Below are 72,089 nucleotides of genomic sequence, written 5' to 3' on the forward strand. Positions count from 1 at the left end.
TACGGACCCCCATTTAATGGCATCACTTGGACCACAATTTATATTGTAAAATCGATGTCAATTTAACTCTGAGAGTGTACAAATGGAACCAAATGGACCCGTTAGGGTCCATTTGGTTCCATTTGTACACTCTCAGAGTTACAGACCCATAAGGGTCCATTTGGTGCCTAATCAATCATTTAGCTGGGGACCCCCTGGAACTCCCTCAAGGACCCCCTGGGGTCCCCGGACCCCACTTTGAGAACCAATGCTATAGGTCACACAATGGACAATTGATATGCATCTAGGCTAATTCCTATGTTAATGTATACCTGCAGTGAGTCGGGAGCCTTTGTAAACTTTGTTGAAGTGTGAATTTAAAGTAGTTTTAAACCTATGCGTGTGCCTGCGCGTGCTCCTGGTCATATAGGTTCTTGCACGCCATGCAAGGCCGTCCAGTGAGCATTGCACCTCTGGATAGAACACACCCGTTATACAGTCAATACCACCTTTTACCACCAGGACGACGGTACACAGTGCCAATGTCGCAGGAGGCTAGGGGCTTCAAGATCATTTGTCCCCACAAGTATAGGACTCCTGAACAAACACGCCCCATCTCAGTTCTGTGCATACAATGTAATGTGATGCCTCTTGAATCATGACTGGTGGCCTTTTCTACTTTTCTCTCTGTAAGAGAGGAGCTGTGTAGCACTGTCTATGTATTGTGTAATCTGTCTATGTATCTTGTATTTATGTTATGTGTTTGCAGTGGTGTAAAGTAACTAAGTACATTTACTCAAGTACTGTACTTAAGTACAAGTTTGAGTCACTTTTACTTTACTGGAGTATTTACAATTTTCTATACTTTTACTTCTACTCCACTACATCTCGGAGGCAAATATTGTACTTTTACTCCACTACAATTAATTGAAAACGTTAGTTACTAGTTGGGCTACTTTGCAATTATCAATTATTATATTATAAAACATACATTAACCACTTTAGCCCTATTTTATACATAGGCTGTTTGAAAATAGCCGATCTACAAGCTGACAACGCATCGCATCGCGACGCGTTGTGAGCTTCTAGATCTGCTATTTTCAAACATTTTAGTACTTTTCCTTTTGGTACTTTAAGTACATTTTGATTCCAAGGGTTAGGGTTCTTTTATTCAAGTAACATTTTGAATTCCGTACTTTTACTTGTAACGGAGTACTTCTATGCAGTACTGATACTTTTACTTAAGTAAAGAATTTGAGTACTTTTTCCACCACTGTGTGTTTGTGATTTTTTGTATCCTGATGGCTGCTTGGCACAACATGAATTTCCTTGAGGACAAATAACGTATCTATCTATCTATCTATCTATCTATCTATCTATCTATCTATCAATGAAAACAACAGTATACATCATTGGTTCTCAAAGTGGGGTCTGGGGACCCCCAGGGGTCCTTGGGGGAGTACCAGGGGGTTTCCAGCAAAATGAGTTCATTTTTCCCTCAATTCAGTTTAACCACTTGAGCCCGATATACATTGGCTATGTGTAAAACAAACCTAAGTAACAAAACACAAACAAACATAAGAACAAGGTTCATAAACTACACATTATATTTGTTTAGTTCTGTTTTATACATTTCAGACCATCATAGATGATACAGAACAGTTCCAGTGCTCCTCCACTAGGGGGCATACCCATCTAGACTACAGCTTTGGAAAACAACAATGTATGGGACGGGGCTCCATCTTGTGGCCGTAGTGGGTAGTGTTTCCATCTCACCTAGAATCATTTCAACCTTTTTCATATCAAGGTCCATCATTTATTCTGCATTTGAGCCACAAATTGCCACCATTTGATGAGATTTAGACTCTCAGACCCAAAATATATATATTTAAATATTAGCTGTATTGATGTTGGTTCCATAGGAAAGATAAACAGGCAAACGTTGATCAAAATAACAATTCTTTAATTAAGTAATGCAGATAACAATAATTTAACTCTTGAGAGGTTAAAATGGAACCAAATGGACCCGTAAGGTCCATTTGGTTTCATTTTAAACTCTCAAGAGTTAAAGATCTATAAGGGTCCATTTGGTTACCAACTCTCCACCATTTAGCTGGGGACCACCTGGAACCCCCTCAAGGACCACTGGTTGAGGACCACTTATTTAAGTTGTGATACAATCTGTGTGTAAAGTAACTAAGTACACTGCATGTCTCTCCCATGTTAGTCTTGCTAACTTGCTGTGTGTGTGTGTGTGTGTGTGTGTGTGTGTGTGTGTGTGTGTGTGTGTGTGTGTGTGTGTGTGTGTGTGTGTGTGTGTGTGTGTGTGTGTGTGTGTGTGTGTGTGTGTGTGTGTGTGAGATGAGAGATGAGATGAGAGAGAGAAATACTTTAATATCCCCAAGGGGAAATTGAGGTGTCACAGCAGCACAGTGTCACAATAAAAGTAACCAACAGACAAAAAAAACACAACGAAACAGATGGACACAACATAGACCAGGGTGCATTTAGGGAGAGTTCATAGTCATCATAGTCAGAGTCATTGCTCATTGTAGAGTCTGATGGCAGTTGGCATGAATGAGAGTCTATACCGCTCAGTGTGCATGTTAGGGGGGAGAGTGAGCCTCTGGCTGAAGGTGCTCACCCTATCCTGCAGCTCGCCATAGAGTGGATGGGAGGGATTAGCCAAGATGGAATTTAGTTTGTCCCTAATCCTCCTCTCTGCGACTGACTGCAGCCCTTCCATGCGGAGGCCAACCACAGAGCTGGCCTTCTTAATGATCTTGTTGAGCCTGTTTAGCTCCCCAGCCTTGATGCCCCCACCCCAGCATACCACTGCATAAAATAGAATGCTGGCTACGACGGAATTATAAAACATAGACAATAGCCTACTACACACATTGAAGGATTTGAGCCGCCTCAGGAGGTACAGTCTGCTCTGTCCCTTTTTGTAGACAGCCTCAGTATTGTTCCTCCAGTCCAGATCCTTGTTCAGGTGAACGCCCAGGAATTTGTAGGAGTCGACGATCTCCACCTCTTCCCCCTGGATGGTGATGGGTACTGGGGTCCTCCTCTTGCTCCGTCTAGCGTCAATCACCAGCTCTTTTGTCTTCTTTGTGTTTAGCTGTAGGCAGGGGCGGCCTTAGTGATCTGGGGGCCCGTTTCAAGAGCTAATATGTGGCCCCCTATACACCCATACACCCCCCCAAAAAAAAAAAATCACAAAAAAAAAAAAATCCCACATTTTTTCTCACAAAAAAAAAAAACTCGCCCCAAAACACGGTCGCCCCGATTTTGTTTGCGGACCAGCCGACCAGTGGTTCTTAGTATGTATTATTGTTTTTGTGTTACTTATTTTGTGTTGTTATTGAGGATAAGGTTAGAAATAAGTTTAGTTTCAGGCATAGTTTTACTGAGGTTACGTTTAGGAATAAGGTTAGGTTAGGCATAGTTTACTGAGGTTAAGTTTAGGAATAACAGGTGAATACCGCCGGATTTGCCCGGGGGCGACTGTGTTTTGGGGCGAGGTAAATTGATTATTATACACCACCACATCATCGCGGAGTCGGCGGAGATTCCCAGAACGTCTGACTCTGTCTGCGATGGAGCCTAGTTAACAGTTAACAAGCAATAATCTAAAGCTAAATTCTATTCCATTTACATTTAGAATCATCACCACCACAGCACATTCAACAGCCAAGTATAATAAAGAAAACACAACAGCAGCTGAATTAAACAATTATTTTACTGTCTTTTAGTGGCAGGCTGGCAGCAGCACAGTATGCAATGTAATGATGATGGATGCACACGAAAAAACGCGTTCTTTTCAGCACCTTGGAGAGCTCTCAACTACAAGACAACAAAGGTATATGGTGGCTTGCTCAAATGACGGCCTGGAGAGAAAGAAAGCGAGAGACAAAGGAGGAGTGAATGGGAGAGACGAGAGATAAATTACAATTAGTGGGAGTATAATATGTCGGCTTCTAAAGAGATTGAGAGCGAGGTGTTAAATGAGTAGTTTATAATTGTAATAAATAACAAAAAAATAGACTTACCGTTGATTCAATCTGTGATGTGATCCTTCTCTCCTCCTAGTCTCTAGTAGAACGCCACCTTCCTATTCTTCAGTGCTGCGAATACACTGATAAGTTCGTCTTTTTTCAGTGTGGCCGTTACTTCGTGCTCAATTGAAATCTGAGCAAGAGCTGTCAGACGCTCCTGGAGCATGGTTGATCTCAGATGTGTTTTGATCAGCTTTAAACGTGAGAAACTTCTCTCTCCACTCGCTACTGTCACAGGAACTGTCATCATGAGTCGCAGAGCAATGCTGAGGTTGGGATAATTTTCAACTAAATTGTTTTTGTATATATAGTTAAGAAACTCCATGCCGGTCGTTTCGTTCTTTGGAACAGCACTGACTGCAGCCGACACCTCGCGCGCAAGGTCCTCAGCATCCACATCGCCAAGTGTCCTCTCCATGTTTGCGCAGCTGTCTTTCAGTGTGTGGCTTTCTATGGCCTTTTTCATTCCCTGTCTTCCATAAATAAAGCCGAATAGACTATGAAACGACTCCATCAGCTTGAAGCGCTCGCTAACGCCTGTAATGGCAGAATCCAGCATGGGGAGGAAAACATCTCTCTTGAACCGTTCAGCAGGTGTCACAGTGAGGCTAGAAGGGTCCACATTTTGGGACTCATAGGCGAACTGGCGTTTTGGTTTTCGGATTCGTACAGTGGGGAAGTCCATTGGAATCTGTAACTCTTCAGCTATGTCTCTGGCATCTGTTTGGGCAGATGAGAAGCCATTCTCTTTGTATTCCTTGAGGAATTTTAGAACATGTTCTGTCTCGCCCTGTAGCACTTCGATTCCCACGTTTGGGCTCTGGAGCAGCTTACTGACGCGATTCACCTCGTATAAAACGTTGTACCATATTATAATGGTCACCAGGAATTTCCATGATATGATCTCCTTTTCTAGGCCTCTGGCTGCAGACGCGGTTACGCCGTCGCCTTTCTTTGTGGCAAGATCAACCAGTGAGAGGAGCGCATTGCCAACATCACCAAGGTGGTAACGCAGTACTTTTACGCTGTCCACACGGCATTCCCATCGTGTATTGGATATGGCCTTGAGTGTCAAACTTGGGACGTTCTCCTTGAAAATGTCCCATCTTTGTACTGATGCGCTGAATAGTGTGTATAGGCGTTGGAGCACTCCAAAGAAGCTCACAGATTCTATCGTTGATTTGGCAGCATCTACGATGACTAGGTTTAGAGTGTGGCTGGCACACGGCATGAACAGTGCCTTTTTATTAATATCAATCACCCTCTTCTGCACGCCACTATTTTTCCCCCGCATATTGCTTCCGTTATCATATGCTTGTCCCCTGCATTGTGAGATATACAATCCCAAATTATCCATATGCTTTAAGAAGACATCTGTTAGGCCTGCACCTGTGGTGTCAAGCACTGGTAAGAATCCTGTAAAATGCTCGTTGATAGTAGCTCCGACATCATCTTCACATGTCACGATGCGCAGTGACACAGAGAGCTGCTCTGTGTGTGAAACATCGGGGGTGCAGTCCATTATCACAGAGTAGTAATGTGACTTTTTCACTCTCTTTGTTACTTCTTTCAGTGTCTGGTCTGCAATGAGTGTGATTAACTCGTTTTGAATTGTTTTTCCCAGGTAGTGGTCAGCTATCTCTCTGCTCTCTGCTCGCCTGATGTGTTCACTCATCACTGGGTCGAACTCAGAAATCAGCTCCACTATACCTAAAAAGTTCCCATTATTTGGCTCATGTAGATTGGAATTATGGCCACGGAAGGCAAGGTTACTTTTGGCAAGGTGAAATACTATGGCAAGCAGCCTCTTCATTACTTCATTCCAGTGTGCCTTTTCTAACAGGTATAATTCTAGGTATTGATTGTCAATTGTGCTGTGCGTCTTCAGGCGCCTCTCAAGCTCTCGCCAGCTCTCCATATGGGCACGGTGCGCATTGGACTTCTCATGGTCTTTGAGAGTGAGAGTGAGTCTCTCCCATGTTCTAAAACCCCCGCATGTGAGACTATTACTTCGCTTGCCAAATAGGGTACAGCAGAAACAGAACACTGAATCGCATGATTGTGAATAAACTAACCATGACCTGCGAATGGTTTCTCCGTTTTGCATATGCATATAATATCTGTCCTTGGTAAAACGACGGCGTGATTTGCTTTTATCACCACCGCCGGCGCCATCTCCATCATTCTCTCCACCACCACGGCTCTGTGGAAAATCAATATCCTCTAACTGGACGGGACCTCTCCTAACAATATCGGCCCATTGGTCACTGGTAATATACATTGGCCAGAGCGCCAGGTCGGTCTCTGTAAAGGGGATTTTCTCCCTGTTTGGAGTGGTGGTGGTGGTGTCGTCTTCCTCACCTGTCTCACAGTCACTCTCAGTTTCATTGTCATCATCATCATGATGGGGTTCGGCGGGTTCGGGTTCCTTATCGCCGCCATCTGTTTCACTTTCAGTAGTAGGATTCTCATTTAATTCTTTTTGATTGACAGCTACATCTTCTGGTTCGCTTGCACTGTTAGGCAGGAGGATAGAAGTTGTTTGGCTATCTGTAGTAGTAGTAGGCACAGACTGAGACTGCACAGTTATTTGTTGGCTATGGCTATCATCATCGCTAGATTCACCATGCTGTGATGATACTGAAGGACCGGGTGTTGCTGTTGTTGTAACAGCAGCCGTTGGCAAGTCTTTTTTTCGTGATTTTGAAGCAGTTGGACCAAAAAACGAGGTTAACTTTGAGAGGCTATCTTTTTGTTTTTCTCTCTTTTGTACGAGTTTACGCTTTGAAGCACCACTTGCATATGTGCGTTTCATTTTGCTGCTCACTGTCACCATTCACCGCAAGTTCCGCAACAAAACAACAACACATCAACACCGTCCTTGACTGACAGGTTGACAGCCGGTCAAAACAAACACCAGTGATTATTAGCTGCTGCCAACTAGTGGCGTGAGGCTGTCAGGCATCCAGGGGCCCCGGACTGGGATGCGGATGCGATGCGATCCGATCATGTGATTAAAAAAAAACTAATAATATTTGAAAAAATATATATAATGATAATAACATTTGAAAAAAAATCAAAAAAAAAAATTTGAAAAAAAATTCCCCAGAAAAATTGGGGGCCCCTGAGGTTCGGGGCCCGTTTCAATTGAAACGGGTGAAACATGGGAAAGGCCGCCACTGGCTGTAGGTGGTTATGTTTAGCCCATTTGGTGAAGTTCTCCACCACACCTCTGTACTCCATGTCATTGTCCTCCGTGATGCAACCCACAATAGAGGAGTCATCTGAGAACTTCTGGAGATGGCATGTTCCAGATCTGAAGCTGAAGTCGGAAGTGTAGATAGTAAACAGGAAGGGTGACAGGACTGTTCCCTGAGGAACTCCAGTGCTACCCATTTCCACCCGGGACTGGCAGCCTTGTAGCCGGACATATTGTGGCCTCAGGGTGAGATAGTTTGTAATCCAGGCCACCATGTTGTTGTCCACCTGCATCGATGTAAGCTTCTCGGCAAGCAGCGGTGGCTGGATGGTGTTGAACGCACTGGAGAAGTCGAAGAACATGATCCTCACCGTGCTCCCCTTCTTCTCCATGTGAGAGTACGCCTTCTGCAGCATACAGATGATGGCATCCTCCACTCCAACCTTGGCACGGTAAGCGAACTGTAGAGGGTCCAGGGAGTCACTCACCAGAGGCCGTAGGTGCTGCAGAACTAGTCTCTCGAAGGTCTTCATGACGTGAGAGGTCAGTACCACTGGCCTGTAGTCATTAAGACTGCAAGATGTTTTCCACCGCTCTGGCACCTTCCTCAGTCTCAGCGAGAGGTTGAAGAGATGCTCGAACACAGGTGCCAGCTGTTCTGCACACGTCCTCAGCACCCTGGGACTGATGCCGTCCGGCCCTGCAGACTTGCCCTGGTGTAGCCTCTCCAGTTCCTTCTTCACCTGCTCAGAGGTCACAGTCAGTCCTGCATGGTGTGTGTGTGTGTGTGTGTGTGTGTGTGTGTGTGTGTGTGTGTGTGTGTGTGTGTGTGTGTGTGTGTGTGTGTGTGTGTGTGTGTGTGTGTGTGTGTGTGTGTGTGTGTGCTATGTAAAGCGTTAAAATAAAATCGCTACATAAATGCACCATTTCATTTGCTCCATTTAATGATAAATGATGAACATGATATAAGGATGAATAAATGACGTCTGACTGACCACAGGATCTCCTCTTCAGCTCTGCAGTAACGTTGTTATATCTGGACTGTATAGCCGGTCAGAACTGGACTGTATAGCCGGTCAGAACTAGACTGTATAGCCGGTCAGAACTGGACTGTATAGCCGGTCAGAACTAGACTGTATAGCCGGTCAGAACTAGACTGTATAGCCGGTCAGAACTAGACTGTATAGCCGGTCAGAACTGGACTGTATAGCCGGTCAGAACTGGACTGTATAGCCGGTCAGAACTAGACTGTATAGCCGGTCAGAACTGGACTGTATAGCCGGTCAGAACTGGACTGTATAGCCGGTCAGAACTGGACTGTATAGCCGGTCAGAACTGGACTGTATAGCCGGTCAGAACTGGACTGTAGCTGAAATAAAGCCTGACCGTACGGGGGTTGAGTCATATAAACTCATGCAGATTCACAATAGACCACCGAAGTCTGACGTAATTTACGCATCCTTTGTTTGTCTACCTGGTTCGCAGTTTTCCACCCCCATTCTGAATCCCATAGACGTATTTAATATCGTGTCAAATAAGAACTGTGTTCCAAAAATAAACAAATGACCCCGGTGGTTTGACTCTCATGGATATGAAACATCAACTGACGGTGAGAAAACGATAATGTTACTTCCGCCGAATTAGTTACATTTTCGCCAGAAACAGACTGTATCAAATATAAGTGACTGACTATCAAACGATACAGAACCTCCTCCCTGACAATATCGCCGAGACAGTTTGTTTATTTTTGGACCAAAATTCTTATATGAGACGATTCTATGATGACCCAATGTTATTCTCCATAGAGAAATGACTTTACGAACCTGGGGATGAACGAGTGACGTCAGGACTTCGGTGGTCTATGGAAGCTCTGAGAGGTTTAAAACTCTATTTGAAATCTTATGTGTGTTGAAGTTATCATGTTTTGTACATTTATACTTGTGTTTAACCATGCCAATGTAACTGACAGTGTTTGTAACTATAAGTTAATATCATTTGTTTTATTTCTCATAATAGGGCTGTATTTAAGTTAATTTGTTATGCATGCATTATTTATGTGTGTTTTAGCAATGCTTTTATTTTGAAGTGTCAAAGTCACGTTTGTGTGTCTCGTTGGTCTGCTCTCACGTGACTTGGATTCACAGGACTTTTGCATTAAGCAACAACAAGGTGCAGAAGCTCTGTTTCATGTTGGTTCATAAGAGACTGTCTTTTAACCGTGCATCCAAACTTTACTACAAAGGTATGTTACAATGCGGGTTGTGTTTTATTTGTTTGTTTCATGGGTTTTATATGTACTTATTACTGTTACTGCACTTCCAGAGTTTGTGGTGGTGCTGTGCAGCAGGACTGGTGGGAACCACAAACCACATACATGCACTTTAGAAAGAGTTTGAGGTAGGAGTTAACTTCTATGTTCATTGTGTTTGATAGCAACATAGAGGCTCATGTACATAATAGTTTATTGCATTCACCCAGCATGGTGGTTTTTGACTAAACCTACACTGTTTTGTGATGTTTAGATAATATGAAGCAACTACAAGAATCAAGCCCAAAGTCGCTGATTATATGCAGACATGGCAACACTGGTAAACAGGAAACCCCTTGATATTGAGTAATGGGAGATTCCATGTGTTTATGTAGGTGTTTGGCAACGGCTGTGAGCTGAGAGCTGCTGGTGGTACGATCAATGGACCATAGTAGCAGGTATGTGCACGCCATAGCAACGTAGTCATTCTAATTATTCTAATTATGAGAGAGCAGTTTATATGATCACTGAAAGAAGAGTATTCATGTACATGCCATCATCCTGTAGTCTATACATGGCTTCACGACCCGTTGTGAGCTTGTAGATCTGCTATTTTCAAAGGATTATAGATTGTAGATCTGCTATTTTCAAAGGATTATAGATTGTAGATCTGCTATTTTCAAAGGATTATAGATTGTAGATCTGCTATTTTCAAAGGATTATAGATTGTAGATCTGCTATTTTCAAAGGATTATAGATTGTAGATCTGCTATTTTCAAGTAGCCAAAGTTTAAATAGGGCTTGAGTGATTTGTAAGAATAATTCAAATCTACAAAGTAATTAGTAACTAAAGTTTTCAAATAATTGTAGTGGAGTAAAAGTACAATATTTGCCTCTGAGATGTAGTGGAGTAGAAGTAAAAGTACAGAAAATTGGAAATACTCCAGTAAAGTAAAAGTACCTCAAACTTGTACTGAAGTGCAGTACTTGAGTGAATATACTTAGTTACTTTACACCACTGCCACTGCCAGTAGCTATCAGGATTAGGGGTTCAACAATGAATCAATTTGATCTATTATACATATTTTTAAAAATCAATAATTTATCAAAGAGATTAATAATGTTGGGACATAATGTAACCCAGGCTTGAAATGACCCTGAATTTAAAATAGTTCATGGGATAAATAAATACCTTCATTTCAGTAGATTTATAAATAAATACCTTCATTTCAGTTGATTTATAAATAAATACCTTCATTTCAGTTGATTTATAAAGTGCTAAAAACTATTAAAAAGTGCCTTTTGGAATAACATCAATTTAAGTTATAAACATAAATATATATAAATATACCTAAAATGTTGCTTTAGTCTGTTTTAAAATGTAGAACAAGCTATTATATATGAAAGGAAAAAAAACACTGCAAAACAAATAACAAGGTGTCTTACAGGTTTCTGCTAAAGGTAAAAACTACCTGACTCTGTTGATTGCCTTCCTAAGTGAGCTTTGTATCTGACAATGTATAAAGTCACCAACTTTGAGACAGGATTGTGTTGTTTTAAAAACATGTTTTTGGGGGGTTTGAGTTGGTTTCTGCCCGACAACAGAGATTTACTTAAATATATATAAAGAAGAAATATATGAAGATACAAGTTTTCTGTATGACATCAGTATATAAATAATACAATACAATAAAATACATAATAATACAATGACAAATAATCATTACAATAAAAACAACAGACAAACAACAGTGCTTTAGAATGTGTCTTTATTGACAACATGAACATGAACATTACAGAAGCTCTTTAATGTAATGAATGTGTCTTTATTGACAACATGAACATGAACATTACAGAAGCTCTTTAATGTAATGAATGTGTCTTTATTGACAACATGAACATGAACATTACAGAAGCTCTTTAATGTAAAGCTATCAGGACAGTGGTGGAAGAAGTACTCACAGGTTTTACTGAAGTAAAAGTACAAATACCATTTACAAGTACAAGTTACAATTGAGACATTTACACTCTATTCTATTACTCTATTACAAGTAAAAGGTCTGTAAAAGTACAAAAGTATTGTCATTAAAGCATACTTACAGTACTCTTTATGCAGAAGGGCCTATTTAACCTGTTTATATTTGTCTTAGAAAAATAGCAGATCTACAAGCTCATAATGTGATGCATTGCAGGACGTTGTGAGCTTGTAGATCTGCTATTTTGGAAGAGTTGAAGTATGACATTGTGCTTAAAATATATGTTTTGTTTTAGTAATCTAAATCTACACCTTAAAGTAATCAAATAATTGTAATGGAGTAAAAAGTATTGCCTCTGAGATGTAATGGACCCCAAATCAATATGTGTTTATCTGCAGACCCCCATCTGGGACCTCCATGAGAGTAGATTTGGTATTTGGTATTTTCTAAATTATTCCTCATGTTTCAAGACTTTCCAATGTATGTCTTTTTAAACAGCAGATCTACAGGCTCACAACACACCAGTGTGAGCTTGTAGATCATCATAAAATACTGGTTTAAATGCTTTATGTATTTACTTTGTCTTCCTATATTAACACGTTTAGCTGGGGACCCCCCGGAGGACCCCCGGACCCCACTTTGAGAAACACTGACATGAAGTATTGAGAAGGGGACATAATGAAGTCAAGTAAAAGTATCTCTAAATTGTACTCAAGTAGAGTATTTGAGTAAATGTACTCAGTGAGTTTCCAGCAGTGTCGGTAGCAGAGTTACAGAGAATAGAGCAGAAAACCACTGAATGTGTTGTGATTCTGTGTGTCATAATCATAGAGCCTGATGTTACTACCACCAGGTGTCTTCATGTACACTCTGTCTCTCTGCTCCAGCTCTATGATCACTCCATTAGACACGTATTCTAACCCAGCTCCTTGAGTTTTGTATCCATAGTTCTGAATGAGCAGCTGATTATTTTTATACATGTAGACCTGCACATACTTTGATGCATCATGGCCGCCTGCAGTGAATCTGAACTGATAAACTCCTTTCACAGGTGCGGAGAACTGACCTGGAACGCACACGTGCACACGCACACGCACGCACGCGCGCGCGCACACACACACACACACACACACACACACACACACACACACACACACACACACACACACACACACACACACACACACACACACACACACACACACACACACACACACACACACACACACACACACACACACACACACGGATCATGTTAACACTGTTAACTACTTAAAGGAGTAGTTCACCCAAAAAAAGTACTTATTTTCTATCAATTGCTCATGTTAATGAGCTTTACATAAAGGGATAATACACTTAAACATGTTTGGAGTCATTTTAACGTCTACCTGGTCAAATTACGTCTACCATCAAAGTATTGTCTCATTCCTCAGACAATAATTTATTAATTTGGGTAGGAGACACAAAGGAGTCTCTTTGAGTCTCCTAACGGATACACCAAACCGCTCATCAAATTATTGTCTCAGGAATGAGACAAAAACTAAAAACTGTATTCAAGGCTTCATTGTGTAATTGATAGTCATTTTTGGGCGAACTATTCCTTTAAGCTCTATATTTTTTTAAAGGAAAAAGTGTTCTAATAAATCTGATCTACAAGCTCACAACGGGCCACAAAGCAACATGTTGTAAATGTTGTAAATGTGATATTTTTGAAGTGTTTGAACATTTTAGCCTGTAATGACACAGCAGAGTTAACCCTTCACATGCTGTTACTGATGTTTTCACAGAGATGTAAGTTGTATCATTAGTTGGTGAGAGATAATTGATTGTGTAAAGCTCATTAACATAATTAACTGGATATTTCACCTTCAAACATGTTTGGCTCATTTTAACGTAATTTACCAGACACGCCCCCTTCCTACAGTACAAACCCATTGTAACTTCAAACTCCATTTTAAACCTGTTTGACTCATTGAAAACACCAGTCCTTGGTTTTATTTTAGTTTTTCATTATTAATTTATTCTTTAATTTTCCCAGATTTTTTTTTAATCAAGCAACTTAAAACTATCTGTGGTTTTCACAAAAGCCCAAGTAGACGTTAAAATGACCCCAAACATGTTTGATAGTGAATTATCCCTTTAATCACTTAATGTAAAGCTCATTAACATAATTAATGTAATCACTTAAAGGGTAAGTGATATGTTTTTGTTAACATAAGCGTTAAATAGCTCTATATTGAGAATAATAATCATCAAACTTGAAAATGTATTTTCAGTTTATTAAAGAGCTGGAGAGATGAGGAGACCCCTGTTACTGAACAAACAATGATTACTATCACAATATAGAGCTATTTAACACTGTTACTGAACAAACACTATAGCAATGATTACTATCACAATATAGAGCTATTTAACACTGTTACTGAACAAACACTCTATAGCAATGATTATTATCACAATATAGAGCTATTTAACCTTTTAACAGAACACTTTAATGTAAAGTTAATTAACATAATTAACTTAATCATCACCTACCTGTAGATGTACTGTAGGCGTTGCCGATGTTAGAGTGAACTCTCTGATAAACCAGAGTTGTAGTAGAACTATATCCAATATGTCCAGAACCCAGATAATAAGCAGAGAAGGCCACCTTTGGTTGGTCTGTCAACACAGGAGCATTATCACATTATTATATGATTATAAAAGCATATATTATACTGTTAATGATCATATTATTTATATTACTATGAAAGCATATCTTATACTCTTACTCATAGATTGGTGAAGCAATAGGAAGCGACGCACGAATCCGGGCGGCTGGGTTTGGACCCGCCCTTCAAGACCATCGATTGGCCTCGTTCTTTCAGTCTAATCCGATACTGACGTATCGGATTAATATTCTCATAATTTTTGTGTCATGTAGATCAACTATAGCAGCTTATAGCAGCTAATAGCAGCTTGTAGATCTGACATTTTTATTACTATTTCCACTTTTGCTCAAGTAATTCAGATTTTAGGACTCCTAAGAGTTTTTATAACTTTCACTCCACAACAATGCAAAGACAAATATTGTACTTTTGACTCCACTACATTTCTAGAGAAGGCTGTTTTCTCAGCTCCAAGAATTGTAGAACACATTTATTGACTCTAAAACTGGTGAGTCAAACTGCACAACCAATATTTAAATGTGTAGCCATGATTCTCTGTTTTCATGAAATAATACTAAACTAAAATGGCCCCCAAAAAATAAATGACTAGTTTTCGGTCAAATTCAGCCACATGTTATACTATTAATAATAATAATTAAACAAGGCAAAGTAATATCAACAACATAGAATATTTGCTATGTAGTGGTATTGTCTAGTCCATTGGTCTTCAAATTGGGGACCCCCAGGGGTCCTTCAGGGGGGTACCAGGGAGTCCCCAGCACAGAGTGCCGCGCTATGAGCTTGTAAATCTGCTATTTTTGAAAAATCGAGATTTATATATATATATATATATATATATATATATATATATATATATATATATTAAAAAAAAATTAAGTAAACATTTGTAACTCAAATCTTTGCTTCTGGAGGTCCCTGGGACAAAATATATTTTGCCAAATACATATCATTTTGAGGGTCCTTGACATGAACAAGATTGAGAACCACTGGTCTAGTCGTAGTGTATGGAAACTAATGCAGAGTTACACTCCACGCTTCACTTTAGTTTTGGATTGGAAAGTCATTATACTTATAAAATAACAGATGTAAGAGCTGATAACGCATGGATAACAATAATAATAATAATAAAATAAACACCGCACCCGACCGGAAGGGTCGTGAAAGCGCGGCTTACGGTCGAGCGCATTCAAGAACCAGTTACCACTTCATCTGTATGACAGCAGGCTGCCTTCTAACCAGTTTAGACCAGTTAACACTTCATCTTTATGACAGCAGGCTGCCTTTTAACCAGTTTAGACCAGTTACCACTTCATCTGTATGACAGCAGGCTGCCTTCTAACCAGTTTAGACCAGTTAACACTTCATCTTTATGACAGCAGGCTGCCTTCTAACCAGTTTAGACCAGTTAACACTTCATCTTTATGACAGCAGGCTGCCTTCTAACCAGTTTAGACCAGTTACCACTTCATCTGTATGACAGCAGGCCTTCTAACCAGTTTAGACCAGTTAACACTTCATCTGTATGACAGCAGGCTGCCTTCTAACCAGTTTAGACCAGTTAACACTTCATCTGTATGACAGCAGGCTGCCTTCTAACCAGTTTAGACCAGTTAACACTTCATCTGTATGACAGCAGGCTGCCTTCTAACCAGTTTAAACCAGTTACCACTTCATCTGTATGACAGCAGGCCTTCTAACCAGTTTAGACCAGTTAACACTTCATCTGTATGACAGCAGGCTGCCTTCTAACCAGTTTAGACCAGTTAACACTTCATCTTTATGACAGCAGGCTGCCTTCTAACCAGTTTAGACCAGTTAACACTTCATCTTTATGACAGCAGGCTGCCTTCTAACTTTGACACATCATTGCTCTTTGGAACTTTTAACTAGGGATAACATGACATGTTTGCTAAAAGTGCTAATAGTTATAATACCTGTTATGAGTCTGCTCACGTTCTCCACTCGTTGGTCACTTACATTCAGCCTCATCTCAACGATGGTCAGCTGAGCTGAAATAATTACAACATTAAATCACTCATTAATACTCATGCAGTTTGATTTAATAACTTTGAATTTCAGTAGTTGATTTAATTTGACTTATGTTATGTTTGTGACATTGTGTGTAAGAACAATACTGGGGTTGCCTAGAGACAATCAGAATCAACAGCCACACTAATCAGTAGGTATTGTCAGAGTTTTCAACATGAGTTTTCTAACAATGAAAGTACAATACCTTCATTGTGTCTGTTCACTTCCTCCACTCGACTCTCAGTTAGATTCAACCTCATGTCTACGCTGGACAGCTGAGCAAGGTTGGCTGAAATCATCACAATACATTACATTAAATCACCCATTAATATGCATGCAGTTTGATTAAAACACCAGCACTGTTTACAGTTAATCTGATTTATCATAAAAAATATTTGATATTACTATGAATCAAATATGGCTGAGGGAGAGATTTCTGTTGAACCTGAATTTAGCCTGGAGACCATGAAGTTATTTTAATAAAATCTGCTGGTTTGAGCCCAGATGAAGAGAGATTTTAGGCATACATTCGTGTTCACACTGAAGGGTAATTTTGACCCAAACAGTAGGTCAGATGCGTCGCTAGGTCTCTACTAGACCGGGGGCTTAGCCCCGCAGGCAACGGGCACATGCCCCCCCACCCCCCCCACCCCCCCCACCCCCCGCGTGGATTCCGCGGACTTGGGTACTTTTCCCCCCGTTTTTTGTTACTTTATTTCGGGTTTAGGGTTAGGGGTAGGGTTAGGTTAGGGTGATAGATATATAATTAAAAAAAAAAAAAAAAAAAATATATATATATATATATATATATATTTATTTTTTTATTGGTGGCTTTGGGTAAAACATTGGTGGCTATAGCCACCGAAGCCCCCCCCCTAACGACGCCACTGCAGTAGGTGTTAGTAGGCAAGAAAGCTCAATCAAGTAAGTGTTAAAACACTTCTGGGTCAAAGTCTACTCTGGCTTTTGTGTTTCACTCCAGACAGTTTTTATGTTGCTTGATTCAACATTTACATATTTCATATTCATCTCATAAGACATGAATGACATTGTTACTTTATGGTAACTTAAATTTATGTCACATTATGAGACGTAAAAATGTCATTATTTCCTCCTAAGATACAGTATGTCACAAGGACAACTTGAGAGAATGTCAGTTTCCAATTAGGACAGATTGAAAATATCCACTTGAACCCCAGCATCTCTACTCTTTTGCGATAACGTTCACCAACAATAGCAGATCTACATGCTCACATCAAGTCACTTTGTGACGTGTTTTGAGCTTGTAGATCTGTTATTTTTGGTGTAGATGGAAGAGCGCACCAAGCATCTCAAATATAGAGGGTTATGGTTAAACTGAAGTGATTTTGATCAGTTCAAATATTATCAAAGTATTTTGCGGCACCCCTGGACTTGTGTTACAGCACCCTGAGGTGTCAAAGCACACACTTAGAGAAACCCTCCATTATAGTACGTACAATGTTTGCTAAATGTGAAGTTATAATACCTGCATTGTGTTTGTTCAGTTGCTCCATTTGACCTTCACTTACATTGACCCTCATATCTACGCTGGACAGCTTAGCAAGGTTGGCTGAAATCATCACAATATTAACATTAAATCACTCATTAATACTCATGCAGTTTCATTAAAACACCACCAGTAATTACAGTTAATCTGATCTGACATAAAAAATATGAATTTTAGAATATTCGCTTATGAATCAAATATGGGTGAGGGAGAGATTTCTGTTGAACCTGAATTTGGCCTTGAGGTCATATACTTATAGATATAAAATCTGGTTGCAACCCAAGTTTTCATTTCGTTATAGCATTTTAAATACATCAATTACAATTTAGGCTTTTAGCAGATGCTCTTAATTCAGAGCAACTTACAGTAAGCAAGGAAAACACGAGGTAATACATCAAATGTTAAACTATTTTGTTTAAGTTTGAGCAATGAGCCCAGATTATGACATATTTTAGACATTCATTCTTTTGCACACTGAAGAGTCATTTTGACCCAGCTAGTAGATAGGCAAGAAAGCTCAGTCTAGCAAGTGTTAAAATACCTCTGGGGTCATTTTAAAGTCTACTCTGGCTTTATGTTTCACCCCACACATGTTTTATGTTGCTTGATTCAATATTTACAAATTTCATATTCATGTCATAAGACATGAATGACATTGTTACTTTATGGCACCTTAAATTTATGTCATTTATATCAAAAATATAATTCTTTCCCCCTAAGATCATAGGCGGCGGGTGAGCCTGACAATTGGGAAGGCTATATGGACCAATTGACCAATAATTGGTCTATATAATGCTGCACACATATATTATATATGATTTGCACAATCCCCAGCATAACATTTGGGAAGGCTTAGCCTACCCAAGCCTTCATTACCCGCCTAAGGATACAGTACTGTATGTCAGAAGGACAACTTGAGAGAATGTCAGTTTCCATTAGGACCGATTTGAACATATCCACTCGAACCCCAGCATTTGTAATCTTATGGTGACGTTCACCAAAAATAGCAGATCTACAAGCTCACATCAAGTCACTTTGTGACATGTTATGAGTTGTAGTTCTGTTATTTTTGTTGAAGAGATTTGGTGTAGATGGAAAAAGAGCACACCAAGCATCTCAAGTTTAGAGGGTTATGGTTAAAGTGGTCAAACTGAAGTGATTTTGATCATTCCAAATGTTATTAAAGTATTCTGTGGCACCCCTGGACTTGTGTCACGGCACCCTACCTAGGGTGTCACAGCACCTACTTTGAGAAACCCTGCATTATAGTACATAACATGTTTGCTAAATGTGAAGTTATAATACCTGCTTGGTGTCTGTTCAGTTGCTCCACCCTCATTGCTACGCTGGACAGTTGAGCAAGGTTGGCTGAAATCATCACAATATTAACATTAAATCACTCATTAATACTCATGTAGTTAGAATAAAACACCAGTAGTAATTACAGTTAATCTGAGTCGACAAAAAACCTTAGCTTTTGAAATCTATGAATCAAATATGGGTGAGGTGAGGGAGAGATATCTGTTGAACCTAATTTATCCTAGAGGTCATATACTTATGGATATAAAATCTGGCTGTAACCCAAGTTTTTATTTTGTTATAGCATTTTAAATACATAAATACAATTTACAATTTAGGCTTTTAGCAGATGCTCTTAATTCAGAGCAACTTACAGTAAGCAAGGAAAGCAAGAGGTAATACATCAAATGTTAAACCATTTTGTTTAAGTTTGAGCCCAGATTATGAGAGTTTTTAGGCGTTAATAATTTTTCACACTTAAGGGTTATTTTGACCCAGCCACTATGTGTTAATCGGCAAGAAAGCTCAGTCAAGCAAGTGTTAAAACACTTCTGGGGTCATTTTAAAGTCTACTTTGGCTTTTGAGTTTCACCCTAGACAGTTTTTATGTTGCTTGATTCAATATTTACATATTTCATATTCATGTCATAAGTCATGAATGACATTGTTACTTTATGGCACCTTAAATTTATGTCAACAAATCAGAGGTCCTGGTGTTCGGCTCCCCCCTCGCCAGAGCCCAGATTGAAAACAACCTCGGCCCACTAGGTCCAAATCTCAAAGCCACAGTTAGAAACCTGGGTGTCACCTTCGACCCAGACCTCAACTTCCAACAGCACGTTAAAAAGGTCGTTCAATCATCATTTTATCACCTCCGAAATATAGCAAAAATTAAATCATTCCTGTCCATCACAGACCTACAAAAAGTTGTTCATGCCTTCATCTTCTCGCGGTTGGACTACTGTAATTCCCTCTACACCTCCCTCTCCAAAAAATCCATCCACAGCCTTCAGCTGGTTCAAAATGCTGCGGCCCGTCTCTTAACTGGTACAAGGAAATGTGATCATATCACTCCCATTCTGGCATCCCTCCATTGGCTCCCAGTTGAATTTAGAATCAATTACAAAATCCTACTCACTACTCATGAGGCCAGGCTAGGTCTTGCCCCACCCTATATCTTGGACCTACTCCCCCCATATGAGCCTCCACGCAGTCTTAGATCCTCCAACCAAGCACTCCTGGACATTCCAAAGGGTCTGTTAAATGCAAAAGGTCGCATGGCCTTCACTTTCAGAGCCCCTACCCTTTGGAATGCCCTGCCCCTAGAGATCAGGCTCACAGAGTCTGTTCCCCGGTTTAAATCCCTCCTTAAAACCCACTTCTATAGATTAGCTTTTAATGCCCAGCCTTAGTCTAGGTCATGTGCATCTCTGTTTTGTTTTCTGCATTGTTTTTAATTTTTATCTTGTTTTTTGTTTTGTGTACTTCTTATTTTGCTGTTTTTTTGTGTGAAGCACTTTGTAACCCAGTTTTGAGAGGTGCTATATAAATAAAGTTTTATTATTTATTATTATTATTATATTACGGGAAGTAAAAATGTAATTCTTTTCTCCTAAAATACAGTATGTCACAAGGACAACTTGAGAGAATGTCAGTTTACATTAGGACAGATTGAAAATATCCACTTGAACCCCAGCATCTCTACTCTTGTGCTATAACGTTCACCAACAATAGCAGATCTACAAGCTCACATCAAGTCACTTTGTGACGTGTTTTGAGCTTGTAGATCTGTTATTTTTGGTGTAGATGGAAGAGCGCACCAAGCATCTCAAGTATAGAGGGTTATGGTTAAAGTGGTTAAACTGAAGTGATTTTGATCAGTTCAAATATTATCAAAGTATTCTGCGGTACCCCTGGACTTGTGTTACAGCACCCTAGGGTGTCACAGCACCCACTTTGAGAAACCCTGCATTATAGTACATTAAATGTTTGCTAAATGTGATGTTATAATACCTGCATTGTGTCTGTTCACCTTCATTTCCACGCTGGACAGCTTACCAAGGTTGGCTGAAATCATCACAATATTAACATTAAATCACTCATTAATACTCATGCAGTTTCATTAAAACACCAGTAGTAATTACAGTTAATGTAATTTGACATAAAAATATGAATTTTAAAATATTCGCTTATGAATCAAATATGGGTGAGGGAGAGATTTCAGTTTAACCTGAATTTGGCCTTGAGGTCATATACTTATGGATATAAAATCTGGCTGTAACCCAAGTTTTTATTTCGTTATAGCATTTTAAATACATCAATTACAATTTAGGCTTTTAGCTGATGCTCTTAATTCAGAGAAACTTACAGTAAGCAAGGAAATCACGAGGTAATACATCAAATGTTAAACCATTTTGTTTAAGTTTGAGCCCAGATTATGAGAGATTTTAGGCATTCATAATTTTTCACACTTAAGGGTAATTTTGACCCAGCCACTATGTGTTAATCGGCAAGAAAGCTCAGTCAAGCAAGTGTTAAAACACTTCTGGGGTCATTTTAAAGTCTACTTTGGCTTTTGAGTTTCACCCCAGACAGTTTTTATGTTGCTTGATTCAATATTTACATATTTCATATTCACGTCATAAGTCATGAATGACATTGTTACTTTATGGCACCTTAAATTATGGCACCTTAAATGTATGTCATTTATATCAAAAATATAATTCTTTCCCCCTAAGATACAGTCATAGGCGGCGGGTGAGCCTGACAATTGGGAAGGCTATATGGACCAATTGACCAATAATTGGTCTATATAATGCTGCACACATATATCATACTATAATTCTAGTAAGGGCGTAGTGAAGGGCGTAGTGGGAGTAGGTGAAGCTACCCGGTTCTCCTCATTGGCTGGAGCAATTGCTCTGATTTTGCACTCAGCCATTGACCATTACCATCTGAACTTTTCAATTTCATCAAATCTCAGCTTCTTATTAGCGTTTTTGTGTCAAACACTGTCGCCATGGTTACGGGGCTGCCCAGCTATGGGACGAACTGCCTCCCGGGTTGCCAGATCATGTGCGCATATCCCCCCACGGATGCGTCGACCGGGTATGGTCTAGTTATATATAATTTTCACAATCCCCAGCATAACATTTGGGAAGGCTTAGCCTACCCAAGCCTTCATTACCCGCCTAAGGATACAGTATGTCAGAAGGACAACTTGAGAGAATGTCAGTTTCCATTAGGACCGATTTGAAAATATCCACTTGAACCCCAGCATTTGTAATCTTATGGTGACGTTCACCAAAAATAGCAGATCTACAAGCTCACATCAAGTCACTTTGTGACATGTTATGAGTTGTAGTTCTGCTATTTTTGTTGAAGAGATTTGGTGTAGATGGAAAAAGAGCACACCAAGCATCTCAAGTATAGAGGGTTATGGTTAAAGTGGTCAAACTGAAGTGATTTTGATCATTCCAAATATTATCAAAGTATTCTGTGGCACCCCTGGACTTGTGTCACGGCACCCTAGGGTGTCACAGCACCTACTTTGAGAAACCCTGCATTATAGTACATACATGTTTGCTAAATGTGAAGTTATAATACCTGCTTGGTGTTTGTTCAGTTGCTCCATTTGACCTTCACTTACGTTGACCCTCATTGCTAGGCTGGACAGTTGAGCAAGGTTGGCTGAAATCATCACAATATTAACATTAAATCACTCATTAATACTCATGTAGTTAGAATAAAACACCAGTAGTAATTACAGTTAATCTGAGTGGACAAAAAACCTTAGCTTTTGAAATCTATGAATCAAATATGGGTGAGGTGAGGGAGAGATATCTGTTGAACCTAATTTATCCTAGAGGTCATATACTTATGGATATAAAATCTGGCTGTAACCCAAGTTTTTATTTTGTTATAGCATTTTAAATACATAAATACAATTTACAATTTAGGCTTTTAGCAGATGCTCTTCATTCAGAGCAACTTACAGTAAGCAAGGAAAGCACGAGGTAATACATCAAATGTTAAACCATTTTGTTTAAGTTTGAGCCCAGATTATGAGAGATTTTAGGCATTAATAATTTTTCAAACTTAAGGGTCATTTTGACCCAGCCACTATGTGTTAATCGGCAAGAAAGCTCAGTCAAGCAAGTGTTAAAACACTTCTGGGGTCATTTTAAAGTCTACTTTGGCTTTTGAGTTTCACCCTAGACAGTTTTTATGTTGCTTGATTCAATATTTACATATTTCATATTCATGTCATAAGTCATGAATGACATTGTTACTTTATGGCACCTTAAATTTATGTCAACAAATCAGAGGTCCTGGTGTTCGGCTCCCCCCTCGCCAGAGCCCAGATTGAAAACAACCTCGGCCCACTAGGTCCAAATCTCAAAGCCACAGTTAGAAACCTGGGTGTCACCTTCGACCCAGACCTCAACTTCCAACAGCACGTTAAAAAGGTCGTTCAATCATCATTTTATCACCTCCGAAATATAGCAAAAATTAAATCATTCCTGTCCATCACAGACCTACAAAAAGTTGTTCATGCCTTCATCTTCTCGCGGTTGGACTACTGTAATTCCCTCTACACCTCCCTCTCCAAAAAATCCATCCACAGCCTTCATCTGGTTCAAAATGCTGCGGCCCGTCTCTTAACTGGTACAAGGAAATGTGATCATATCACTCCCATTCTGGCATCCCTCCATTGGCTCCCAGTTGAATTTAGAATCAATTACAAAATCCTACTCACTACTCATGAGGCCAGGCTAGGTCTTGCCCCACCCTATATCTTGGACCTACTCCCCCCATATGAGCCTCCACGCAGTCTTAGATCCTCCAACCAAGCACTCCTGGACATTCCAAAGGGTCTGTTAAATGCAAAAGGTCGCATGGCCTTCACTTTCAGAGCCCCTACCCTTTGGAATGCCCTGCCCCTAGAGATCAGGCTCACAGAGTCTGTTCCCCGGTTTAAATCCCTCCTTAAAACCCACTTCTAAAGATTAGCTTTTAATGCCCAGCCTTAGTCTAGGTCATGTGCATCTCTGTTTTGTTTTCTGCATAGTTTTTAATTTGTATCTTGTTTTTTGTTTTGTGTACTTCTTATTTTGCTGTTTTTTTGTGTGAAGCACTTTGTAACCCAGTTTTGAGAGGTGCTATATAAATAAAGGTTTCGCGAGAGAAAAAAGCAACGAGGTCTATGAAAACGAGGCCAAACCAAACGAACCCCATACCACCAACATGCAACCTGATAATAATGTCCAAAGCATGTCTGTGTATGTTTACATCCATTACTGTGTTGGCGTTAGTTGGGATTAATGTTTATTAGCCAAACCAAGTTACTATGAGCCGTTAGCGTGATGCTAAGCTAACGGACGTTTGGCGCTAGCATGCGGCTAACGCTAATGCTAACGTCGTCATCGTGACTTAATCAACAATGTAAACGTTTCATCAACACACTTTATGAACCTTACTGTGGTTAATATTATCAGTGCTACCCAAGTAGTCCATTGAAAAGTATTATTTTGGTGTATTTTGTGTATTGTAACTTGGACACTGTAACTTAATGGTAGCTGGGGCGACGCGTTGTTGGCTCATGGTTCAGAATGCCTCATGGGTATTGTAGTCATTTTCTGCTATTTCGGTTCTACTGTGATAGACTGTGCTACATTACCTGCTGTTTAATTGTGAATCATATATGCTATGAATATATGGTAATACAATGTTTATTTTCCTGTATTTCCAGGTTTATGACCTGCGTCATCTATGACCTGTGTGTCATCTGTGTGTCCAGTACTTTGTACTGTGTTGGTTAAAAAAGACAAAACACGAGTTGTGACAAAGACGTGTGATTCTCTGATTAATGTTGTTAGTGGTGTAAAATGCCATCAAAAATATACTCAAGCCTGCTGCAGGGCAACAGAAAATAGCAAGCCTATTTTGCTCTTTTATATAGCAATTTTTTATATATATACGAGGGGACGCGCGCCCTTCACCGGGTATGGTGAAGGGCGCCCTTCACCGGGTATGGTCTAGTTATTTATTATTATTATTATATTACGGGAAGTAAAAATGTAATTATTTTCTCCTAAAATACAGTATGTCACAAGGACAACTTGAGAGAATGTCAGTTTACATTAGGACAGATTGAAAATATCCACTTGAACCCCAGCATCTCTACTCTTGTGCTATAACGTTCACCAACAATAGCAGATCTACATGCTCACATCAAGTCACTTTGTGACGTGTTTTGAGCTTGTAGATCTGTTATTATTGGTGTAGATGGATGAAGAGCGCACCAAGCATCTCAAGTATAGAGGGTTATGGTTAAACTGAAGTGATTTTCAAATATTATCAAAGTATTTTACGGCACCCCTGGACTTGTGTTACAGCACCCTGAGGTGTCACAGCACCCACTTTGAGAAACCCTGCATTATAGTACATTAAATGTTTGCAAAATGTGAAGTTATAATACCTGCATTGTGTCTGTTCACCTTCATTTCCACGCTGGACAGCTGAGCAAGGTTGGCTGAAATCATCACAATATTAACATTAAATCACTCATGAATACTCATGCAGTTTCATTAAAACACCAGTAGTAATTACAGTTAATGTAATTTGACATAAAAATATGAATTTTAAAATATTCGCTTATGAATCAAATATGGGTGAGGGAGAGATTTCAGTTGAACCTGAATTTGGCCTTGAGGTCATATACTTATAGATATAAAATCTGGCTGTAACCCAAGTTTCTATTTCGTTATAGCATTTTAAATACATCAATTACAATTTAGGCTTTTAGCTGATGCTCTTAATTCAGAGCAACTTACAGTAAGCAAGGAAAGCACGAGGTAATACATCAAATATTAAACTATTTTGTTTAAGTTTGAGCCCAGATTATGAGAGATTTTAGGCATTAGTAATTTTTCACACTTAAGGGTCATTTTGACCCAGCCACTATGTGTTAATCGGCAAGAAAGCTCAGTCAAGCAAGTGTTAAAACACTTCTGGGGTCATTTTAAAGTCTACTTTGGCTTTTGAGTTTCACCCTAGACAGTTTTTAGGTTGCTTGATTCAATATTTACATATTTCATATTCATGTCATAAGTCATGAATGACATTGTTACTTTATGGCACCTTAAATTTATGTCATATTACGGGAAGTAAAAATGTAATTATTTTCTCCTAAAATACAGTATGTCACAAGGACAACTTGAGAGAATGTCAGTTTACATTAGGACAGATTGAAAATATCCACTTGAACCCCAGCATCTCTACTCTTGTGCTAACGTTCACCAACAATAGCAGATCTACAAGCTCACATCAAGTCACTTTGTGACGTGTTTTGAGCTTGTAGATCTGTTATTTTTGGTGTAGATGGATGAAGAGCGCACCAAGCATCTCAAGTATAGAGGGTTATGGTTAAAGTGGTTAAACTGAAGTGATTTTGATCATTTCAAATATTATCAAAGTATTCTGCGGTACCCCTGGCCTTGTGTTACAGCACCCTAGGGTGTCACAGCACCTACTTTGAGAAACCTTGTATTATAGTACATTAAATATTTGCTAAATGTGAAGTTATAATACCTGCATTGTGTCTGTTCACCTTCATTTCCACGCTGGACAGCTTAGCAAGGTTGGCTGAAATCATCACAATATTAACATTAAATCACTCATTAATACTCATGCAGTTTCATTAAAACACCGGTAGTAATTACAGTTAATAATCTGATTTTACATAAAAATATGAATTTTAAATTATTCGCTTATGAATCAAATATGGGTGAGGGAGAGATTTCTGTTGAACTTGAATTTGGCCTAGAGGTCATATACTTATAGATATAAAATCTAGTTGCAACCCAAGTTTCTATTTCATTTAAATACATAAATTACAATTTAGGCATTTAGCAGACACTCTTAATTCAGATCAACTTACAGTAAGCAAGGAAAACACGAGGAAATACATCAAATGTTAAACTATTTTGTTTAAGTTTGAGCCCAGATTATGACATATTTTAGACATTCATTCTTTTGCACACTGAAGAGTCATTTTGACCCAGCTAGTAGATAGGCAAGAAAGCTCAGTCAAGCAAGTGTTAAAATACCTCTGGGGTCATTTTAAAGTCTACTCTGTCTTTATGTTTCACCCCACACATGTTTTATGTCGCTTGATTCAATATTTACAAATTTCATATTCATGTCATAAGACATGAATGACATTTTTACTTTATGGCACCTTAAATTTATGTCATTTATATCAAACATATAATTATTTCTCCCTTAGATACAGTCATAGGCGGCGGGTGAGCCTGACAATTGGGAAGGCTATATGGACCAATTGACCAATAATTGGTCTATATAATGCTGCACACATATATCCTACTATAATCCTACTATAATCCTACTATAATTCTAGTAACCTCTGTGCGTGCGTTTGTAGTGGTGGTGGTGGTGAAGCTACCCGGTTCTACCCACTGGCTGGACCAATTGCTCTGATTTTGCACACAGCCATTGACCATTACCATCTGAACTTAACTGTGAAGCCCGTTTTTCAATTTAATCAAATCTCAGCTTCTTATTAGCGTTTTGGTGTCAAAGAATGTCGTCCCATAGCTGCGGCTGCCCAGCTATGGGACAAACTGCCTCCCGGGTTTCCAGATCATGTGCGCATATCCCCCCACGCATGCGTCGACCGGGTATGGTCTAGTTATATATAATTTGCACAATCCCCAGCATAACATTTGGGAAGGCTTAGCCTACCCAAGCCTTCATTACCCGCCTATGGATACAGTATGTCAGAAGGACAACTTGAGAGAATGTCAGTTTACATTAGGACAGATTTGAACGTATCCACTTGAACCCCAGCATCTCTACTCTAGTGGTATAACGTTCACCAACAATAGACCTTTTGTTAAGCCCCGCCCCTCCCCCTAAGCCCCGCCCCCTTAGGACACTTTCACAGCTGGCTCACTCACTTCAATGTTAATTTAATGGATCTTATACATTATATGTTCGTTCATTTTTGGAACCAGAGCTTCGAAATCTCTTCCAAATCCGTCAACAAGGCCTGTCGTATGCACTGGAAAAATATATGCATGACTATTAAAAAACAAAACAGTGTTTCATCATATATGAAAAACTATAGGATCTGCATCGTCTAATAATCAACTCAACAGGAGGGGGAGGAGACCGCAGGGTAACATTAAGACTATTAAGTGACTGACCGACCGTGTCATTGAAGATGATTAGCAATTAGGGGTGTGCCGATATATCGTCCCGCGATATATCGCGATACGTTTTTGCGACGATATGTATAAATAAAAAAAATATATCGTTTTTGAATTTTTTTTTTTTTTTTTTACAATCATAATAATCAGGCATGCAAACGGCCCCGAAGTGAAAAGAGTGACAACATGTTTTTTTTTCGGGTCAGGTGTCATACTATTTGGATTCAAAACGGTTATTGTAGCTGAAAAGCTACAAGTTTGCATGTCTGAATAATGCAAAAACAGAATTATTTGTTTGCATTTTCTTTTTTTCTCCTCCATATATTTTCATAATAAAAAAAGTGCGTATCGTATCGTATCGAAATTGTATCGAAGTTGTGAGCCAAATATCGTATCGTATCGTTTCGTGAAATTAGTGTATCGGCACACCCCTATTAGCAATACTAATATTATCAACATTCATATTATATAACAGTAGCATCCCCAGGAATTACATTTAGGGCAGGCGAGATTTTTCCCCTTGCAAGTGTTAAATTCCCTTTGTAGGTAGGCTATATTTATTAAGCCCAGCCCGGGCATTCTGTCTGTTCATTATAGAACATAAAGGTTATAATACCTGCATTCTGTCTGTTCATTATAGAACATAAAGGTTATAATACCTGCATTCTGTCTGTTCATTATAGAACATAAAGGTTATAATACCTGCATTCTGTCGGTTCATTATAGAACATAAAGGTTATAATACCTGCATTCTGTCTGTTCATTATAGAACATAAAGGTTATAATACCTGCATTCTGTCTGTTCATTATAGAACATAAAGGTTATAATACCTGCATTCTGTCTGTTCATTATAGAACATAAAGGTTATAATACCTGCATTCTGTCTGTTCATTATAGAACATAAAGGTTATAATACCTGCATTATGTCTGTTCATTATAGAACATAAAGGTTATAATACCTGCATTCTGTCGGTTCATTATAGAACATAATGGTTATAATACCTGCATTCTGTCGGTTCATTATAGAACATAAAGGTTATAATACCTGCATTCTGTCTGTTCATTATAAAACATAAAGGTTATAATACCTGCATTCTGTCGGTTCATTATAGAACATAAAGGTTATAATACCTGCATTCTGTCTGTTCATTATAGAACATAAAGGTTATAATACCTGCATTCTGTTTGTTCATTATAGAACATAAAGGTTATAATACCTGCATTCTGTCGGTTCATTATAGAACATAAAGGTTATAATACCTGCATTCTGTCTGTTCATTATAGAACATAAAGGTTATAATACCTGCATTCTGTCTGTTCATTATAGAACATAAAGGTTATAATACCTGCATTCTGTCTGTTCATTATAGAACATAAAGGTTATAATACCTGCATTCTGTCTGTTCATTATAGAACATAAAGGTTATAATACCTGCATTATGTCTGTTCATTATAGAACATAAAGGTTATAATACCTGCATTCTGTCGGTTCATTATAGAACATAAAGGTTATAATACCTGCATTCTGTCTGTTCATTATAGAACATAAAGGTTATAATACCTGCATTCTGTCGGTTCATTATAGAACATAAAGGTTATAATACCTGCATTCTGTCGGTTCATTATAGAACATAAAGGTTATAATACCTGCATTCTGTCTGTTCATTATAGAACATAAAGGTTATAATACCTGCATTCTGTCTGTTCATTATAGAACATAAAGGTTATAATACCTGCATTCTGTCTGTTCATTATAGAACATAAAGGTTATAATACCTGCATTCTGTCGGTTCATTATAGAACATAAAGGTTATAATACCTGCATTCTGTCTGTTCATTATAGAACATAAAGGTTATAATACCTGCATTCTGTCGGTTCATTATAGAACATAAAGGTTATAATACCTGCATTCTGTCGGTTCAGTTCCTCACTCGCAGTCAGTCTCTTTTCCATGGCCGTCAGTTTAGCAAGGAGGGCTGAAAACAGAAGAGCATCAGCATTAACATTCAGTCAATCATAAATACTACATAGTTTCATTTAAAATGCATCAATAAGAGTGGTTTCTAATAAGTTATAAGTGGTTATTAATAATGAATAAGTATTATGTGGATAACCTCTGATAAACTCCTTCTGTCCTTCTCTATACTCCTCCATCAGCACTCTCAGGGCGAACCATTATCCCTTTAGAGCAAGTGTTTGACTGTACTCATGCTGTTTTGTATTTCTGTCTAATATAAAATATTCAATCAATCAATCAATCAATCAATTCTTGGCATAAACCCATACTGCTGCTCCCTAATTGTCACCTCTCCTCTTAGTCTAGCTTCCATTTCCAATAATATTCAAAATATTCCACATTTTATTGAAAGATTTTTTGAAAATAGCAGATCTACAAGCTCACAATGCGTCGCATCGCCCTCAAATAGCCCTTGCATAGGTTTAAAGTGCTCTTGTGATGTGGTGTAGTTGCTTGTTTTCCTAGAGCTGGTTGCATATTTCTCACAAAATATGGCAACACTGCAACACAAACGTATTGACTTGTTTAGATAGATGACAAGCGACCAAGAGAAGAGAAAGGAACACAAAGTAGAAGTCTGCTCTATAGTTCTGATTATTAAAGAGAAGAGAAAGGAACACAAAGTAGAAGTCTGCACTATAGTTCTGATTATTAAAGAGAAGAGAAAGGAACACAAAGTAGAAGTCTGCACTATAGTTCTGATTATTAAAGAGAAGAGAAAGGAACATAAAGTAGAAGTCTGCACTATAGTTCTGATTATTAAAGAGAAGAGAAAGGAACACAAAGTAGAAGTCTGCACTATAGTTCTGATTATTAAAGAGAAGAGAAAGGAACACAAAGTAGAAGTCTGCACTATAGTTCTGATTATTAAAGAGAAGAGAAAGGAACATAAAGTAGAAGTCTGCTCTATAGTTCTGATTATTAAAGAGAAGAGAAAGGAACACAAAGTAGAAGTCTGCACTATAGTTCTGATTATTAAAGAGTAGAGAAAGGAACACAAAGTAGAAGTCTGCACTATAGTTCTGATTATTAAAGAGAAGAGAAAGGAACACAAAGTAGAAGTCTGCACTATAGTTCTGATTATTAAAGAGAAGAGAAAGGAACACAAAGTAGAAGTCTGCACTATAGTTCTGATTATTAAAGAGAAGAGAAAGGAACACAAAGTAGAAGTCTGCTCTATAGTTCTGATTATTAAAGAGAAGAGAAAGGAACACAAAGTAGAAGTCTGCACTATAGTTCTGATTATTAAAAAGTATTGCCTTTAGGGGCGTCCCCCACTGTGTAATACAGTAGGTGGACAGTAGGTGGCAGGGCCGAGCAACTATTGACTGACTGGCTAAAGTAATTGTTGGGGAATTGAATTGAAACAATATACTGTAGAAGCCTACTATAGCAGTAATTATACTTTAAATTATGTTTAAAAATACTTTTGGTATTTTTTCAGTTAACCCAGTGATTCTCAATCTTTACATATAACATTCATCCATGAATACATTTTCATATATATATATATATATATATATATATATATATATATATATATATATATATATATATATATATATATATATATATATATATATATATGATTTGTGATTTAATAATAATGGCTTTTATTTATAATGTAAAGTGCATCACAGACAATAGGCCTACTCAAATGTTTTACTTGAGTAAAAGTATCAATACCACAATGTAGAAATACTCTGTTACAAGTAAAATTCTGGCATGCATAATTTACTTACTTTAGTAAAAGTATAAAAGTGTTGGCATCAAAATATACTTAAAGTACCAAAAGTAAAAGTACGCATTATGCAGAATGTCCCATTTCAAGTTTTCAAAATGTACAACCATATTTGGGGAATAGTAGATCTACAAGCTACAAGTGTGAGCTTTTAGATCGGCTATTTTCTAATAGCCTAAATCTAAATCTGAAAAGCAACACTGTGTGTGTGTGTGTGTGTGTGTGTGTGTGTGTGTGTGTGTGTGTGTGTGTGTGTGTGTGTGTGTGTGTGTCTCTCTCTCTCTCTCTCTCTCTCTCTCTCTCTCTCTCTCTCTCTCTCTCTCTCTCTCTCTCTCTCTCTCTCTCTCTCTCTCAATTAAATTCAAAGGGCTTTATTAGCATGAGAAAACATACTGCATGTTTACATGGCTGAAGCAAAAGAGGATCAATAACAATACAATCAAAACAAAATAATGTATGTACAATTAAAAGGTAATATAAATGATGTGTACACAGAGATGTGTTTACATAGCAACTGAGGGAAATCTAACTTATGAAAACATAATAAGTGTGCATTTGCTGTCAGAAACAGTTATAAATAAATATCCACCTAAATATCCACATAGGAAAGGTTAGCTTGGGATAAGCTTTTACAAAATTGGGAACAACTGTAAAACTTTAAAGGTACCTTAGGTACCTTTAAAGGTACCTAAGGTACCTTTAAAGGTACAGTAATTGGTCTGTTTGTATGTACATTGTAGGCCTACCTATGTTCCTATTTGTGTGATAGGAACTTATTATATATATTTTTTTTTACATTAACCACTTGAACCCTAGCATCCCTATGCTGGGGGGAACTTTGGCCGATCTACAGGCTAAACTTGTAGATCGGCTATGTTTTCAGCAAACAGGTTTGGTGTATCAAAGAGCAGACCAAGTACAGAGCCAAAGATCTTGTTTACTAAGTATTGAGAGTGTAAGTTAAATGTCTGAAAATGTGTTCATGGATGAATGTTAATGTAGCCCCTAGAGGGTAGTAGAGTACAGGGTGACGTCCTGAGTGAGACACATATTTAAGAGGGTTCTGAACAGGCAGCTAACAGGTCGGTAATCTGTGGGTCCTCACAACACTGCCGGTAGCGTGTTGTTGAGAGGGAGATGTTCTAGTGCTGACCTGTTAATCGGTAAGCCTGTTTGTTTCTGTATTGTATCCTCGCTTTTAAATTCCTACATGTAACTGAAGAGGCCACACCCCAAACAATGGACAGGCACGACAAGAGCACCAAAAGTGTCACAGACCTGACGATATAAAAACATTTCTCATTGTAGACCATATAACATACTACAACAGTAAAAGCGAGGATACAATACAGAAACAAACAGGCTTACCGATTAACAGGTCAGCACTAGAACATCTCCCTCTCAACAACACGCTACCGGCAGTGTTGTGAGGACCCACAGATTACCCACCTGTTAGTTGCCTGTTCAGAACCCTCTTAAATATGTGTCTCACTCAGGACGTCACCCTGTACTCTACTGCCCTCTAGGGGCTACATTCACTAACATGAATCCAACATATTAATAGGAAGATCATGTGTAAACAAACACAACACTGATGATAGTGCTGTCTATGATGAAGCTATCGATGAATTCTATGATTGTATTTTGTATCTGCCACACAATGTTATACAATATGTAGAGTCTAGCACTTTTTTGTGTACTGTACAATTGTTTTGAAATTACAAGCACATAAAGCACTTGATATAATATATAGAACAATAAATCAATGTGTACCACAGATGTGTTCATCTTAACTTCAATATCAACATCAAATTTAACAAATCAGTTTTGTATGAAATGACATTAAACATAACTATAACCAGGGTTGCATTACTCATGGACGGCCTTGCACGGCGAGAACCTATTTGACCAGGAGCACGTGCAGGCACACACATAGATTTAAAACTACTTTAGATTCACACCTCAACAAAGTTTACAAAGGCTCCTGACTCACACCAGGTGAATGAACATAGGAATGAGCCTATAGATGCATATCAAGTGTCCATTGTGTGACCTGTAGTGTAGGTGTTAAGACACGTGCGCGTCACGTCATTAAAATAGAGTGCAACCACGTTCCAATTCAGCAATGCAACACTGACTATAACTAGTAAGTAAACTAACTATCCTAATGTGTCAGCCTGGACTAACCACAACAATGTTTAGTGTTCAATGTTTAATTTAAATTGTCTCTGCCAGAGTGTGTGGTTTGGTTAGTTGTGAGGGGGGGGGGGGTCTATTTACTGCTCAGAGAGCCAATCCTGTGTAGAGCCCGCCCACTGTATCCGGTAGTTTACGGAAACAAATAGGCACGTACAAAGGCCGTGGCCATATCCGGTCTAGACCGGATCTGCAACCTGTAAAGTTAACTGATCCCAGACAGTCTAACGTTGACAAGGCCAGCGTTGCCAGGTTTTGCGAGAGAAACAAGCAACCAGGTCTATGAAAACAAGCCCAAAAGAAGCAACTAATAGGCCACATGAGCACTTTAAAACCTTTATGTTGGCTATTTGAAAATAGCAGATCTACAAGCTCACAACGCGTCGCAACACAAGGCGTTGTGAGCTTGCAGATCTGCTATTTTCAAAAGATCTGCTATTTCAAAGAAAATGTGGAATATTTTTTAAACCTTTTAACAACACAAATGTTGAATGCGAGTCCTGACTCCCTGGCATAACATATTTTCCGATGGGGGTGCGCAGACAAATGCATATTAATTTGGGGGTATTTTACATGAGAATCCCTGGTTCAAACAACCCCAAAATAAGCAACTAAACACTTTAGAAACAAGTCCAAAATACCACAACCCGCAGCTACCAACAAGCAACTTTACAGAAAAACAAGCCCAAAGTTTTTTTCCTATGTATTAGTCACCCCATGGAAACTTGAATTCATGGATATTTTTTTTGTTTTTGTCTCATTCCTAAGACAATAAGTTGATGACCGGTAGCAGATTCTGTAGGAGACACAAAGAGTCTTCTTTGTGTCTCCTACCGGTCATCAAATTATTGGCTTAGGAATGAGACAAAAAACAAAACAAAACATGAATTCAAGTCTCCATGGGGTGACTAATCCATAGGAAAAAATCATTTAGGGGGTGAACTATCCCTTTAAAATACGATAGTCTGTTAAATAGGTTAATAATTGCTTCTCTGCTCACACTATTCAAAGAGTTTATAAATAGATGCAGACGGCCAAACTGTTGCTGTTAAAATATGATAATCTGTTATAGATTAATATGAATAAGTGCTTCTCTGCTGGCATTAGTATAGTATTAGATTATAAAAGGAGAGAGAGAGAGAGAGAGACAGAGAGTGGTCGGTCTAGGGGCGCGGTTTGGACAGCGTGATCTAATGAGAGTGACGACACTAGCGTTGACTCCCATTGTAAGAATGGAATGCAGAAATGCTCTGTCTATCTCGATGAGGAAGTTCCAATGTTTGGAACTACAGCCCATAGCAGCCCGCTCTGCGGGGAGATCAAAGCATGTCATAACTCTCTCTCTCTATGGGTCTGGGTTTGGATTCCAGCGGCTCTAAAGCTCTGGTTAGTTCCCAGTTACATTTTTGGCAATGGTGACGGAAACACTGTACATCCATCCATCCATCCATACATCCATACATCCATACATCCATGCAATTAATTATGTATTATTTGAGCAACAGTAAGTCATTTTCCAATGTCTCTCTCTTACCTGTATTCACAGAACTTCCTCCTGGTGCTTCCACCTCATTCTTACTGGAATTAGATTTGTTGTCCGTTTCTGAAAAATACACACAATCACATTGTGTCAAACAAGCAGAGAGAACAAACTCATGAGTTTCATCCATATCTACGGTTTTATACATTTCATACGCATTAAATTACCATGGCCCCGTTGTGTCTCAAACCACTGTGAGAGGTCACATTTATATATGTTATGTATTTATATATCTCATATGCATTTATATATTTTATATTTATTTATATATCTCATATGTATTTATAAATCTCATCCATATCCACCGTATTTTGACTGTGAGATGTTTTTGTTACGTTGGGAGTGTTAACTACAAGATGTATAGGCTACCATACACTGACCCCCCCCCCCCTCCCCTTTAAATGAAAGAGAAAACATATTTTGTCTGTAATTTCCCTCTGCAACAACCTTCATTCAGTTTCGTAAAAATAAAGTCAATCACAAAATGTCCCCCATTTAGTTTGTAACCTAAGTGACCTCTTTGTATTTATGGGGGAGGGGCTAAAATTAGACTATTTCGTGATTGACTTTTTACAAAACTTTAAGAAGTTTGCTGCACAGAAAAGGGAAATTACATTTTTCACATTAGTTAACACTCCCAACGTAACTGTTTTGTTCAATCTAACATTATACAAAAAGTAATAATGCACCAAAATCAATCTTCACACTTATATAATTATTCAGATGGGTCAGCCAGTGATACTAATAATAATCAAATTAGTGTTTAGAATATTTAATTATAGTGTATTTTTTTTTAAACGTGGTTAGCGATGTATGACCGAAAATGGCATATAAAGGGTAACGTTTTTATTGTGATTAAGTAAATCATGATATAAATTAAACAAGAACCCCTTCATGAAAAAATAGGGAAAATATTGATCTTTCATAATTCTATTTTAGTTTAAAATTCAAAATGCAAATATTGTAGTTAACACTCCCAATGTAACTTGTTTCAATCTGACAGTATAATAAAGTAATAAAGTACCAAAAAAAAGGATATTGATAATTACAAACTATAACAACCTTGGTTGTGAGCTTGTAGTTTTGTCTTGGTCGTGAGCTATTTTCACAATATATACTAATATAATACAGTATGAAGTATATAGGCTGGATAAGAGGTTTAAAGGGCAAGACCACTTCGGTAGAGGTTTGGGTTGTGTAGTTACCTTGCCATGATGTAACTCCAAAGGTGGACAAGAAATATATTTATAATAATGAATAATAATGATAATAATAATTGCTCCATTGATTAGAAATTGATAATTCAAAATATGCTCTTCATTGACTTACATTGTACAGTGAAACGTCTCTCAAAGTCACTCTTAGCACATAAACGAACACAAACAAAGTTGATTAAGACAATGTTGAACATCACCAAACCTAGTGCTATTTGTTTTTTAATAAAACAATTCAACTTCCTGTTGATTTTGCTATTCATATTCTTATTCTTGTGGACTGGATCCTCAGATCTGGATCGGGATCTTCAAGTAGTAAAATCAACAGGAAGTTGACATTTTCATATACAAAATAAACGGTAATGGGTTATGTGATGTTCTATACTGTCTGAATCAGCTTAGTTTGTGTTCGTTTACATGCTAAAAGACTGACTTTGAGAGCTGTTTCAGCGTACGATGTAGGTCAATGAGGAGGATATTTAGAATTATCAATTTCTAATCAATAGAGCAATAATCTTTGATTATGTCTACCTTTGGAGTTACATCATGGCAAGGTAACTACACAACCCAAACCTCTACCAACGTGGTCTTGCCCTTTAATCAGCATCTCCATCATCCTTACCTTGGTTGTCATCATGGTTGAGGCTCACGTCCAACGCTGTTCCTTGGTTCTCATCATGTTTGAGGCTCAGCTGGAACTGAACGTCAGGCTCAGCTGAACACAGACAGAAGAGGAAGATCAGCAAAACACCAGCAGTCTTCATCCTGAAATGCTTTATCAATGCTCTGCATGCAGCATCTTATATACACACCTACCTGGTAAGCTGAGACGCTTTTTTTTTTGCAGACGTGCACTCTGTGAGTCTTACCTCCACGTAGTCGTTGGCATGTGGACAGACGTGACGTGTGAACACGGATGTAATTAGAAACGTGTTGACGGAGGTGTTGACCAATGTCTTGTTTTGTCTGAACAACAAATGAAGCTTTGGATGACAGTGCAGTTTTTGTGTGTGCATGCGTGAGGGAATTCAATGGCCGCCGATGCCCTCAGTTAAACTTGATGCTCCTTCACTGTCTCAGTAAGGTTAAGGCCTAACCCTAAATGAAACCACAGACTGGAGTCAAATGTGTCCCATGCCAACATGGAGAGCTGGTGTTAGGGGTACCCAGAGTTTCTAAAGGGTTAGGTAGTAACTCTGGGGACCCCTAGGGGGTCCCCAGAGTTACTACAGGGGGGCCGGCAAGGAACTTTTTTTAACTATTGAACCTAGTATCTCTATTCTGGGGGAAACATTCACCCAAAATAGCCGATCTACAAGCTCACAACGTGTTTCAGCGTGATGTGTTGTGAGCTTGTAGATCGGCTATTTTTTGGCAAAGAAGTTTGGTGTAAGGGGAAAAAAGAGCCACTGCTTTATTGTTGTTAGAAAGGCTCCCAGCATAATATTAAGTAGATTCATGTTTGCCTATTATGTAACACCTTAACAAGCGTGTTCAGAGTAATATGCACCTGCCACCTTAAGTGCACAATGCATTATGGGTAATTCATTCCAGTAGGGACAGGAGAGAGAGCGGTGAAGTCCAAGTTCACGTCTCTACAAAGTCTTTCATCTTGCAGTGCCGCAGTGCCAGTGTGAGCGTCTTTGACTTACTGTAAGTGCATGATTTGACTCAGTAATGTCTGCCATATTCTTTATTCTTTCACCATGCTGATCAGAGTTACTGCTGTTTTTATATCTTTATTTGCAGTGGTGTAAAGTAACTCAGTATATTTACTCAAGTACTGTACTTAAGTACAATTTTGAGGTACTTTTACTTTACTGGAGTATTTTTCAATTGTCTCTACTTTTAGTTCTACTCCACTACATCTCAGAGGCAAATATTGTACTTTTACTCCACTACAATTATTTGAGAACTTTAGTTACTAGTTACTTTGCAGATATACATTATTCAGATATACAGACTTTTACTTGTAACAGAGTACTTCTACATTGCAGTATTGATACTTTTACTTAAGTAAAACATTTGAGTACTTTTTCCACCACTTTATGTCAGTTCCCTACATTGCCCGCCTTAAGCACACTTCCTTTATATTACATCTGTGATGCAGTGGTGGAAAAAAGTACTAAAATGTTTTACTTAAGTAAAAGTATCAATACTGCAATGCAGAAATACTCTGTTACGAGCAAAACAAATCCAGAAATCAAAATTTACTTGAGTAAAAGTACAAAAGTATTGGCATCAAAATGTACGTAAAGTACCAAAAAGTATAAAGTACTCATTATGCAGAATGTCCCATTTCACAAGTGTTACCTTTCTAGAAATGCACTCGAGTAAAAGTAAAGTATTTGTCTTGGAAATGTACTTGAGTAAGAGTAATCAGTGTAAAAAAAAATCTAATACTCAAGTAAAGTACAGATCCTCAGAATATGTACTTAAGTACAGTACTCAAGTACATTTACTCTACTGTCCATCACTGATCATAACTGCTGTTATCTGGTGGGAAATAGAAGGAAATTGGCACAGATAAATAAGTTACACCTGCAGGTTCTCAGAAGGAAATGAATGGTGAAGAAATGACAAAGAAAACAGTGATACTTGTGTAACTTAATTCTGAAGGAGGAAACAAAAGTAATTAATGTATTTCATCATCGTAGGTTGATTCATTCTGCTTGTTGTTCTGCTGGCTTTAGACACACACACACACACACACACACACACACACACACACACACACACACACACACACACACACACACACACACACACACACACAGATAAAAGATGGGCAGATAGTCACTGTCAGGCAGAAACATTAAACATTAATTATTTAACATTTTAAACATTAAAACCCAGTCTTATTGGTGTGGGATTAGAGAAGGACATGTAATGGTTAAATAAACCGCTCACAAAATGTAAGGAAACTTGAATTTGGGCCATTATATCTCCCCTTTACTAATACCAATCAGTAAAGTATTATATATCATTTTTATCGGTGATTAGTCACCTTTACAACGAGGTACAGCTTGTAAGCAGCAGGCATTCATGGAATGAGAAACACAGGCAAACGTGTGGGTAGCGCCGAGCAAAAATGTGCCAAAATGGCCTGTTAGACTTTTCTGCTGACATTCAATGTCGTGACATTCATGACATTCAATGGGCTTCAGGTGTGTGCCAGTCACAGGTGTGTGACTGCCTCACAGGTGAGTGACTGGCACCTGAACATGGGTTCTGCAACTTTGTTGAGTTTGTGTATGCTCCAAGCAGCAACACTGCCCCCATGGAAAGATGCCACTTTTGTCAGGATAAGTCCCGTGCAACAGGGCAAGTGAAGCTGGTTTTCCGTTATGCAGAGTGACAGCATTATTTGGTGTTAGCCCTGGTACCATTTCAAAACGTAGGACTAAGTTCTGTGAGACTGGTGAAGTCAACAAGGAAGACAACAACCCAAGACCCCTTGCTTCACTGAGGAACCATAGATTTACAGGCAAGATTTTCACAACGGTACCAAAGACAGATGTCAAAGTTGCAGGGCCCATGCTCAGGTGCCAGTCACACACCTTTGACTGGCACACACCTGCCTGCAAAGGGTACCAGTGCTGACATCAAATAATGCGTAATCTGCGTAACAGAACACCAGCTTCACTTGCCCTATTGCACGGGCCTTATCTGAAGGGACAAACGTGGCATCTTTCTATGGGGGCAGTGTTGCTGCTTGGAGCATACACAAACTCAACAACGTTGCAGAACCCACCTCTCAGCAGGCGTGTGCTGGCAGGTCGCTCAAAACAAGAGCGATTACCAGTAAAGCATATTGGGTGATTTTGGCACATTTTTGCTCGGCACTACCCACACGTTTGCCTGTGTTACTCATTCCATGAATGCCCGATGCTTACAAGCTGTACCTCGTTGTAAAGGTGACTAATCACCGATAAAAATGATATATAACACTTTACTGATTGGTATTAGTAAAGGGGAGATATAATGGCCCACATTCAAGTTTCCTTACATTTTGTGAGCGGTTTATATGGGTCTTCAACATGACCCCTAGGGGGAAGTCAAGTGTTTGTGTGTGTCTGTGTGTGTGTGTGTGTGTGTGTGTGTGTGTGTGTGTGTGTGTGTGTGTGTGTGTGTGTGTGTGTGTGTGTGTGTGTGTGTGTGTGTGTGTGTGTGTGTGTGTGTGTGTGTGAGCCAACAGTTCACGCAGGGTTAACATCATTAGTGAATCAACCTACGATGACAGCTTGATGAAAATCTCTCCTCCATCAGTATAATGTTACACAACTATCAGTGTTTTACTTCTTCATTCCTTCACTGTTCACATTCCACCAAAGTACACAGTGTGTGACTTATTTATCTGTGCCAGTTTCCTCCTATTTACCACCACTACTGGGACCTTTTTTGGCGCTCGCCGATCACTTTTTGGTCGCTGTGTGTGACAGGCTCTGCGAGAGGATACGGCCACGATAATTACGCTCGCCGATGGCTTCCTGACCGTTTTCAAATATCTACCAGGTTAGATATTGGTCTCTGTCCCAGACTGGACATGAGACAGTATCATACAGTATGAAAGTGGCTGAGATGACTCTGCAGGAGTTGTACGCTACAGCCAATGAGAGCACATTACAGCCACCGTGGCTATGGAGGGTCTCTGGACCTAACCACAACAAACAGTCCCTACCGTAATATTACCGTCCAGTCCTGTATTAAGTTAAACATTATAACACAAAATGAGAGAGTGAGCGAGTGTGCTCGAGGGGGGGGGGGGGGGGGGGGGGGGCTGTTTATTTGAGAGAGAGAGAGAGAGAGAGAGAGAGAGAGAGAGAGAGAGAGAGAGAGAGAGAGAGAGAGACACAGCGAGTGTGTGTGCAGCCGCAGCGTGTATCAGACAGCGTTGCCAGATTTTGCGAGGAATAAGCAACCATGTTTGTGAAAACAAGCTCAACAAAACCGACTATAAGCACTTTGAACCTATATACAAATACATTGGATATTTGAAGAATAGCTAATAATTATTAATAATAATTATTATTAATAATAATTAATAATCTACAAGCTCACGTTGTAGATCGGCTATCAAAGAAAAAAATCTTGAAAAAATGTGAAAATTATGTAATATTTTTTCAATTCCACACAGATCTTGTGTGGGGGTCTATGGCACAACATGTTTTCAGCAGGGGGAGATCTGCGGGCACATATTAATTTGGGGGTCCTTGCCATGAAAATGTTTGAGAACAACTGGTTCAAACAACATTAGGAAACAAGGCCAAATAAGCAACTACGCACTTTCAAGCAACTTTACAGAAAAACAATCCCAAAGTCACTTATAATAAGCGGACATGGCAACACTGCGTGCTGTGTACTTGACAAGAGAGAGGGAGGGAGAGAGAGAGAGAGAGAGAGAGAGAGAGAGAGAGAGAGAGAGAGACGCATGTATCACGGGAGACGTGGATTAAAATGAATTGGAATAAAAACAAAAGTATGTATTGGGTCTGACCCTGGACAGCATCCTAGTGCAGTGGTTCTCAAACTTTTTCATGTCAAGGACCCCCAAATTGACACTTATCAGCCCGCGGACCCCCATTTGAAAAGATATGCCTCAGGGACCCCCATAAGAGAAGATTTGTACGGCTCTAGCAGTGATTCTCAACCATTTTAATTTCAAGGACCCCCAGTTTGACATGCATTATAGACTACGGACCCCCATTTAATGGCATTTCTAACTCTGTGGGACTCCAATTTATATTGTAAAATCAATGTTAATTTAACTCTGAGAGTGTACAAATGGAACCAAATGGACGGGTCCATTTGGTTCCATTTGTACACTCTCAGAGTTACAGACCCATAAGGGTCCATTTGGTTCCTATCCATCATTTAGCTGGGGACCCCCTGGAACTCCCTCAAGTACCCCCGGGGGTCCCCGGACCCCACTTTGAGAACCAATGTCCTAGTGAACTACTGTATCAGTGTGTAATCCCTGGTTGGGGATCAATCTATAGTGTGAAAACCACAACGATATATGACAGCCTATTTCAAGAAATAAACTCCTGCAGTGTGTAATGCTTAACGATCAGATGACTCCCTGACCACTTTAAAAGTCTTACAGTGTGTACCTGCCCTTAACAGCACTTATAATGTATTATGTATTTATACAGTTAACAGCACTTATAATGTATTATTTTATACAGTTAACAGCAGTTAAATCCGGAAATCTAAATTTACTTGAGTAAAAGTACGAAAGTATTGGCATCAAAATACACTTAAAGTACCAAAAGTATAAAGTACTCATTATGCAGAATGTCCCATTGCACAAGTTTTCAAATGTATAAAATATATATATATAATACTCAAGTAAAGTACAGATCCTCAGAATATGTACTTAAGTACAGTACTCAAGTACATTTACTCTACTGTCCATAACTGATCATAACTGCTGTTGTCTGGTGGTAAATAGAAGGAAATTGGCACAGATAAATAAGTTACACCTGCAGGTTCTCAGAAGGAAATGAATGGTGAAGAAATGACAAAGAAAACAGTGATACTTGTGTAACTTAATTCTGAAGGAGGAAACAAAAGTAATGAATGTATTTCATCATCGTAGGTTGATTCATTCTGCTTGTTGTTCTGCTGGCTTTAGACACACACACACACACACACACACACACACACACACACACACACACACACACACACACACACACACACACACACACACACACACACACACACACACACACACACACACACACACACACATTGGTGTGGGGAGCACACAGTAAGGATTAGACAAGGACATGTAATGGTTAAATATATGGGTCTTCAACAGGGGATGTGGGACCCCTAGGGGGTCCCCAGAGTTACTACAGGGTTAGGTAGTAACTCTGGGGCCCCCTAGGGGGTCCCCAGAGTTACTACAGGGGGGCCGGCAAGGAACTTTTTTACATTAACCACTTGAACCCTAGTATCTCTATTCTGGGGGAAACATTCACCCAAAATAGCCGATCTACAAGCTCACAACGCGTTTCAGCGTGATGTGATGTGAGCTTGTAGATCTGCTATTTTTGGCCAAGAGGTTTGTGTGTGTGTGTGTGTGTGTGTGTGTGTGTGTGTGTGTGTGTGTGTGTGTGTGTGTGTGGAAAAACACTACATGCCTGACAAACTGTATTTTCATGAAACTAAGTAGGAGTGACCAATAGGCTGACCTGAATGGACCTTTGGGTCATTTGTTTTACTTGAGTAAATGTACTTGGTTCAAAGAAGAGGGAACTAACCATTTAAGTGTAATAATTCTAACCCCTAGGGGTCTTTGAGGGAGTTCCAGGGGGTCCCCAGCTAAATGATAGGTAGTTGGGAACCAAATGGACCCTTATGGGTCTATATAGGGAGTACCAAAACCCTCTAAAGGGGGGTCAACGTGTCACTTAGTGGGGGCTGTTGTTGGGGTGGGAGGGTACATAGACGGCATGGAAACAGTGACTTTCTCCTCTGAAAATAGCCCATCTGCAGGCAGTGCGCTTGTAGATCAGCTATTTTGGGAGAACAGATCTAATGTGCAGATTAGATTTAAATAAAACTAACTAATGTATTTCATCATCTTAGGTTGATTCATTCTGCTGGCTTTAGACACGCACGCACGCACGCACGCACGCACGCACACGCACACGCACACGCACACGCACACACACACACACACACACACACACACACACACACACACACACTCACAATGGTGTGGGGAGCACACAGAAAGGATTAGACAAGGACATGTAATGGTTAAATATATGGGCCTTGAACAGGGGATGTAGGACCCCTAGGGGGTCCCCAGAGTTACTACAGTAAATGGTAAATGGTGCATTTATATAGCGCTTCTATCCGAAGCGCTTTACATTGATTGTGCCATTAACCCATTCACACACACACAGAGGAGGAAACCATGCAAGGCACCAACCTGCTCATCAGGAGCAGTTAGGGGTTCAGTGTCTTGCTCAAGGACACTTCAACACTAACTCTAGGGGAGCGCCCCAGCCCGGGATCGAACTGGGAACCTTGCGGTTTTCCAGTTCACTCTACCCGGCCACTCTACCGCTGAGCCACTGCGCCCACACGGGGTCCCCAGAGTTACTACAGGCTTAGGTAGTAACTCTGGGGCCCCCTAGGGGGTCCTCAGAGTTACTACAGGGGGGCCGGCAAGGAACTTTTTTACATTAACCACTTGAACCCTAGTATCTCTATTCTGGGGGAAACATTCACCCAAAATAGCCGATCTACAAGCTCACAACGTGTTTCAGCGTGATGTGATGTGAGCTTGTAGATCTGCTATTTCTGGCCAAGAGGTTGTGTGTGTGTGTGTGTGTGTGTGTGTGTGTGTGTGTGTGTGTGTGTGTGTGTGTGTGTGTGTGTGTGTGTGTGTGTGTGTGTGTGTGGCACTGATGCATTCTCTCTCTCTCTCTCTCTCTCTCTCCCTCTCCCCCCCCTCTCTCTCTCTCTCTCTGCTGGCTGTAATTGTCTCTCCACCAGGCCGAAGGTGTGGCTGAGACTAAATTCTGCACTGTCTGTGTGTGTGTGTGTGTGTGTGTGTGTGTGTGTGTGTGTGTGTGTGTGTGTGTGTGTGTGTGTGTGTGTGTGTGTGTGTGTGTGTGTGTGTGTGTGTGTGTGTGTCTAAAGCCAGCAGAATGAATCAATCTACGATGACAGCTTGATGAAAATCTTTCCTCCATCAGTATAATGTTACACAACTATCAGTGTTTTACTTCTTCATTCCTTCACTGTTCACATTCCACCAAAGAACACAGTGTGTGACTTATTTATCTGTGCCAGTTTCCTCCTATTTACCACCACTAAACAACACTTATAATATATTATATATGTATAGACTTAACAACACTTATAATGTATTATATATGTATAGACTTAACAACACTTATAATGTATTATATATGTATAGACTTAACAACACTTATACACGTTTAAACTTAAGCTAATAGGTTAACAACAGTCTCGAGTCGGTCTCAGACAGTCAGGGGGGAGGGGGGGGGGGGGGGGGGGTAACTCGGTCAAGAGAGGCAGAGAAATGCAGACTATGCATTGTGTTGCACAGAGGTGTGTGACTGTGAGCAAGACAAGGATTTAACTAACTTTAAATCAGCACAGTGTAGGTTAGTCAGTCAGCGGCGTCAGCGCCATCTTCATAATAGATAAATACACATTCAGAACAGAATAATAAAATTAAATATATATATTTTCCCCCCTTTTTTTCACCTCGGGTTTTTTCGGGCCTAACATGACGGTAATAGTCGGTTTCGGTCCGGCCCAGTCGAGCCCAGTTAGGGCCGAGCCTTAATTTTCAAGCCTGTTGAGAACTGTGTGTGTGTGTGTGTGTGTGTGTGTGTGTGTGTGCGTGCGTGCGTGCACGCACGCACGCACGCACGCACGCACACACACACACACACACACACACACACACACACACAGTTATAAGGTTGTTAACCTTATAACACACAGTTATAAGGTTAACAACAGTTATAATGTATTATTTTATAAGGTTAACAACAGTTATAATGTATTATTTTAAAAGGTTAACAACAGTTATAATGTATTATTTTATAAGGTTAACAACAGTTATAATGTATTATTTTATAAGGTTAACAACAGTTATAATGTATTATTTTATAAGGTTAACAACAGTTATAATGTATTATTTTATAAGGTTATCATTTAGTTTTATTTTATGCAGGTAAAGGAATACAGCATGTATTAGTTACAATACTTTATAATAGTATGTATAATAGTTCGTCAAACATAAACCTATGCATTCATCAGAGCCGTAATGGCAACTTCAGTTGTTCATACAAAAACATGCAAAGTTGTGCAAACCGCCAACAATAAGATAAAGTCACTACTGTTAACTCTCTCTCTCTCTCTCTCTCTCTCTCTCTCTCTCTCTCTCTCTCTCTCTGCTGGCTGTAATTGTCTCTCCACCAGGCTGAAGGCGTGGCTGAGACTACATTCTGCACCCTGCCCGTCCGTCTGTGTGTCCATCCGTCCGTCTGTGTGTCCATCCGTCCGTCTGCGAGCAGCTAATCTCCAGCACCGTTGGTCCGATCGCAGCGAAACTGTGCAAACACACTCCCTGAATGTTTTATATCAGCCTGTTATAGCGCCACCAGGAGGCCGATTTTTAAAAACATTGATATCTTTTTTTTTAATATTACTCCTACAGATTTTGTCCAAACATCATCATCTCTTTAGTCATGTGATCAAGACAGATGTATCCTGATTGGCTAACATTGGCTTCCAAAGTTTAAAGGAGTAGTCCGCTTTGAACAAAATGCCTCAAATCATGAACACATTGTGCGATTTCCGTGAAATTTTTGACATACATTCCCACTAGTCCGTGGCCGTGTTCAAATCAGCCTCATGGTGGCGCTATAACAGGCCCTTTCACATTTGTACCTATAACACATCTTTCAAAAAGGTTTTTGTTTATCCCAGTCTGTCATCTCAACCATAGACATATAAAGGTAGACACGCCTCCTCTGACTCTGGGGGCGTCTGTATCGCGGCCGCCATATTAGAGGGGGGACACTTCCTGACTCCTTGCCAATCACGGCGTGTCTTTTCAGAGACTTGGCAGAATCTAGTTGTATAAAAAAACAATCACACCTGTGTGAAGGTAGCGGCGCCTTTGATACATTTTGTCATCAATAAGTGTTTATAATGTGTTTATAGCCACGTGTCACGTGAAGCTTGACCAATCACTTTGTTGACGTGTCTGACCAATCAGAACGTTGACGCAAAAGCCAGGTATAGAGCAGGATCCGCTCTATACCTAAAGGTATAGAGCGGCTAGCGCCGCTAACAACGGGATATTTTTATACAACTAGATTCTGACAAGTCCCGGAAAAGACGCGCTGTGATTGGCCAGTAGTCAGGTAGCGTGCCCCCCTCTAATATGAGGGCCGCGATACAGGTCGCTCCAATGAACTGCAGCGGCCAATGAGGTGTCTCGGTTTCTATATCTATGAGGGCCACACCTCCTGATATTTGCATACAGGAGATCAAGAGCCTTGTCACCTCTTGTTTTGTAATTAACATACTGGAGAACATCTGGATATTTTCACCTGATTGAATCCCCATGAACCTGTCACAGTCTCTGTCTGTGTCTTTGTGTATGTCCTTGTGTGTGTGTGTGTGTGTGTGTGTGTGTGTGTGTGTGTGTCCTTATGAGTGGGCGTAGGCTTGGCTCCAGCTCCCAGCTTGGCACACCTGTTTCCAGTTCCCTCGTCATCTCCCTCACCTGTCTGCCATCAGCTCATCACCTCCAGTCTATAAAGCCATGCTCTTCTCTCCATGCGATGCCAGATCGTTTCACAACCTCCACAGTGTGTGGTAGAGCTTAAGATTTTTGCCCGAACCCGACGGGACCCGACCCGGCCCGGGCTCGGCCGGGTCCAATTGGTCACGTATTTGTTGGGCTTTGGGTCGGGCTGGGCTAGGCAACAAAATGCTTTTTTTTTTAATTCAAATAAATGCTTATATTAATTCATTTGTAAAATTAACAGACTGTCGGAAAAGGGTGAATGACTCCTGTTCTTAACGAATTACCAAGATTTTATGAGAAAAAGGCTCAATTGCATGCACCAATTAAGCTTGTTTAGAAAAATGACGGGCTACGGGCTGGGCTGGGCCCAATGTGTCAATTGTGTATCGGGCTTTGGGTCGGGCTGGGCTTTAAGTTCTGTTGGGCTGGGTCGAGCCAGGCTCAAATATTTAGGCCCGATTAAAGCTCTAGTGTGTGGTAACGCTTTTTGCCTGCTAACTCAGTCCTAGCTATTTTCCTTGTGCTACAGTTAGTGTTCTTGAACCGTGTTCCGTGTACGCCTCGTGACTCACTCCTCTCTCCTGTGTTACAGTAACCTAACTCACCTGCCTGCCTGCCTGCCTGCTCCCTTCAACCAACACCACCAACCACTCCACTCCATTGTTTGAATAAACACCCTTGGACTTTGACTATTGTCTCGTTTCTGCATTTGGGTCCGCCAGTTATACTAATGGTGACAGAACCAGAATGACAGAACGAGGGTAATGGCTCTGGAAGCTGTAGCTACGGTGGAAAAGTTTAGTTTTAGTCATAGTCTTCTGAATGACTAAATTGACTAAATCTACAGCTGATTTAGTCGACTAAGATGTATGTTGGCGGTGCCTTGATGGCGTCGTAATGGCTGGTTTTACACTTGGTTGCATGCTGAAAATAGCAGATCTACAAGCTCACGTGCTTGTAGATTGCCTATTTTCAGAGCACAACCAAACATAAAATGACTTGTCTTTTAGTTCTACTGGATCTCTTCTCCACTCGTCCCTCACTAACATTTTAGTCTAGTTTGTATTTGTTGACACAATAGTCCATATATTTAGTCGTAGTTTTAGTCAACGTATAGCTTAGTTTTTATTGGGTTTTCGTCAGTGAAAAAAGGAAGTCGACCAACATTTTTCGTCATAGTTTTAGTCCAGGGGTCTTCAACAGGGGGTCCGGGACCCCTAGGGGGTCCTCAGAGTTAATACAGAGGGTCCGCCAAATCTTTGTGTGATTATGATTTTTTTTTTACATTAACCACTTGAACCCTAACATCCCTTTTCTGAGGAGAACTTTAGCCAAAAATAGCAGATCTACAAGCCCACAATGCCTCGCGCTGCGAGGCGTTGTGAGCTTGTAGATCTGCTATTTTTGCCAAAGAGATATAGGTGTGTAGAGGGAAAAAAGCGCAGACCAAGTAAACAAAAAAGTTTAATCAGAAACACAATTTTATACAGTATAGAGTAGGGGGTCCCTGCTTCATCTCTGTCTCAGCTAAGGGGTCCTTGGCATGAAAAGGTTAAAGACCCCTGTTTTAGTCGACAAAAGCATTCTCTTCCCTATACACCAGTCCTAGTGGATGTAGACACTGTAGCATTCTCTTCCCTATACACCAGTCCTAGTGGATGTAGACACTGTAGCATTCTCTTCCCTATACACCAGTCCTAGTGGATGTAGACACTGTAGCATTCTCTTCATGCATTATGCAGAAATCTTCCATTTCATGTTTTCAAAATGTATCAAACCTATTGAAAATAGCAGATCTACAAGCTCACAACGCGTCGCAAGCGTTTGTGAGCTTCCAAAGTTTGCAGGAGTGGTCCGCTTTGAGCAAAATGCCTCAAATGATGAACGCCTTGTGCGACAGAGGCATGTCAGGACAGTGACTGTGTCACCACGACTCTGTGAGGTAAATTAGGCTTTAGAGTGTTTGTAATGACTCTGTGTTGTGATCAAAGTCACTAGTTTACAGTGGTGGAAAGTAACTAAGTACATTTACTCAAGTACTGTACTTAAGTACAATGTTTAGGCATTTTTACTTTACTGGAGTATTTCCAATTTTAGAATCAGACTGTTGATTGGTTTAAGAAGCTGAGATAATGACCTACCCACTAGGGGTGTTGGAAAAAATCGATTCATGTAAGAATCACGATTCTTATTAACTATTCTTTTTTCTTTTCTTTTTTTTCTACTGGATCTCTTCTCCACTCGTCCCTCACTAACATTTTAATCTAGTTTGTATTTGTTGACACAATAGTCCATATATTTAGTCGTAGTTTTAGTCAACGTATAGCTTAGTTTTTATTGGGTTTTCGTCAGTGAAAAAAGGAAGTCGACCAACATTTTTCGTCATAGTTTTGGCCAGGGGTCTTCAACAGGGGGTCCGGGACCCCTAGGGGGTCCTCAGAGTTAATACAGAGGGTCCGCCAAATCTTTGTGATTATGATTTTTTTTTTTTACATTAACCACTTGAACCCTAACATCCCTTTTCTGAGGAGAACTTTAGCCAAAAATAGCAGATCTACAAGCCCGTTGTGAGCTTGTAGATCTGCTATTTTTGCCAAAGAGATATAGGTGTGTAGAGGGAAAAAAGAGCAGACCAAGTAAACAAAAAAGTTTAATCAGAAACACAATTTTATACAGTATAGAGTAGGGGGTCCCTGCTTCATCTCTGTCTCAGCTAAGGGGTCCTTGCCATGAAAAGGTTAAAGACCCCTGTTTTAGTCGACAAAAGCATTCTCTTCCCTATACACCAGTCCTAGTGGATGTAGACACTGTAGCATTCTCTTCCCTATACACCAGTCCTAGTTGATGTAGACACTGTAGCATTCTCTTCCCTATACACCAGTCCTAGTGGATGTAGACACTGTAGCATTCTCTTCCCTATACACCAGTCCTAGTGGATGTAGACACTGTAGCATTCTCTTCCCTATACACCAGTCCTAGTGGATGTAGACACTGTAGCATTCTCTTCCCTATACACCAGTCCTAGTGGATGTAGACACTGTAGCATTCTCTTCCCTATACACCAGTCCTAGTTGATGTAAACAGCAATACTCTTCATCTTTCTGTTTGACTTCTCAATCACACCATCAGCCCTAAATTGGTTCTCAAACTTTTTCATGTCAAGGACCCCCAGATTGACACTTTTTAGCCTGCGGACCCCCATTTGAAAAGATATGCCAAGGACCCCCATAAGAAAAGATTTTTACGTCTCTATAGCAGTGATTTTCAAGCATTTTAATTTCTTGGACCCCCCAGTTTGACATGCATTAGGCTACGGACGGATGGGCTACGGACCCCCATTTAATGACATTTCTATCTCTTGGACCCCAATCTATATTGTAAAATCAATGTTAATTTAACTCTGAGAGTGTACAAATGGAACCAAATGGACCCTGACGGGTCCATTTGGTTCCATTTGTACACTCTCAGAGTTACAGACCCACAAGGGTCCATTTGGTTCCTAACTACCATTTAGCTGGTGACCCCCTGGAACCCCCTCAAGTACCCCTGGGGGTCCCCGCTTTGAGAACCAACGTAATCATAAAAAACCTGGTTAGGCCCCTGATTCTAACCTGTTAAATCCTTTGTTAGGCCCCTGATTCTAACCTGTTAAATCCTTTGTTAGGCCCCTGATTCTAACCTGTTAAATCCTTTGTTAGGCCCCTGATTCTAACCTGTTAAATCCTTTGTTAGGCCCCTGATTCTAACCTGTTAAATCCTTTGTTAGGCCCCTGATTCTAACCTGTTAAATCCTTTGTTTGGCCCCTGATTAAAAAGAGGGTTTTTTAACATCTGTTAAAAACAAGTTAGGCCCCTGGTTCTCTTTGTTCTATTGTATGAGGCAAAATGCCTCAAATCATGAACGCCTTGTGCGACAGAGGCATGTCAGGACAGTGACTGTGTCACCACGACTCTGTGAGGTAAATTAGGCTTTAGAGTGTTTGTAATGACTCTGTGTTGTGATCAAAGTCACAAGTTTACAGTGGTGGAAAGTAACTAAGTACATTTACTCAAGTACTGTACTTAAGTACAATGTTTAGGCATTTTTACTTTACTGGAGTATTTCCAATTTTAGAATCAGACTGTTGATTGGTTTAAGAAGCAAGGGATAATGCATGGGGAGGTAGTCATTATTGAAATGTAAAGCCCTTCAGGGCGATTAACCACCGAGGCGATGCATTATCCCGCTTATTACACGGCTACTTAATAAATACATAAATACATTTACCCAAAAGTAACAACAAAACTAAGTATTTCCTTGCTTACGGCAATGAAAGTATTCCATAAGTATTGGGCTGGGCGGACAAGTTCGCCTCGCAAAAACAAATGACGAAATGGAAAAAAACTCGCCCCAAAACACACTCGCCCCCCATTCTATTTACTGCCGATTTGCCTGTAATACCGCCGGATTTGGCCCGGGGCGACTGTGTTTTGGGGCGAGCGTTTTGGTATTCCACCGTTGTTGTGCCACGATAAACAAGGAAGCGCAGTGGATCAAATAGAATGACTTCTCAGTTATTGCATCGTCTATTTCTCACTTCAAATGTTTTCAAAAACATTCTTGAGAGCAACGTTTAGTTGTAAATGACATTGTTTGTTTGTTTACATGGCTGTCATGTTGGATAAAGCATATAACCAAGCAGCACAGGTTGACATGAGCAGGTGTTCTGAGTCTCTGATTACACAGCGGTCCGTTATAGAGCTCATCGGTCATTATCCAGAAATAATGACCGATGACTGACCAATCAGAATCGAGCATTCAACCAAGCCGTGTAATAAGCTGAGATAATGACCTACCCACTAGGGGTGTTGGAAAAAATCGATTCATGTAAGAATCACGATTCTTATTAACTATTCTTTTTTTTTTTTTTACGAATAATAAACACAATGATGTATGAAAGTGTGAAATATCATTTATTCATTGTCCCTTTAGAACATTCAGGTTATAGTCTATTTTATGAGCTCATAAATGACCGTAACATTTTATTACAATCAGTATCAGAATCAACTGTCACTGCACAGGCTTACATGTGTAAACTGTGGGTGAAATTAGTGTTTTACAAGCTCCACCATTTTTGTTATTTCCATGAAAGAGAAATGGAAGAAGAACAGGGGGTCGGGGCCCAGCACGTCCCTGAATTAGGGGCCCAGCACGTCCCTGGATAAGGGGAAGAGAGAGGGGGATCAGCAGAGGCTGCATTTAATGAGCAGACTGAGACAGTGTGACATGGGGAAAAAAGTGTAATGGTCTTCCATCGATCCTTTGTGGAGAGTGCACTGACTTTCTGTTTTGTTTCCTGGTATGGCTCATTATCATTGGTTAATAAGAACAAACTCCATCAAATCATCAATGTATCCAGTAGGATAGCTGGGGTACGACATGAGAGTATGGCAGCAATGTATGAGACCCGGGTGCTTAGGAAGGGGAGAGCTATTGCTAGGGATAGAAGCAGTGTTGCTATGCTCATTTGGGATGTGCTTGCACTGTATTTTAATGATGTGACGCGCACGTCGCTTAACACCTACACTATAGGTCAGTGGTTCTCAAACTTTTTCATGTCAAGGACCCCCATATTGACACTTATTAGCCCACGGACCCCCATTTCAAAAGATATGCCAGGGACCCCCATAAGAGAAGATTTTTTTTTACGTCTCTAGCAGTGATTCTCAACCATTTTAATTTCAAGGACCCCCAGTTTGACATGCATTAGGGCTACGGACCCCCATTTAATGGCATCACTTGGACCACAATTTATATTGTAAAATCGATGTCAATTTAACTCTGAGAGTGTACAAATGGAACCAAATGGACCCTAACGGGTCCATTTGGTTCCATTTGTACACTCTCAGAGTTACAGACCCATAAGGGTCCACTTGGTGCCTAATCAATCATTTAGCTGGGGACCCCCTGGAACTCCCTCAAGGACCCCCTGGGGTCCCCGGACCCCACTTTGAGAACCAATGCTATAGGTCACACAATGGACAATTGATATGCATCTAGGCTAATTCCTATGTTAATGTATACCTGCAGTGAGTCGGGAGCCTTTGTAAACTTTGTTGAAGTGTGAATTTAAAGTAGTTTTAAACCTATGCGTGTGCCTGCGCGTGCTCCTGGTCATATAGGTTCTTGCACGCCATGCAAGGCCGTCCAGTGAGCATTGCACCTCTGGATAGAACACACCCGTTATACAGTCAATACCACCTTTTACCACCAGGACGACGGTACACAGTGCCAATGTCGCAGGAGGCTAGGGGCTTCAAGATCATTTGTCCCCACAAGTATAGGACTCCTGAACAAACACGCCCCATCTCAGTTCTGTGCATACAATGTAATGTGATGCCTCTTGAATCATGACTGGTGGCCTTTTCTACTTTTCTCTCTGTAAGAGAGGAGCTGTGTAGCACTGTCTATGTATTGTGTAATCTGTCTATGTATCTTGTATTTATGTTATGTGTTTGCAGTGGTGTAAAGTAACTAAGTACATTTACTCAAGTACTGTACTTAAGTACAAGTTTGAGTCACTTTTACTTTACTGGAGTATTTACAATTTTCTATACTTTTACTTCTACTCCACTACATCTCGGAGGCAAATATTGTACTTTTACTCCACTACAATTAATTGAAAACGTTAGTTACTAGTTGGGCTACTTTGCAATTATCAATTATTATATTATAAAACATACATTAACCACTTTAGCCCTATTTTATACATAGGCTGTTTGAAAATAGCCGATCTACAAGCTGACAACGCATCGCATCGCGACGCGTTGTGAGCTTCTAGATCTGCTATTTTCAAACATTTTAGTACTTTTCCTTTTGGTACTTTAAGTACATTTTGATTCCAAGGGTTAGGGTTCTTTTATTCAAGTAACATTTTGAATTCCGTACTTTTACTTGTAACGGAGTACTTCTATGCAGTACTGATACTTTTACTTAAGTAAAGAATTTGAGTACTTTTTCCACCACTGTGTGTTTGTGATTTTTTGTATCCTGATGGCTGCTTGGCACAACATGAATTTCCTTGAGGACAAATAACGTATCTATCTATCTATCTATCTATCTATCTATCTATCTATCTATCTATCTATCTATCTATCTATCTATCAATGAAAACAACAGTATACATCATTGGTTCTCAAAGTGGGGTCTGGGGACCCCCAGGGGTCCTTGGGGGAGTACCAGGGGGTTTCCAGCAAAATGAGTTCATTTTTCCCTCAATTCAGTTTAACCACTTGAGCCCGATATACATTGGCTATGTGTAAAACAAACCTAAGTAACAAAACACAAACAAACATAAGAACAAGGTTCATAAACTACACATTATATTTGTTTAGTTCTGTTTTATACATTTCAGACCATCATAGATGATACAGAACAGTTCCGGTGCTCCTCCACTAGGGGGCATACCCATCTAGACTACAGCTTTGGAAAACAACAATGTATGGGACGGGGCTCCATCTTGTGGCCGTAGTGGGTAGTGTTTCCATCTCACCTAGAATCATTTCAACCTTTTTCATATCAAGGTCCATCATTTATTCTGCATTTGAGCCACAAATTGCCACCATTTGATGAGATTTAGACTCTCAGACCCAAAATATATATATTTAAATATTAGCTGTATTGATGTTGGTTCCATAGGAAAGATAAACAGGCAAACGTTGATCAAAATAACAATTCTTTAATTAAGTAATGCAGATAACAATAATTTAACTCTTGAGAGGTTAAAATGGAACCAAATGGACCCGTAAGGTCCATTTGGTTTCATTTTAAACTCTCAAGAGTTAAAGATCTATAAGGGTCCATTTGGTTACCAACTCTCCACCATTTAGCTGGGGACCACCTGGAACCCCCTCAAGGACCACTGGTTGAGGACCACTTATTTAAGTTGTGATACAATCTGTGTGTAAAGTAACTAAGTACACTGCATGTCTCTCCCATGTTAGTCTTGCTAACTTGCTGTGTGTGTGTGTGTGTGTGTGTGTGTGTGTGTGTGTGTGTGTGTGTGTGTGTGTGTGTGAGATGAGAGATGAGATGAGAGAGAGAAATACTTTAATATCCCCAAGGGGAAATTGAGGTGTCACAGCAGCACAGTGTCACAATAAAAGTAACCAACAGACAAAAAAAACACAACGAAACAGATGGACACAACATAGACCAGGGTGCATTTAGGGAGAGTTCATAGTCATCATAGTCAGAGTCATTGCTCATTGTAGAGTCTGATGGCAGTTGGCATGAATGAGAGTCTATACCGCTCAGTGTGCATGTTAGGGGGGAGAGTGAGCCTCTGGCTGAAGGTGCTCACCCTATCCTGCAGCTCGCCATAGAGTGGATGGGAGGGATTAGCCAAGATGGAATTTAGTTTGTCCCTAATCCTCCTCTCTGCGACTGACTGCAGCCCTTCCATGCGGAGGCCAACCACAGAGCTGGCCTTCTTAATGATCTTGTTGAGCCTGTTTAGCTCCCCAGCCTTGATGCCCCCACCCCAGCATACCACTGCATAAAATAGAATGCTGGCTACGACGGAATTATAAAACATAGACAATAGCCTACTACACACATTGAAGGATTTGAGCCGCCTCAGGAGGTACAGTCTGCTCTGTCCCTTTTTGTAGACAGCCTCAGTATTGTTCCTCCAGTCCAGATCCTTGTTCAGGTGAACGCCCAGGAATTTGTAGGAGTCGACGATCTCCACCTCTTCCCCCTGGATGGTGATGGGTACTGGGGTCCTCCTCTTGCTCCGTCTAGCGTCAATCACCAGCTCTTTTGTCTTCTTTGTGTTTAGCTGTAGGCAGGGGCGGCCTTAGTGATCTGGGGGCCCGTTTCAAGAGCTAATATGTGGCCCCCTATACACCCATACACCCCCCCAAAAAAAAAAAATCACAAAAAAAAAAAAATCCCACATTTTTTTCTCACAAAAAAAAAAAACTCGCCCCAAAACACGGTCGCCCCGATTTTGTTTGCGGACCAGCCGACCAGTGGTTCTTAGTATGTATTATTGTTTTTGTGTTACTTATTTTGTGTTGTTATTGAGGATAAGGTTAGAAATAAGTTTAGTTTTAGGCATAGTTTTACTGAGGTTACGTTTAGGAATAAGGTTAGGTTAGGCATAGTTTACTGAGGTTAAGTTTAGGAATAACAGGTGAATACCGCCGGATTTGCCCGGGGGCGACTGTGTTTTGGGGCGAGGTAAATTGATTATTATACACCACCACATCATCGCGGAGTCGGCGGAGATTCCCAGAACGTCTGACTCTGTCTGCGATGGAGCCTAGTTAACAGTTAACAAGCAATAATCTAAAGCTAAATTCTATTCCATTTACATTTAGAATCATCACCACCACAGCACATTCAACAGCCAAGTATAATAAAGAAAACACAACAGCAGCTGAATTAAACAATTATTTTACTGTCTTTTAGTGGCAGGCTGGCAGCAGCACAGTATGCAATGTAATGATGATGGATGCACACGAAAAAACGCGTTCTTTTCAGCACCTTGGAGAGCTCTCAACTACAAGACAACAAAGGTATATGGTGGCTTGCTCAAATGACGGCCTGGAGAGAAAGAAAGCGAGAGACAAAGGAGGAGTGAATGGGAGAGACGAGAGATAAATTACAATTAGTGGGAGTATAATATGTCGGCTTCTAAAGAGATTGAGAGCGAGGTGTTAAATGAGTAGTTTATAATTGTAATAAATAACAAAAAAATAGACTTACCGTTGATTAAATCTGTGATGTGATCCTTCTCTCCTCCTAGTCTCTAGTAGAACGCCACCTTCCTATTCTTCAGTGCTGCGAATACACTGATAAGTTCGTCTTTTTTCAGTGTGGCCGTTACTTCGTGCTCAATTGAAATCTGAGCAAGAGCTGTCAGACGCTCCTGGAGCATGGTTGATCTCAGATGTGTTTTGATCAGCTTTAAACGTGAGAAACTTCTCTCTCCACTCGCTACTGTCACAGGAACTGTCATCATGAGTCGCAGAGCAATGCTGAGGTTGGGATAATTTTCAACTAAATTGTTTTTGTATATGTAGTTAAGAAACTCCATGCCGGTCGTTTCGTTCTTTGGAACAGCACTGACTGCAGCCGACACCTCGCGCGCAAGGTCCTCAGCATCCACATCGCCAAGTGTCCTCTCCATGTTTGCGCAGCTGTCTTTCAGTGTGTGGCTTTCTATGGCCTTTTTCATTCCCTGTCTTCCATAAATAAAGCCGAATAGACTATGAAACGACTCCATCAGCTTGAAGCGCTCGCTAACGCCTGTAATGGCAGAATCCAGCATGGGGAGGAAAACATCTCTCTTGAACCGTTCAGCAGGTGTCACAGTGAGGCTAGAAGGGTCCACATTTTGGGACTCATATGGGAACTGGCGTTTTGGTTTTCGGATTCGTACAGTGGGGAAGTCCATTGGAATCTGTAACTCTTCAGCTATGTCTCTGGCATCTGTTTGGGCAGATGAGAAGCCATTCTCTTTGTATTCCTTGAGGAATTTTAGAACATGTTCTGTCTCGCCCTGTAGCACTTCGATTCCCACGTTTGGGCTCTGGAGCAGCTTACTGACGCGATTCACCTCGTATAAAACGTTGTACCATATTATAATGGTCACCAGGAATTTCCATGATATGATCTCCTTTTCTAGGCCTCTGGCTGCAGACGCGGTTACGCCGTCGCCTTTCTTTGTGGCAAGATCAACCAGTGAGAGGAGCGCATTGCCAACATCACCAAGGTGGTAACGCAGTACTTTTACGCTGTCCACACGGCATTCCCATCGTGTATTGGATATGGCCTTGAGTGTCAAACTTGGGACGTTCTCCTTGAAAATGTCCCATCTTTGTACTGATGCGCTGAATAGTGTGTATAGGCGTTGGAGCACTCCAAAGAAGCTCACAGATTCTATCGTTGATTTGGCAGCATCTACGATGACTAGGTTTAGAGTGTGGCTGGCACACGGCATGAACAGTGCCTTTTTATTAATATCAATCACCCTCTTCTGCACGCCACTATTTTTCCCCCGCATATTGCTTCCGTTATCATATGCTTGTCCCCTGCATTGTGAGATATCCAATCCCAAATTATCCATATGCTTTAAGAAGACATCTGTTAGGCCTGCACCTGTGGTGTCAAGCACTGGTAAGAATCCTGTAAAATGCTCGTTGATAGTAGCTCCGACATCATCTTCACATGTCACGATGCGCAGTGACACAGAGAGCTGCTCTGTGTGTGAAACATCGGGGGTGCAGTCCATTATCACAGAGTAGTAATGTGACTTTTTCACTCTCTTTGTTACTTCTTTCAGTGTCTGGTCTGCAATGAGTGTGATTAACTCGTTTTGAATTGTTTTTCCCAGGTAGTGGTCAGCTATCTCTCTGCTCTCTGCTCGCCTGATGTGTTCACTCATCACTGGGTCGAACTCAGAAATCAGCTCCACTATACCTAAAAAGTTCCCATTATTTGGCTCATGTAGATTGGAATTATGGCCACGGAAGGCAAGGTTACTTTTGGCAAGGTGAAATACTATGGCAAGCAGCCTCTTCATTACTTCATTCCAGTGTGCCTTTTCTAACAGGTATAATTCTAGGTATTGATTGTCAATTGTGCTGTGCGTCTTCAGGCGCCTCTCAAGCTCTCGCCAGCTCTCCATATGGGCACGGTGCGCATTGGACTTCTCATGGTCTTTGAGAGTGAGAGTGAGTCTCTCCCATGTTCTAAAACCCCCGCATGTGAGACTATTACTTCGCTTGCCAAATAGGGTACAGCAGAAACAGAACACTGAATCGCATGATTGTGAATAAACTAACCATGACCTGCGAATGGTTTCTCCGTTTTGCATATGCATATAATATCTGTCCTTGGTAAAACGACGGCGTGATTTGCTTTTATCACCACCGCCGGCGCCATCTCCATCATTCTCTCCACCACCACGGCTCTGTGGAAAATCAATATCCTCTAACTGGACGGGACCTCTCCTAACAATATCGGCCCGTTGGTCACTGGTAATATACATTGGCCAGAGCGCCAGGTCGGTCTCTGTAAAGGGGATTTTCTCCCTGTTTGGAGTGGTGGTGGTGGTGTCGTCTTCCTCACCTGTCTCACAGTCACTCTCAGTTTCATTGTCATCATCATCATGATGGGGTTCGGCGGGTTCGGGTTCCTTATCGCCGCCATCTGTTTCACTTTCAGTAGTAGGATTCTCATTTAATTCTTTTTGATTGACAGCTACATCTTCTGGTTCGCTTGCACTGTTAGGCAGGAGGATAGAAGTTGTTTGGCTATCTGTAGTAGTAGTAGGCACAGACTGAGACTGCACAGTTATTTGTTGGCTATGGCTATCATCATCGCTAGATTCACCATGCTGTGATGATACTGAAGGACCGGGTGTTGCTGTTGTTGTAACAGCAGCCGTTGGCAAGTCTTTTTTTCGTGATTTTGAAGCAGTTGGACCAAAAAACGAGGTTAACTTTGGGAGGCTATCTTTTTGTTTTTCTCTCTTTTGTACGAGTTTACGCTTTGAAGCACCACTTGCATATGTGCGTTTCATTTTGCTGCTCACTGTCACCATTCACCGCAAGTTCCGCAACAAAACAACAACACATCAACACCGTCCTTGACTGACAGGTTGACAGCCGGTCAAAACAAACACCAGTGATTATTAGCTGCTGCCAACTAGTGGCGTGAGGCTGTCAGGCATCCAGGGGCCCCGGACTGGGATGCGGATGCGATGCGATCCGATCATGTGATTAAAAAAAAACTAATAATATTTGAAAAAATATATATAATGATAATAACATTTGAAAAAAAATCAAAAAAAAAAATTTGAAAAAAAATTCCCCAGAAAAATTGGGGGCCCCTGAGGTTCGGGGCCCGTTTCAATTGAAACGGGTGAAACATGGGAAAGGCCGCCACTGGCTGTAGGTGGTTATGTTTAGCCCATTTGGTGAAGTTCTCCACCACACCTCTGTACTCCATGTCATTGTCCTCCGTGATGCAACCCACAATAGAGGAGTCATCTGAGAACTTCTGGAGATGGCATGTTCCAGATCTGAAGCTGAAGTCGGAAGTGTAGATAGTAAACAGGAAGGGTGACAGGACTGTTCCCTGAGGAACTCCAGTGCTACCCATTTCCACCCGGGACTGGCAGCCTTGTAGCCGGACATATTGTGGCCTCAGGGTGAGATAGTTTGTAATCCAGGCCACCATGTTGTTGTCCACCTGCATCGATGTAAGCTTCTCGGCAAGCAGCGGTGGCTGGATGGTGTTGAACGCACTGGAGAAGTCGAAGAACATGATCCTCACCGTGCTCCCCTTCTTCTCCATGTGAGAGTACGCCTTCTGCAGCATACAGATGATGGCATCCTCCACTCCAACCTTGGCACGGTAAGCGAACTGTAGAGGGTCCAGGGAGTCACTCACCAGAGGCCGTAGGTGCTGCAGAACTAGTCTCTCGAAGGTCTTCATGACGTGAGAGGTCAGTACCACTGGCCTGTAGTCATTAAGACTGCAAGATGTTTTCCACCGCTCTGGCACCTTCCTCAGTCTCAGCGAGAGGTTGAAGAGATGCTCGAACACAGGTGCCAGCTGTTCTGCACACGTCCTCAGCACCCTGGGACTGATGCCGTCCGGCCCTGCAGACTTGCCCTGGTGTAGCCTCTCCAGTTCCTTCTTCACCTGCTCAGAGGTCACAGTCAGTCCTGCATGGTGTGTGTGTGTGTGTGTGTGTGTGTGTGTGTGTGTGTGTGTGTGTGTGTGTGTGTGTGTGTGTGTGTGTGTGTGTGTGTGTGTGTGCTATGTAAAGCGTTAAAATAAAATCGCTACATAAATGCACCATTTCATTTGCTCCATTTAATGATAAATGATGAACATGATATAAGGATGAATAAATGACGTCTGACTGACCACAGGATCTCCTCTTCAGCTCTGCAGTAACGTTGTTATATCTGGACTGTATAGCCGGTCAGAACTGGACTGTATAGCCGGTCAGAACTGGACTGTATAGCCGGTCAGAACTGGACTGTATAGCCGGTCAGAACTGGACTGTATAGCCGGTCAGAACTAGACTGTATAGCCGGTCAGAACTAGACTGTATAGCCGGTCAGAACTGGACTGTATAGCCGGTCAGAACTGGACTGTATAGCCGGTCAGAACTGGACTGTATAGCCGGTCAGAACTGGACTTTAGCTGAAATAAAGCCTGACCGTACGGGGGTTGAGTCATATAAACTCATGCAGATTCACAATAGACCACCGAAGTCTGACGTAATTTACGCATCCTTTGTTTGTCTACCTGGTTCGCAGTTTTCCACCCCCATTCTGAATCCCATAGACGTATTTAATATCGTGTCAAATAAGAACTGTGTTCCAAAAATAAACAAATGACCCCGGTGGTTTGACTCTCATGGATATGAAGCATCAACTGACGGTGAGAAAACGATAATGTTACTTCCGCCGAATTAGTTACATTTTCGCCAGAAACAGACTGTATCAAATATAAGTGACTGACTATCAAACGATACAGAACCTCCTCCCTGACAATATCGCCGAGACAGTTTGTTTATTTTTGGACCAAAATTCTTATATGAGACGATTCTATGATGACCCAATGTTATTCTCCATAGAGAAATGACTTTACGAACCTGGGGATGAACGAGTGACGTCAGGACTTCGGTGGTCTATGGAAGCTCTGAGAGGTTTAAAACTCTATTTGAAATCTTATGTGTGTTGAAGTTATCATGTTTTGTACATTTATACTTGTGTTTAACCATGCCAATGTAACTGACAGTGTTTGTAACTATAAGTTAATATCATTTGTTTTATTTCTCATAATAGGGCTGTATTTAAGTTAATTTGTTATGCATGCATTATTTATGTGTGTTTTAGCAATGCTTTTATTTTGAAGTGTCAAAGTCACGTTTGTGTGTCTCGTTGGTCTGCTCTCACGTGACTTGGATTCACAGGACTTTTGCATTAAGCAACAACAAGGTGCAGAAGCTCTGTTTCATGTTGGTTCATAAGAGACTGTCTTTTAACCGTGCATCCAAACTTTACTACAAAGGTATGTTACAATGCGGGTTGTGTTTTATTTGTTTGTTTCATGGGTTTTATATGTACTTATTACTGTTACTGCACTTCCAGAGTTTGTGGTGGTGCTGTGCAGCAGGACTGGTGGGAACCACAAACCACATACATGCACTTTAGAAAGAGTTTGAGGTAGGAGTTAACTTCTATGTTCATTGTGTTTGATAGCAACATAGAGGCTCATGTACATAATAGTTTATTGCATTCACCCAGCATGGTGGTTTATGACTAAACCTACACTGTTTTGTGATGTTTAGATAATATGAAGCAACTACAAGAATCAAGCCCAAAGTCGCTGATTATATGCAGACATGGCAACACTGGTAAACAGGAAACCCCTTGATATTGAGTAATGGGAGATTCCATGTGTTTATGTAGGTGTTTGGCAACGGCTGTGAGCTGAGAGCTGCTGGTGGTACGATCAATGGACCATAGTAGCAGGTATGTGCACGCCATAGCAACGTAGTCATTCTAATTATTCTAATTATGAGAGAGCAGTTTATATGATCACTGAAAGAAGAGTATTCATGTACATGACATCATCCTGTAGTCTATACATGGCTTCACGACCCGTTGTGAGCTTGTAGATCTGCTATTTTCAAAGGATTATAGATTGTAGATCTGCTATTTTCAAAGGATTATAGATTGTAGATCTGCTATTTTCAAAGGATTATAGATTGTAGATCTGCTATTTTCAAGTAGCCAAAGTTTAAATAGGGCTTGAGTGATTTGTAAGAATAATTCAAATCTACAAAGTAATTAGTAACTAAAGTTTTCAAATAATTGTAGTGGAGTAAAAGTACAATATTTGCCTCTGAGATGTAGTGGAGTAGAAGTAAAAGTACAGAAAATTGGAAATACTCCAGTAAAGTAAAAGTACCTCAAACTTGTACTGAAGTGCAGTACTTGAGTGAATATACTTAGTTACTTTACACCACTGCCACTGCCAGTAGCTATCAGGATTAGGGGTTCAACAATGAATCAATTTGATCTATTATACATATTTTTAAAAATCAATAATTTATCAAAGAGATTAATAATGTTGGGACATAATGTAACCCAGGCTTGAAATGACCCTGAATTTAAAATAGTTCATGGGATAAATAAATACCTTCATTTCAGTAGATTTATAAATAAATACCTTCATTTCAGTTGATTTATAAATAAATACCTTCATTTCAGTTGATTTATAAAGTGCTAAAAACTATTAAAAAGTGCCTTTTGGAATAACATCAATTTAAGTTATAAACATAAATATATATAAATATACCTAAAATGTTGCTTTAGTCTGTTTTAAAATGTAGAACAAGCTATTATATATGAAAGGAAAAAACACTGCAAAACAAATAACAAGGTGTCTTACAGGTTTCTGCTAAAGGTAAAAACTACCTGACTCTGTTGATTGCCTTCCTAAGTGAGCCTTGTATCTGACAATGTATAAAGTCACCAACTTTGAGACAGGATTGTGTTGTTTTAAAAACATGTTTTTGGGGGGTTTGAGTTGGTTTCTGCCCGACAACAGAGATTTACTTAAATATATATAAAGAAGAAATATATGAAGATACAAGTTTTCTGTATGACATCAGTATATAAATAATACAATACAATAAAATACATAATAATACAATGACAAATAATCATTACAATAAAAACAACAGACAAACAACAGTGCTTTAGAATGTGTCTTTATTGACAACATGAACATGAACATTACAGAAGCTCTTTAATGTAATGAATGTGTCTTTATTGACAACATGAACATGAACATTACAGAAGCTCTTTAATGTAAAGCTATCAGGACAGTGGTGGAAGAAGTACTCACAGGTTTTACTGAAGTAAAAGTACAAATACCATTTACAAGTACAAGTTACAATTGAGACATTTACACTCTCATCCAGAATGACTTAGAAGTAATCTAGAAATACTCTATTACAAGTAAAAGGTCTGTAAAAGTACAAAAGTATTGTCATTAAAGCATACTTACAGTACTCTTTATGCAGAAGGGCCTATTTAACCTTTTTATATTTGTCTTAGAAAAATAGCAGATCTACAAGCTCATAATGTGATGCATTGCAAGACGTTGTGAGCTTGTAGATCTGCTATTTTGGAAGAGTTGAAGTATAACATTGTGCTTAAAATATATGTTTTGTTTTAGTAATCTAAATCTACACCTTAAAGTAATCAAATAATTGTAATGGAGTAAAAGGTATTGCCTCTGAGATGTAATGGACCCCAAATCAATATGTGTTTATCTGCAGACCCCCATCTGGGACCCCTATGAGAGTAGATTTGGTATTTGGTATTTTATAAATTATTCCTCATGTTTCAAGACTTTCCAATGTATGTCTTTTTAAACAGCAGATATACAGGCTCACAACACACCAGTGTGAGCTTGTAGATCATCATAAAATACTGGTTTAAATGCTTTATGTATTTACTTTGTCTTCCTATATTAACACGTTTAGCTGGGGACCCCCCGAAGGACCCCCGGACCCCACTTTGAGAAACACTGACATGAAGTATTGAGAAGGGGACATAATGAAGTCAAGTAAAAGTATCTCTAAATCGTACTCAAGTAGAGTATTTGAGTAAATGTACTCAGTGAGTTTCCAGCAGTGTCAGTAGCAGAGTTACAGAGAATAGAGCAGAAAACCACTGAATGTGTTGTGATTGTTTGTGTTATCATAGAGCTTGTGACCACCAGGTACCTTCATGTACACTGTGTCTCTCTGCTCCAGCTCTATGATCATTCCATTAGACACGTATTCAAACCCTTTTCCTTGAGTTTTGTATCCATGGTTATTAATGAGCAGCTGATTATTTTTATACATGTAGATCCACACATACTTTGATGCATCCTGGCCGCCTGCAGTGAATCTGAACTGATAAACTCCTTTCACAGGTGCGGAGAACCGACCTGGAACGCCCACGTGCACACGCACGCACACACACACACACACACACACACACACACACACACACACACACACACACACACACACACACACACACACACACACACACACACACACACACACACACACACACACACACACACACACACACACACACACACACGGATCATGTTGTCACTGTTAAACACTGTTAACTACTTAAAGGAGTAGTTCACCTAAATAAATGTACTTATTTTCTATCAATTGCTCATGTTAATGAGCTTTACATGAAGGGATTAAAGGGATAATTCACTTTCAAACATGTTTGGAGTCATTTTAACGTCTACCTGGTCCTTGAATTCATGGAGATTTGTTTGTTTTTGTCTCATTCCTGAGACAATCATTTGATGACCGACGGAAAGATGCTGATGTGTCCGGTAGGAGACACAAAGGAGTCTCTTTGAGTCTCCTACCGGATACACCAAACCTCTCATCAAATTATTGTCTTAGGAATCATTTTTTGGGTGAACTATTCCTTTAAGCTCCATTTCTTTTTTAAGGAAAAAGTGTTTTAATAAAGCTGATCTACAAGCTCACGAGCCATAAAGCAACATATAAAGCAACATGTTGTAAATCTTGTAAATGTGATATTTTTTGAAGTGTTTGAACATTTTAGCCTGTAATGACACAGCAGAGTTAACCCTTCACAGAGATGTAAGTTGTATCATTAGTTGGTGAGAGATAATTGATTGTGTAAAGCTCATTAACATAATTAACTGGATATTTCACTTTCAAACATGTTTGGGCTCATTTTAACGTAATTTACCAGACACGCCCCCTTCCTACAGTACAAACCCATTGTAACTTCAAACTCTATTTTAAACCTGTTTGACTCATTGAAAACACCAGTCCTTGGTTTTATTTTAGTTTTTCATTATTATTTTATTCTTTAATTTTCCCAGATTTCTTTTAAATCAAGCAACTTAAAACTATCTGTGGTTTTCACAAAAGCCCAAGTAGATGTTAAAATGACCCCAAACATGTTTGATAGTGAATTATCCCTTTAATCACTTAATGTAAAGCTCATTAACATAATTAATGTAATCACTTAAAGGGTAAGTGATATGTTTTAGTTAAAATAAGCGTTAAATAGCTCTATATTGAGAGTAATAATCATCAAACTTGAAAATGTATTTTCAAGTTTATTAAAGAGCTGGAGAGATGAGGAGACCCCTGTTACTGAACAAACAATGATTACTATCACAATATAGAGCTATTTAACACTGTTACTGAACAAACACTCTATAATGATTACTATCACAATATAGAGCTATTTAACACTGTTACTGAACACACACTATAGCAATGATTACTATCACAATATAGAGCTATTTAACACTGTTACTGAACAAACACTATAGCAATGATTACTATCACAATATAGAGCTATTTAACACTGTTACTGAACAAACACTATAGCAATGATTACTATCACAATATAAAGCTTTAACCTTTTGACAAAACACTTTGTTTTCACCAAAAATATCACTCACCCTACTTTTAATGTAAAGTTAATTAACATAATTAACTTAATCATCACCTACCTGTAGATGTACTGTAGGCGTTGCCGATGTTAGAGTGAACTCTCTGATAAACCAGAGTTGTAGTAGAACTATATCCAATATGTCCAGAACCCAGATAATAAGCAGAGAAGGCCACCTTTGGTTGGTCTGTCAACACAGGAGCATTATCACATTATTATATGATTATAAAAGCATATATTATACTGTTAATGATCATATTATTTATATTACTATGAAAGCATATCTTATACTCTTAGTCATAGATTGGTGAAGCAATAGGAAGCGACGCACGAATCCGGGCGGCTGGGTTTGGACCCGCCCTTCAAGACCATCGATTGGCCTCGTTCTTTCAGTCTAATCCGATACTGACGTATCGGATTAATATTCTCATCATTTTTGTGTCATGTAGATCAACTATAGCAGCTTATAGCAGCTAATAGCAGCTTGTAGATCTGCTATTTTGGTTTGATTAGTATTTCTACTTATGCTCAAGTAATTGAGATTTTAGGACTCCTAAGAGTGTTTATAACTTTCACTCCACAACAATGCAAAGACAAATATTGTACTTTTGACTCCACTACATTTCTAGAGAAGGCTGTTTTCTCAGCTCCAAGAATTGTAGAACACATTTATTGACTCTAAAACTGGTGAGTCAAACTGCACAACCAATATTTAAATGTGTAGCCATGATTCTCTGTTTTCATCAAATAATATTAAACTAAAATGCCCCCCAAAACATAAATGACTAGTTTTAGGTCAAATTCAGCCACATGTTATACTATTAATAATAATAAAAAACAAGACAAAGTAATATCAACAACATAGAATATTTGCTATCTAGTGGTACTGTCTAGTCCATTGGTCTTCAAAGAAGTCCTTCAGGGGGGTACCAGGGAGTCCCCAGCACAGAGTGCCGCGCTATGAGCTTGTAAATCTGCTATTTTTGAAAAATCGAGATTTATATTTATATATATATATATATATATATATATATATATATATATATATATATATATATATATATATATATACATTTTTTTAAGCAAACATTTGTAACTCAAATCTTTGCTTCTGGAGGTCCCTGGGACAAAATATATTTTGCCAAATACATATCATTTTGAGGGTCCTTGACATGAAAAAGTTTGAGAACCACTGGTCTAGTCGTAGTGTATGGAAACTAATGCAGAACCTGTGAGATATGTTACACTCCACGCTTCACTTTAGTTTTGGATTGGAAAGTCATTATACTTATAAAATAACAGATGTAAGAGCTGATAACGCATGGATAACAATAATAATAATAATAATAATAATAAAATAAACACTGCACCCGACCGGAAGGGTCTTGAAAGCGCGGCTTACGGTCGAGCGCATTCAAGAACCAGTTAACACTTCATCTGTATGACAGCAGGCTGCCTTCTAACCAGTTTAGACCAGTTAACACTTCATCTGTATGACAGCAGGCCTTCTAACCAGTTTAGACCAGTTACCACTTCATCTGTATGACAGCAGGCTGCCTTCTAACCAGTTTAGACCAGTTACCACTTCATCTGTATGACAGCAGGCTGCCTTCTAACTTTGACACATCATTGCTCTTTGGAACTTTTAACTAGGGATAACATGACATGTTTGCTAAAAGTGCTAATAGTTATAATACCTGTTATGAGTCTGCTCACGTTCTCCACTCGATGGTCACTTACATTCAGCCTCTTCTCAACGATGGTCAGCTGAGCTGAAATAATTACAACATTAAATCACTCATTAATACTCATGCAGTTTGATTTAATAACTTTGAATTTCAGTAGTTTGAGTAGTTGTTAATTTGACTTATGTTATGTTTGTGACATTGTGTGTAAGAACAATACTGGTGTTGCCTAGAGACAATCAGAATCAACAGCCACACTAATCAGTATGTATTGTCAGAGTTTTCAACATGAGTTTTCTAACAATGAAAGTACCTTCATTGTGTCTGTTCACTTCCTCCACTCGACTCTCCGTTAGATTCAACCTCATGTCTACGCTGGACAGCTGAGCAAGGTTGGCTGAAATCATCACAATACATTACATTAAATCACTCATTAATATACAAGCAGTTTGATTAAAACACCAGCACTGTTTACAGTTAATCTGATTTATAAAAAAAAAATGATATTACTATGAATCAAATATGGCTGAGGGAGAGATTTCTGTTGAACCTGAATTTAGCCTGGAGACCATGAAGTTATTTTAATAAAATCTGCTGGTTTGAGCCCAGATGAAGAGAGATTTTAGGCATACATTCGTGTTCACACTGAAGGGTAATTTTGACCCAAACAGTAGGTGTTAGTAGGCAAGAAAGCTCATACAAGTAAGTGTTAAAACACTTCTGGGTCAAAGTCTACTCTTGCTTTTTTTTTTCACTCCAGACAGTTTTTATGTTGCTTGATTCAACATTTACATATTTCATATTCATGTCATAAGACATGAATGACATTGTTACTTTATGGTAACTTAAATTTATGTCACATTATGAGACGTAAAAATGTAATTATTTCCTCCTAAGATACAGTATGTCACAAGGACAACTTGAGAGAATGTCAGTTTCCATTAGGACAGATTGAAAATATTCACTTAAACCTCAGCATCTCTAATCTCGTGGTAACATTCACCAATAGATTGCCGATCTATAAGCTCACATCGCGTGACTTTTGACATGTTAGGAACTTGTAGATCTGCTATTTTTTTTTAAGAGCTTTGGTGTAGATGGAAAAAGAGCGCATCAAGTATAGAGGGTTATGGTTAAACTGGTTAAACTGAAGTGATTTTGATCAATTCCAAATATTATCAAAGTATTCTGCGGTACCCCTGGCCTTGTGTTACAGCACCCTAGAGTGTCACAGCACCCACTTTTAGAAACCTTGTATTATAGTACATTAAATGTTTGCAAAATGTGAAGTTATAATACCTGCATTGTGTCTGTTCACCTTCATTTCCACGCTGGACAGCTGAGCAAGGTTGGCTGAAATCATCACAATATTAACATTAAATCACTCATTAATACTCATGCAGGTTGATTAAAACACCAGCAGTAATTACAGTTAATGTAATTTGACATAAAAGTATGAATTTTAAAACTTTTGAATTATATGAATCAAATATTGATGAGGTAGAGATTTCTGTTGAACCTGAATTTATCCTAGAGGCCATATACTTATTTTAATAAAATCTGTCTGTAAACAAAGTTTTTATTTTTTTTGTAGCATTTTAAATACATAAATACAATTTACAATTTAGGCTTTTAGCAGATGCTCTTCAGTCAGAGCAACTTACAGTAAGCAAGGAAAACACGAGGTAATACATCAAATGTTAAACTATTTTGTTTAAGTTTGAGCCCAGATTATGAGATATTTTAGACATTCATTCTTTTGCACACTGAAGGGTCATTTTGACCCAGCCAGTAGATAGGCAAGAAAGCTCAGTCAAGCAAGTGTTAAAATACCTCTGGGGTCATTTTAAAGTCTACTCTGGCTTTATGTTTCATCCCACACATGTTTTATGTTGCTTGATTCAATATTTACAAATTTCATATTCATGTCATAAGACATGAATGACATTGTTACTTTATGGCACCTTAAATGTATGTCATTTATATCAAAAATATAATTATTTCCCCCTAAGATACAGTCATAGGCGGCGGGTGAGCCTGACAATTGGGAAGGCTATATGGACCAATTGACCAATAATTGGTCTATATAATGCTGCGCACATATATTATATATGATTTGCACAATCCCCAGCATAACATTTGGGAAGCCTTAGCCTACCCAAGCCTTCATTACCCGCCTATGGATACAGTATGTCACAAGGACAACTTGAGAGAATGTCAGTTTACATTAGATTACATTAGATTTGAAAAGATCCACTTGAACCCCAGCATCTCTACTCTTGTGGTAACGTTCACCAAAAATAGCAGATCTACAAGCTCACATCAAGTCACTTTGTGACATGTTATGATTTGTAGTTCTGTTATTTTTGTTGAAGAGATTTGGTGTAGATGGATAAAGAGCATCTCAAGTAAAACTGTGTGTGTGTGTGTGTGTGTGTGTGTGTGTGTGTGTGTGTGTGTGTGTGTGTGTGTGTGTGTGTGTGTGTGTGTGTGTGTGTGTGTGTGTGTTACGCACACGTGTGTCCTGCAGCACTTTTTTTTTCACACACACATACACACATATTCATTATAGAACATAAAATGTTTGCTAAATGTGAAGTTATAATACC

At 39.7% G+C, this 72,089-nt stretch overlaps 2 long non-coding RNA genes across 3 annotated transcripts; both read right to left on the bottom strand.

Annotated features, from left to right (window-relative positions):
* Window positions 1-11,818: 11,818 nt before the first annotated feature.
* Window positions 11,819-16,097, bottom strand: LOC311053581. The gene is made up of 3 exons (XR_014601648.1): window positions 16,067-16,097; window positions 13,999-14,124; window positions 11,819-12,529 (listed from the first exon to the last, which is right to left on the bottom strand). It is a non-coding gene; the product is annotated as an uncharacterized lncRNA (long non-coding RNA).
* Window positions 16,098-16,365: 268 nt separating this feature from the next.
* LOC311053718 lies at window positions 16,366-35,782 on the bottom strand. Of its 2 annotated transcripts, none has more exons than XR_014601671.1 (3): window positions 35,711-35,782; window positions 30,127-30,198; window positions 16,366-16,449 (listed from the first exon to the last, which is right to left on the bottom strand). It is a non-coding gene; the product is annotated as an uncharacterized lncRNA (long non-coding RNA). The 2 variants fall into 2 exon arrangements; XR_014601672.1 differs by lacking the exon at window positions 16,366-16,449 and adding an exon at window positions 25,501-25,522.
* Window positions 35,783-72,089: the final 36,307 nt, after the last annotated feature.

This window comes from Gymnoscopelus microlampas (assembly GCF_963454915.1).
Source record: "Gymnoscopelus microlampas genome assembly, chromosome: 10".
In the NCBI taxonomy this organism is placed as follows: Eukaryota; Metazoa; Chordata; class Actinopteri; order Myctophiformes; family Myctophidae; genus Gymnoscopelus; species Gymnoscopelus microlampas.